This window comes from Malania oleifera, chromosome 6, assembly GCF_029873635.1.
Source record: "Malania oleifera isolate guangnan ecotype guangnan chromosome 6, ASM2987363v1, whole genome shotgun sequence".
NCBI lineage: Eukaryota > Viridiplantae > Streptophyta > Magnoliopsida > Santalales > Ximeniaceae > Malania > Malania oleifera.
This window is the reverse complement of record NC_080422.1, coordinates 21506882-21578970: the sequence shown is the minus strand read 5'-3', so window position 1 is coordinate 21578970 and position 72089 is coordinate 21506882. Positions and strand designations below refer to the sequence as shown.

At 36.2% G+C, this 72089-nt stretch overlaps 2 protein-coding genes across 9 annotated transcripts; one reads left to right on the top strand and one right to left on the bottom strand.

Annotated features, from left to right (window-relative positions):
* The first annotated feature begins 31715 nt into the window (after nucleotides 1-31715).
* LOC131157186 (uncharacterized) lies at nucleotides 31716-42200 on the top strand. Of its 4 annotated transcripts, XM_058111155.1 has the most exons (8): nucleotides 31716-32026; nucleotides 38580-38698; nucleotides 38860-39009; nucleotides 39713-39780; nucleotides 40861-40974; nucleotides 41066-41228; nucleotides 41542-41688; nucleotides 41778-42200. In XM_058111155.1, exons 3-8 carry the CDS (start codon nucleotides 38935-38937, stop codon nucleotides 41802-41804), a joined length of 594 nt encoding a protein of 197 aa, XP_057967138.1. In that variant the 5' UTR covers nucleotides 31716-32026; nucleotides 38580-38698; nucleotides 38860-38934; the 3' UTR covers nucleotides 41805-42200. The 4 variants fall into 4 exon arrangements, with proteins under 4 accessions (XP_057967138.1, XP_057967136.1, XP_057967140.1 ...); XM_058111153.1 differs by lacking the exon at nucleotides 38580-38698; XM_058111157.1 differs by lacking the exon at nucleotides 39713-39780 and having other exon boundaries at nucleotides 31728-32026.
* Nucleotides 42201-42785: 585 nt separating this feature from the next.
* On the bottom strand, nucleotides 42786-54797 carry LOC131157185 (uncharacterized). 5 transcript variants are annotated; one of them, XM_058111151.1, is made up of 3 exons: nucleotides 54631-54797; nucleotides 52347-54051; nucleotides 42786-45041 (listed from the first exon to the last, which is right to left on the bottom strand). In XM_058111151.1, the coding sequence occupies exons 2-3, from the start codon at nucleotides 53397-53399 to the stop codon at nucleotides 42960-42962; spliced, it is 3135 nt and encodes a 1044-aa protein (XP_057967134.1). In that variant the 5' UTR covers nucleotides 53400-54051; nucleotides 54631-54797; the 3' UTR covers nucleotides 42786-42959. The 5 variants fall into 5 exon arrangements, with proteins under 5 accessions (XP_057967134.1, XP_057967133.1, XP_057967135.1 ...); XM_058111150.1 differs by having other exon boundaries at nucleotides 54644-54780; XM_058111152.1 differs by having other exon boundaries at nucleotides 52347-54014; nucleotides 54644-54780.
* Nucleotides 54798-72089: the final 17292 nt, after the last annotated feature.

Here is a 72089-nt window from a genome sequence, read left to right as displayed (position 1 = left end):
GGTGTATTATCTTATGAACAGGGATTCCTCGATGGCCACTTTGGGACCGAGATGCTATAATAGATATTACAGGGGTATCAGAGTAATATAGTTTACAACTGTTATAAAAAAAATGGTATGAATTTTTGGATCATTACATTTGGACTTTAATAAAACCCACTTGGGCTTTCCTCCATGTGAAAGGAAATAGCCCAACACATTTTTTGACAAGGCATCGACACAATAATTTTCTTCCTTAACAGTGTGAATTAGGGTGCATTTCCAGCCTCGCAAAATGAGTTCGCGACATTGACTAATCAAACGTCCTATAATGATGCTCAAATTGGGATCTTGAGTGCTTGTCATCATCAACACTGCAACGTCATCAACTTCACAAAGAACCTTTCTGAAACCGCAATCCCACGCTAATCTCAATCCATCTCATACTGCGGCTAATTCGGCAACAATGCTAGTGCAACAACCAAGGTTTCTAGTGAAACCCATAAGCCAGCATCCATTCACATCACTGATGACACCTCCAGTGCCACTAGTGCCTGAATTCCTCCTCGTGCAGCCATCAATGTTCACCTTCACCCACCCTTATGGCGACCGCTCCCATGAAACCAATGCCATCTATGTATTTGAATCTGTTAAATTTGGAGAAAGACATTTTTCTCTATATTATTATTCAGCATTACATGGGTGTATATATATACATGAGTCAAGGAAACAAGATCCCAAATTACTCCTAAATATCTGCTCTATAATAATTACACTATAATTGGAAAATGGAATGTAACGTCCCAAACCCTTAAACCCGGTTCGATGTGTTATACCCGATAAAATCCTGATAATCCATAAATCAATACGAAGATAAAAACATAACTATAATCCTCAATCATATAATACCATAGTTTTCCTATACCTATCTACCAACAACAATAAATTAATCATCCACCTATATTCAAAATATATACATATTCCCAAAATCATCCAATATTCACAACCATTCCTTTCTTATCAACCTTAAAACACAAAACATAAAACATAAAATATTTACATTTCCAAAAACATCATTAAAATGTTTATAGCCTTTTTCTTATATCTCCCAAAAATTCTATAAAACCTCGAATTTTCTAAGCTCGATCTCGAGAAGGTCCTGAAAAGGATACATTTATTTTCGGGTGAGACACGTCTTAGTAAGGGAGGAAACAATATATTAAAACAACGTGTGGCTAACATGAGTTTATATAACAACATAATATTTAACATTTGGAAATCGTTAACATAATTTCTAAAATCATTCTCTGAACCTAATCAATCACATGCAAAAGATTTAATCCACGAGATTACCTAAGGATAGGGTTGATTCCCCGCCCATACAAGTAGCACCTCTCTGCTCTGATACTTTAGGTATCCCGAAAGTCACAATTGAAGCATACCAGAGTACTCACCTTACTCAGTAAGCCCCTAGGTAGTGATGTAATCTCATACTCACACAATTCATATAAAAGTTTACCAGCGAAGGCCCCAAGGACAGGAAAATCTACCCGCCTATACAAGTAGGTTCCTTCTGCCTTGGTGCGTTATGCAGCCTACTGCTACACCTGATACAACCAGGGCATTTGCCTTTCTCAACAAGCCCTCGGGCGAAGAGTTTGTCTCGCCCAAACGTAACATGTTCTACTAACATAAATACTGATAATACCATAATACATTATTTTGTTTGCCATTATTTTGCAATTCTCATTTGTTCATGTCCTTAGCTTTGTCATTTCGTAATGTTTCACTTTACGTGACTCTTTCTTATTTTAAATTGTTCACATTTCACATTTCATTTCTGTTTCATTCATTTCCATTTTCATTTCATTTCATTTCATGCCCAGCATCTTTCAGTTGTTTTACCCAACATTTTTCAGCTGTTTTACCTAACATCTTTTGTAATAACTTGCTTAATTACCTTTTTTTCCAGATAATAAAGCTCAAAATAATAAACCTAACAGATCATAATCTACCTGTACCCGTGGGTACCAGGGATAAATCAGAAATACAGTACAGAAGCCTAAGCAGTAGGAAAACATAAAATCTTATACATCATGAAATATCATTAAACACAAAACCAGAGTTTACTATGTCTATAATACAACTCCCAAAACCTCCAAAAACTAGTCCTAGGGTCGTTTCCCACAAAATCTATCCGACCTTACCAAAAAGACTTACCCTTCAGAAAGGATAGGTAGGTCGTAATTATCGCGGCGAAGCTTTATCCGCTCTCTTATCTGGGGCTCCTAAAAAGTTTATGAAATTTTGGGCTGAGACACCTCTCAGTAAGGGAAATAAACTAATACTAGTGTGTAGCAACATGAGCATATCCATATTATACATAAAAGCATATAAGCATATCAAGTAAATATGTCTGTATCATTTCTGGGAAAAACATGTATAATCATAACATGGCAAAACATAATGGATTTCCATAGCATAATTCATCTCATATAATAATAATAGTAAGAAAACAACCCTGGTAGGTTAGCTGACTGTTGTCATATATTACCCCCACATGACTGGGTTGTGTGGCCCAAAGGCGGGACCTGACAATGGTTGGCTGACCACTGCCAAGTCAAAAGTACAGTCTGTAAGTCCGATGGGTCTGTCAAACCGCGTCCGTACACCAGGGGCAATCACACTTCTTAAAACCACATCGACTATCCGTCCTCACACTACTTCGTACAACAACGTTAACATAATATCGTGATGATCACAAACACATAGTAGTGGTACCGTGCAAGTGTTAGCATATACCAAGCCAACCAGGTTTTGATACATATAACATATAATGAAACTATGATACATGGATATTTTATACTATTCCTTGCCAAATCAATGTCATCACATCATTTTGCATATATATAAACATCATGAAAATCATCGGCCTGTACGCGAGGCATTTTATATTTTACCATAGCTTGGCTCGTACGCCGGCAAATCATATCCATAGCTCGGCCCGTATGCCGGCAAAACATATTCATAGCTTGCCCTATACGTCGGAAAAACATATCCATAGCTCTGCCCGTATGCCGATTTTTCATTATAAAATCCATATCCTTATCAAATTCTCAAAAAACAGTAATTCATTATAAATTCTACTCATGCCACACAAAATGGGTATTATATATATATATCCAGAACATATCCTCATTTTCAGCAGTATTTCCCAACATAATACTCATATATATATATATACGTATATTTTCATGAAATCAAATCCTATACAATTTTACTTATAATTTTCATAAAACAGTTAGTTTAGTTTATCCCCTTACCTGACAACTGAAAAAAGCCCATATAAACCGCCAGTCCTACACCCTTAGGGTTTCCTGATCAATACCCTGAAAATGACAACTCTTAGAACTAAACTTCAGTATTTTTCCGTAAATAACATTTCCTATAATTACGGAAAGACCAAATTTCGAATAAAAAGTCTTACCTTCAATCAGGGACAAATTTCAAAATATCCCCACCGACGATCCGCTCCGGCAGATATGCAGATAAATTCCCCATGAGTGTCATGGTGGCTTCGGATCATCAAACTGGCAGAAGATTGGCCCAAGATCTTAGAGAGAAGGGAGGAAGGGCATAGAGGAGAGAGAGAGAGAGAGAGAGAGGAGTATTTGCGCCGGAAATGGCCAAAAAATGAAGGTTGGGCCTATTTATACACTAGGCTTCGTCGACGAGCCACGTCATCTCGTCAACGAGATCTCGTCAACGAGGCCAAGAAGAAGACTCGTCGATGAACTCTCTCCTCGTCGACGAAGGCCTACTTTGCCCCCTTTTTAATTTCCTTCTCTCCCTTTCTTTTATTATTTAAATATTATAAATTCTTTGGGTCACTACATTCTCCCCTCCTTATAAAATTTCGTCCCCAAAATTTACTGTTCATGTAATTCATTATCTCTTAAAAAAAAAGGGTCTACTTTTTTTATTACTTACCCTCACTTATGGCGGAGGAATACCATGGTTACATTTCGAGTCCCGGGAGATTACATAAACAAAATAAAATTCTCCCAAAACTAAAATACCATTTATTAGTTATTACATGTACTTGCAAAAGAAATATTACCTAATTACTTACGTTTACCTGATTAAACCTCTTGGAATAATTGCGAATACTTCTACTTCATCTGCTCCTCGAACTCCCAAGAAGCTTCTTTCAGTGTGTGATTCCACCACAAAACTTTTACCAGAGAAATCTACTTATTACATAACTCTTGCACTTTCCTATCTAGAATCTGTACTAGCACCTCCTCATATACTAGTGAATCACTAAGCTCTAATTTATCATAACTGATAATATAAGAAGGATTTGAGACATATTTCCTTAACAGGGAAACGTGAAATACGTCGTGCATCCTAGATAACGCAGGTGGCAAAGCTAGCCTGTAGACTACCGGCCCCACTTTCTCTAGGATCTCAAATGGACCGATAAACTTGGGGCTAATTTTACCATTCTTTCCAAATCACATAACCCCTTTTAACGGAGCTATTTTCAGAAATACATGATTACCGACATCAAATTCCAAATTTATGCAGCGATTATCAACATAACTCTTCTGTCGGCTCTGAACTACACTGATTCTCTCTTTGATGAGTTGAACCTTATCACGCGCTTGCTGAACAAGCTCTGGTCCCACTACTCACCGCTCACCCACTTCATCTCAAAATAAAGGAGAACGACATCTCCTACCGTATAGAGCCTCAAACGGTGTCATACCAATGCTGGCTTGATAACTGTTATTATACGTGAATTCTACTAGGGACATGAATTTAGTCCAACTACCCCCAAAATCTAATACGCACGCTCGGAGCATATCTTCCAAAATCCGTATCGTCCTCTCAGTCTACTCGTTTGACTGACGATGGAATGCTGAGCTAAACGATAACTGAGACCCCAAGGCTTCCTGCAAACTCCTCCAAAAAAGTAACGTGAAATGCGAGTCTCGATCTAACACAATAGATACTGGCACCCCGTGAGGATGAACTATTTCCTGAATGTAAATCTCTGCCAAATGATTGAGGGAGTAGCTGATCTTAATAGGTGTGAAATGGGCAGTCTTAGTCAAACGGTCAACAATCACCCAAATGACATTCTGGTCGGGCAACACCATCGGCAGTCCTAAGACAAAATCCATAGATATATGATCCCATTTCCACTATGGGATATATAATGGCTGTAACTGTCCTGCCAGCCTCTGGTGCTAAGCTTTTACCTGCTGGCATGTCAGACACTGCGCTACATACTCGACAATTTCCTTCTTCATAACACTCCACCAATAAGACTCTCACAAATCCCTATACATTTTCGTACTACCATGATGAACTGTATATAAAGATCTGTGAGCCTCCTCTAGAATGGTCTTTCTGATCTCAGTATCGGCAAGAACGTATAATCTGGAACAAAACTGTAAAGCTCCGTCGTCTATCATACTGAATTCTTCCCTTTGAACACTCTGCACTCTATCCATCACTTCTGCTAATTTCTGGTCTTCCTTCTGAGTAGCTTTAATTCTTTCCTACAGAGTAGATTGCACTACTAAACTGGCAATGTGAGCTTGAGAACCACTCTCAACTAATTCGATGTCAAGTCTCTCTAGATCCATCATAATCGGATACTAGATCTCCATAGATGTCAACATTGATTCCCTAGATTTCCTGCTTAACGCATCAGCTACCACGTTAGCCTTCTTTGGGTGGTAACTGATATTACAATCAAAATCCTTAATAAGTTCCAACCATCTTCTCTGCCTCATATTCAGTTCCCTCTGAGTGAAAAAGTACTTTAAACTCTTGTGGTCGGAAAAGATCTCACATCGCTCGCCATACAAATAGTGCCTCCAAATCTTCAATGCGTGTACTACTGCAGTCAATTCAAGATCACAAGTAGGATAATTCTTCTTATATTCTTTCAACTGTCTGGAAGCATACGCCACCACCCTACCATGCTACATTAACACACAACCAAGCCCTTTCAAGGACGCATCACTGTAAATGACATAACCCTCACCCCCTGATAGGATGATCAATATTAGTGCTATGACTAGCCTCCGCTTCAATTCCTGAAAGCTTTGCTCACAGCTATCATCCCACTCAAATCTGACATTTTTTCCTAGTTAGTTGTGTCAAAGGCCCTGATAATGCCAAGAATCCCTCAACGAAACGACGGTAATACCCAGCTAGCCCCAAGAAACTCCTGACCTCCTTCTCTCCATTTCTTTTATTATTTAAATATTATAAATTCTATGGGTCATTACATCTTTCAGCTGTTTTACCCAGCATTTTTTAACTATTTTACCCAGCATCTTTCAACTATTTAACCCAATATTTTTGAGTTGTTTTACACAGTTGCATTAACACTTACATGCAGCATATTTCCTTTAACATTTTCATATTTAGTTCATTTCCTGTATATCCTGCATCTCATACATATAACATATTTCCACACAACATTCATATTTACTCATGTCACACTATTTAGCAATAAAATTCATATATATTTCCTATAAAATAAGCCAACCCCCACACTTAACATTCACACACTAGAAAAAAAATACCTTTAATTTCTTACATAATTATTCTGAAAAATATTTCACTTTCATCAGTTCAATTTCACATATAAGTATCTAATAAAACAGTCTTAGGCTCATAAAGCATAATTTAAAGGGTTGACATTTTAAACCCAAACCGAAACATATACATGTATATATAACACAATTCATTTTCCATTAAATTCATAAAAATTATGGTTCAATACATATTTTTCCCCTTACCAGGTTTCTTGAACTATGCCAACAAGGACCCCAAAAAGTTACCTACGGCGCTCACCCGAACCCTGAATCAAAAATCCTAATTCCATTAAATCAATCTTAAATAAAAAAAATTATTTTAATATTTTCTAAACCCTTAAATTCCAAATAAACAATTATACCCTCAAATATAACCAATTTACCTAATTTTCCAAATCTCAGTGTCGCTTTAGAGTGGGGCCTGAAAAACCCCAATTAAAAATTTACTCACGCCAAAATGACGACAATCGCGACTAGGACCACATGGTGGTGCTCGATCATCGATCTAGCAGAAGATTTAAATAAAAATTAAGAAATTAGGAAAAAGTTATCTTACTCCAGGAATGGTGTCTACGTCGCTCCCATGACAAATCCGCTCTAGTAGAAATGTCGGTGGCGGAGTTAGGAATCCAACGACACTTTCTGTTTCCCGATCAGCCGCAAATCAGTTGAGAAATTGAGAAAAAGAGAGAGAGAGAGAGAGAGAGAGACGGGACAGAGAGATTTGAAAGCGTGAACAGAGAGGGCGCAGGAGATTTTCAATTGAATTGGATTTCAAATTGAAATCCAAGTCATTTAATTCAATCATTAGATTATTTTATATTATATATATATACCCATCATATAATTTACTTAATTAATTCAATTAAATAACGTTTAATTAATTTATTAATTTAATTAAATAATATTTAATTAATTAATAATTAATCTTATTTTATTTTATTTTATTATTTTTAAATTATTTTTTTCATACTATTTCTTTTATTTGTTTATTTATTATTTTATTTATTATTATTTTTTTTAATTATTTTAATCATTTTAATTTTCTGGGTCTTTACATGGAAAGTGTAGATATTTCTCTAATACTCCCCCCTCAAGTTGGAGCATGGAGATCCGTAATGCCCAACTTGCGTGATAAGTTTTGGAAATGTTCACGATCCAAAACTTTAGTGAAGATATTGGCAAGCTGACTATGGGTGGGAATATGCTTAGTGAAGAAGAGGTCAGCCCGTAACTTTTCACGAACAATATGACAATCGATTCCTATATATTTTGTACGTTCGTGGAAAATAGGATTCTGGGCAATGTGAAGAGCCGCTTGGTTGTCACAATATAAGAGCATAGGCTAAGAATGTGTTAGCTTTACCGTGATCCCAAGAAGGAGGGTGAATTGGTATTTTCAAAATTTAATCCCTAGGTTAATCTCCTAACACCAGTATATTCACAACCCTATGGTCAATATAGTGCAAGTAAAGTAAATGTATACCAGAATGTAAGTAAAACAGTTTAATCAATCACACAAACACCAGAAAGCAGTAAAGAGAGGATGACATGCAGATATGTTATCGAGGTTCGGCCAACTGCCTACATTCTTGCCTTGGCTAACAAGCACAAGGATTATCACTATAACTTGCTCAATTAAATGGGTGGAGCGGCACCTATACAAACCAGGTCAATTAGCACAGGGCTGACCTCAACCTTTACACCAATCCTTACCGGGTTGGATTACCGCCCCCTGAGGCCACGCCTGGAATCACTTAGATTTACAATCAAGTGGTACAATATAAAAGTGCTTTCATGTAAAGCAGATTTGTACCCAAATGCATTTAATAATATACACCACAAATGATTTAATATGTAAGCTCAGTGTGGTCTAAACAGTTCAACTCTCAAATATATTTTCTATCAGTGTAATGCATATGTGAGAGTGTCAACAAGCAATCTTTGTATTTCAATATGCTCTCAATCAAGATGCTCAAACAAAGATATCACTTAAGTTTCAAATATTCCAAATAGCAGAATGTGACAATCATGCAAATAGTGTATATGCTTGGTTTGTAAGGGATATGCAATCTTTGTATTCAGTAACTGAAGTATACTTGAATAACTATTGCAACAAAGATAAATATCACAAACACAAATATCTTTTCACAAATATGTCAATATAAATACCACAAGATATTTGGGTAAGTTTGAAAATATTTTGCAAGCCAAAAGCAAATACAAGCTTTCTAAGATATTGCAATACAAATGCAATACTTAGAAGCTTAGCAAAGTCTTCTTAGGATACGCTTATAAGAAAAGCCTACTAAGAACACTTAGATTTTGCTCTCGTAAAATCGATTCAATCTCACAACAATGAGAGAGCAAACCTTTCTGTTTAAACACTCAACAACACCTACAGATGATATATATAGAAGTGAAGAAGGTAAGTTTGAGTGGTTTTAGAGAGAGTATGAGCAGTAGGATATACTTTGCTTGAGAGAAAATATTGAACTTTTGGTTTACTAATCAAGTTACTAATTTTCCCAAATGAAGGGGTATATATAGACACCCCATGATTTATGACCGTTGGGGACCTATTAAGAATTATTAGGAAAGTTTAATGACTTTGCAAATGTTTTAACCCTGTTTAAAAAATGTTTACCTGCAGTAAAAATCAGGGCAACCTGAGAGGTCCAGTCGACCAGAGTTCATATGATTCGGTCGACCAGGACATTTTTTAACTGAAGACTCGGTTGACCGAAAGTGGGTCATTTTCCATTTTACCGAGGTTCGGTAGATCAAAAGTGGGCGATTTTCCATTTTACCGAGGTTCGGTCGACCAGGACATTTTGAACTGAATGGTTCGGTCAACCAGATAGTTAGAACTTCTCCCGAGGGCCCTCGGTCGACCAGGTAGTTGCAATACAAATTTGTCTCGATTGACCAAATGGTCAATTTGTTGACCTCAGGGGGTTTCGATCGACCGAGGGATTTGAACTATGGTGGTTCAGTCGACCGAGACCTTGGTCAACTATTGACCTAGGACTGTTTCGGTCGATCAGGGCAGAATGAACTGCCAAGGTCGATCAATCGAAAGTGCACAATGTGTGCATTTCGGTCCTGTTTTGAATCACACAAACCCTAATCAAGTGCCTAACATACATAGGTGCAATAGTGAATGTCCTAGGGTCATTTATGTCCAATTAAAGACACCGAAAAAGTCAGGTGCCCTAAGGTCTTTCTAAGGTCATTTTTAGTTTATAGTTTGTTTGAGCTTACGTATTATCATGCATGTGATGTGTGTGAGCTTATTACAAACCAAAATTCCCTAATTAACTATTACAGACCAATTTTACAAATGAGATATACATATTACAACTGAAAACAAGGATTGGTCTTCAAGCTTTATTTACTTTGTGCCCATCTTGATCTTAACAATTCTAGTTCCTCCACAAAACCTCAAACACCCATTAGATACTATGAGTATTTGTCATAATCAAAATCGGGCGTGACCAATAAGGTCAGCAGAATGCAGTACACCAAGATCATTTAAAAGAGTTTTGAGCCATGTAAGTTCACAGGTAGTGGAAGTAAGTGCCCGATACTCAGCTTTGGCGGAAGAGCGAGAGACTATAGCTTGTTTCTTAGTGCACCATGAAATTGGACTAGTGCCCAGCTGAATGAAAAAACTAGTGGTGGAGCGGCAAGTGAGGGGACAACTAGCCCAATCCGAGTTAGAATAGGCTGAGACTTGAAGAATGTTGGCAATAGGAAAAAATAAGCCTTGGCCTAGAGATGCCTTAATGTAACGAAGAACACGTATAGCAGCATCATAATGTGGTCGTATGGACTAGTGCATAAATTGACTATGAATGTTAATTGGAAATACAATGTCGAGACAAGTGGTGGTGAGATATATCAAACGTCCAACGAGTTGCCGAAATGAGCTTGGATCAGAGAGAATATCACCATCAGTATTATTGAGCTTGAGATTTTGTTCCATGGGAAAGTTGGCAAGACGAGCACCAAGATGACCGCTATCAGTGAGGATGTCAAGAGCATATTTTTGTTGAATAAGAAATATGACAGTGGGAGAGCGAGCAACCTCAAGGCCAAGGAAATATTTTAGTTTGCCGAGATCCTTTAGTTTGAATTTTTGAGCAAGCATGACTTTGAAAGCGCTAATATCGGAGAGATCATTGCCTGCCATGAGAATGTCATCAACATAAACAAGTATGAGAGTAAAAGACTGACCCTGAGAGCGGGTGAAGAGAGAGTGATCGGCCTGAGATTGGGCGAAACAATCAACAAGTAAAACAGAAGATAATTTAGAGAATCAATTACAAGAGACTTGCTTAAGGCCATAAAGGGATTTCTAAAGACGGAAAACACGAGTCTCCCCCGGTTTGTAATAACCCGGTGGAGGGGTCATATAAACCTGTTCATCGAGGTCACCATGGAGAAAAGCTTTGTTGACGTCCAATTGAAGGAGATGCCAATTCCCAATTACAGCCACTGCAAGAACACACCTAACAGTAACTAGTTTAGCAGCAGGAGCAAAAGTGTCATGATAATCCAAACCTTCTACCTGAGTGTAGCCCTTGGCCACCAAGTAAGCTTTGTGTCGCTCTATGGATCCATCAGCCCGAATTTTTTTTTTTTTTTTAACACCCATTTATAGCCAATTGGTTTTTTTTTTTTTTTTTTCAGATGGAAGGTGTTGAAGAACCCATGTATGATTGGCTTCTAAGGCTTGGATTTCAGAAGTCAGGGCATCACGCCAATATGGGTGTAGCACAGCTTGAGAATATGAGGTGGGTTTAGGATGTTGGGACATAATAGAAAGAAAAGTCAAATGCTCACTGTAAAAACCCCAAAAAAAAGAAATATAAAATATTAGTGGATTGATTTCCAAAAATAAAAAATAAAAATAAAAAATAAAAAAAAATTAATTAATTAATTAATCAGATTTAAAAAGAAAAAGAAAAAAAAAGAAAAAAAATTAATTAAAATTTATTTTTTTATTTATTAATAAAATATATTATTATTATTAATTAAATATATTATTATTATTATTATTATTATTATTATTATTATTATTATTATTATTATATCCTCCTGAAGCTTCAGCAAGCTTCAGGAGATTCAAGTTACTTTTTTTTCTTCTTCTTCTTCTTCTTTTTCTTTATTTATTTATTTATCTTTTGACCTGCAACTCTCAGAACTTTTTCTCTCTCCTCACGTTCTCTCTCCCTCTCTCCTCGATTTCGTGACGGATTTTTGCCCGATCGAAAATCCGAAGATACCACTGGACTCCATTCGCTGCTGCCGTCATTTCTACCGAAGCGGATCGATGATAGGAGCGGCGTAAGCGTACTCCCTAGGGTAAGCCATTTCCCCCTTTTTCTTTAATTTCTTGCAAAATATAAGCCCAATTGACGAAAGGACACCACCACGAGAATCTAGGGATGATTCTCTACAAGTCTAGTGGGACGGAATTCTCGTGGGGGTATCGGGCCAAAATCCCAAATTTGGGGTGCGGCGATTATTAAGGGGCTTATTTTTAATTAATTAGTATTAATTTAGAAATGCTAAAATATTAAGCATTTGAGACTGAAGTAGGATTTCTGAAATTTAGGACTCGGGTGAGCGCCGCGGGTATAATTTTGGGACCCGCAGGCAAAATTTGAAAAATTAAGTAGGGATATTAAATAATAGTTTAAATATTAATTTGAGGTATTTGGAGCCTAAGAAAGGCTAGATGAGTATTATGTTGGAGAAATAGATTAATTAATCTGGGGAAAAATGTAAATTTCAGGAGTTGAATTTCGGGCGCTAAGGGCATAGGATTTGGGTCCTAAGGAATTTCTCAATAGTCAGGTAAGGGAATAAACTAAAGCAGTAATTTTTCATACAAATTATTATTGATTATGAGTAAATTTATTTTCAGAAAAGCATATGTTATATTGTGTATTACGCATGAAATGTACGATTGGGAAAATACTGCTATGATGATTAAAATGTATATATATGTATGAGATGTAAATAATTCACGTTTTTAGAATATGAAGTATGACTTTTAACAGCATATGTGTGGCATGAATATTATTTTATGTGAAATGTATTATGATGTGAAAGATTTTACGAACCAAGCATGATTTCAGGCATTTATGAAAATATGAGTTATGTTGTGATGGTTTTGACGATTGTGTGATAAATGAGGTATTTTCAGTATATATATACCTGAAACAATTTTGGCGCGAAGCCATATATTTATGTTATCGGCACGAGGCCGTATTTATGTTTTTGGCGCGAGGCAATATATTTATGTTATCGGCACGAGGCCGTATTTATGTTATCGGCACGAGGCCGTATTTATGTTATTGGCGCGAGGCCACGTATTTATATTTTCGGCACGAGGCCGTATCTATGTTTTCGGCACGAGACCATAATGATGTTACGTATGATCATGTATTATATGTTTTCACAATCAGGATGTTAGTTTAGTTCAGACCAGGAGCTCGGTACCGTAGCTATGGGTTCATTTTGGCACGAGGCCTTATTAGTGCTACCGTCCCACGAGGGGATGGGAGATGGATAGTCGATGTGGCTTTCAGTAGAGTGTGGACGTCCACCTGGCAGTTCGGACCAGGGTGTGGCGGGCTCATCGTACTTACAGACATATTTGATTCGGCAGTGGTCGGCCAGCCATTGTCGGGTCCCGCCTTCGGGCTGCACAACCCGTCATGGGGGGTAATACATGACACCAGCTAACTAGTCATCCTGGGTTTGTTTTCAGTACTACAGTTATAATAGATGATTTTATGTATGATATGATTTGTTAACAGATGTGAAAATATATGTTTACCCAGTACGATATGATTATGTTTATAGAATTATGAAATGTACTATATACGTACAAATGCATTAAATATTCATGTTGCCACACAGCTGTATTTAGTTTATTTTCCCTTACTGAGAAGTGTCTCACCCCCAAACTTAATCAATTTTTCAGGAGCTCCTGAGAGACTGGCGGGTCAGGGCCGCCGTTGAGCTAGTGAGATTACCCTGTGAGAAGGGTAAGATTTTGTAATAGTGTCAGAGTTATTTTGTGTTTGACCCTAGAGATATTTGGATGTATGTGAGGATGTATAGAATGCTCTGGTATTATGTTTTAGGACTGGATGTTTGAGATTTTATGTGTACTGCTGCTAGGTTTTCCGCTGTGTATGACAGGTGTCCCCGCTACCCACGGGTTCGGGTTGACCATTTTATTTATTATGTGATATTTTATGTTAAGAAATTGAGGGACGTTACATTTGGTATCAGAGCCTAGGATACTAGGTTCTGTAGACTCTAGAGTGCAGCAGTAATAATACCAGAGTATAGGATAAGAGGATTTGAGGTCTGGTTTTGTAGTCTAGATGCAAGACTTCCGTGGTGGTTTGTATGATTTTCCTGGGGTGACGATTTCAGGAAATTCATTGTAAACTATCGTCGGGTTGGGTATCTAGATTTCAGGATTGAACCTTGAATTAAGATCAAGAGTGACGAATTAATTAGGAAAATATACCATATAAGCTGAGTGATATGTATAGAGAATGAGGTTTTGAGTTAAGTTATTTCTTCTTTCAGGATGGACCACAGTGGAAATAATGCCCACGCCAGTGGGAGTGAGGGTACTGGACCCTCAGGCGCTGCGGGTAGTGATTCAGATACAGTCTTACGCAGCGTAGCACAGCAAGTTATGGCAGAAATTGCCAGGAGTTCAAGAGAACAGGGTGGTCCGTCTGTAGGCCACGGTTGTACGATTGAAAAGTTCATAAAGATGAATCCTCCAGCTTTCTCAGGAGGAACGGACCCCGCAGTTGTTGAGAATTGGGTGCAGGAGATGGAGAAAATATTTGCAGTACTACAGTGTTCAGAGGAGCAGAAGGTGCTATTTGCCACCTACAGACTGACTAGAGAGGCCGAGAGATGGTGGTCAGCAGTGAGATTGTTAGAGCAGCAGAGGACTATACCTGTAGAGATGACTTGGGAGCGATTTAAAGAGATATTCTTCGACAGGTATTTTCCAGCCTCTTCCAGGGAGGCTAAGATTACGGAGTTCCTGAATCTGAAGTAGGGACAGTTGTCAGTACAACAGTACGTGGCGAGGTTCATCGAGCTATCTCGCTTCGCCCCGTACATTATTCCAGATGATACGAAGAAGGTACGACAGTTTGAAAGAGGCTTAAGGAGAGAAATTTACAAGCAGGTATCGATATTGAAGTTGCAGGACTTCACCGAGTTGGTCGACCGAGCCACTATAACAGAGATTGGTGAGCGATTGGAGGCTGAGAAGCAGAGGCAGAAGAAGAGATCCATACCTTCTGATTTCCAGCAGGGAGCCGACCGTGCCGCGTGGAAGAAAGGTGGCTATTATAGGGACCGGAGACAGAGGATAGGGAATCGCGGTTTCCAGGGTGCACAGCCATCTCCCGCTTGCCCATCTTGCGGGAAGAGACACCTGGGAGAGTGTCGTGCTGGGCGAGGTGTCTGCTACAGGTGTGGGGAGCCAGGACATATGATGAGGGAGTGTCCGACACAGATTGGTATTGTTCCTAGACCTGCACGAGGAGGTTACCAAGCACCACGAGGAGGCCAGCAGAGGAATACGGCCCCAGCCAGAGTTTTTGCTTTGACACCGGGCGATGCTGAGGCGGCAGGAGATGTGGTGACAGGTACTGTTTCAATACTGTCATTTAAAGCTACTGTTTTGTTTGATTCTGGGGCGACGCATTCATTTATCGCCTGGGATTATGTTAAATTGTGTGGGTTTGAGCCTCAGCAGTTAGAAATTAGTTTGTCTGTTGCTACGCCAACTGGGACCGTAGGGGTATGTAGGAAGGTACTCAGGGACTGTCCAGTGGATATTCTAGGGAGGTATTTGTTAGCTAATCTGGTGATTTTAGACATGCATGGGTTTGAGGTAATCTTGGGCATGGATTGGCTAGCTGCCCACTATGCTAGCATTGATTGCCATCAGAGAGTGGTAGTGTTTAGACCTCCAGAGGGACAGGAGTACAGATTCGTGGGATCACGTGTGCGCACCCCACCTCAGTTATTATCTGCTATTCAAGCGTGTAGATTGCTATCAGAAGGTTGTCAGGGATATTTAGCCTATGTGAAGGCTGTATCAGAAGGGGAATTGAGGGTGGAGGATATCCCAGTGGTGAGAGATTTTCCTGATGTATTTCTAGAGGATTTGCCGGGACTACCTCCTGATCGTGAGGTAGAGTTCGTTATTGATCTGGTTCCAGGGATAGCACTGATTTCGAAGGCGCCGTATAGAATGGCACCGGCAGAGCTGAAAGAATTGAAAGAGCAGTTACAAAAGCTGTTAGATAAGGGGTTCATTCGGCCCAGTGTGTCACCCTGGGGAGCACCAGTTTTGTTTGTGAGGAAGAAGGATGGCTCGATGAGATTATGCATCGACTATCGAGAAATCAATAAAGTAACTATCAAGAATAAATACCTGCTCCCTCGTATTGATGATTTGTTTGACCAGTTACAGGGGACACAGATCTTTTCGAAGATAGATTTACGCTCCGGGTACCATCAGGTGAAAGTCAGGGCCGAAGATGTTCTGAAGACGGCATTTAGAACACGGTATGCTCACTATGAATTTCTAGTTATGCCGTTTGGGTTGACGAATGCTCCTGCGGTGTTTATGGATCTTATGAACAGGGTTTTTCACCAGTACTTGGATCGGTTTGTAGTAGTATTTATTGATGATATATTGGTGTATTCGAAGAGTCCAGAGGAGCATGAGGAGCATTTGAGTATAGTGTTGCAGGTATTGCGAGAGAAGAAGCTATATGCGAAGCTCAAGAAGTGTGAGTTTTGGCTGGAACAGGTTACCTTCCTTGGACACGTTATATCTAAGGGTGGTATTTCTGTTGATCCGAGTAAAATTGAGGCGGTAGTTGATTGGGTACAACCAAAGAACGTGCATGAGATCAGGAGTTTCCTGGGATTGACTGGGTACTACCGCAGGTTTGTTGAGGGCTTTTCTCGATTGTCGGGCCCATTGACCAAATTGACCAGGAAAGGAGCAAAGTTTGAGTGGTCTGATGAATATGAGCAGAGCTTCCAAGAGTTGAAGCAGCGACTCATCACTGCGCCTGTGTTGACGATTCCTTCAGGAGAAAAGGGGTTCGTAATTTACAGTGATGCGTCCCATAAGGGGCTCGGATGCGTGTTGATGTAGCAAGGGAGAGTGATAGCCTATGCCTCACGACAGTTGAAAGAATATGAGAAGAACTACCCTACCCACGATCTGGAGTTGGCGGCAGTTGTTTACGCTTTGAAGATTTGGAGGCACTATCTATATGGGGGTAGGTCTGAGATATTTACTGACCATAAGAGTTTAAAGTATTTCTTCACGCAGAAGGAATTGAATATGAGGCAGAGGAGATGGTTGGAGCTAATAAAGGATTACGACTGCACTATTAGCTACCACCCGGGAAAGGCTAATGTGGTTGCTGATGCTTTGAGTCAGAAGTCAGTGGAATCATCTGTATCTGCAGTGGAGATTCAGCATCCGATTCAGATGGATCTGGAGAGGCTCGGTGTGGAGCTAGTAGAGGGTGATCACCAGGCGTTCATTGCTGACTTGGTTTTGCAGCCGACTCTACAGGAGAGGATTAAAGCAGCTCAGAGGAATGATGCAGAACTAGTAGAGCTTATGGGAAAGGTACAGGATGGTCAGGAATCAGAGTTCATCATTTCAGATGATGGAGCCCTGAGGTTCCATACCAGGTTATGTGTTCCTGCCGAACCTGAGATCAAGAAAGTCATTCTGGAGGAAGCACATCGATCCCTATATACTGTACATCCAGGTAGCACTAAAATGTACAGGGATCTCCGAGAGTCCTTCTGGTGGAGCAACATGAAAAGGGAGATAGCTCAGTTTGTGGGTCAGTGTTTGACGTGCCAGCAAGTGAAAGCTGAGCATCAGAGACCGGCGGGATCGTTGCAGCCACTCCACATTCTTGAGTGGAAGTGGGAGCACATAGCGATGGATTTCGTCTCAGGATTACCGCCAGCGTTGTATGGGCAGGACGCTATTTGGGTAGTGGTGGATCGATTGACGAAGACTGCCCACTTTTTGCCAATCAGAGTTAGCTACTCCATGGACAGATTGGCTGAGTTTATACATCCAGGAGATAGTTAGACTCCACGGCGTCCCAGTGTCCATAGTTTCAGATAGAGACCCACGGTTTACATCTCGTTTTTGGAAGAGTCTGCAAGGGGCCATGGGTTCTCAGTTGTCGTTCAGCACAGCTTTTCATCCTCAGACAGATGGACAGACAGAGAGGACAATACAGATTTTAGAGGATATGCTACGAGCATGTGTGCTGGATTTTGGAGGTCGTTGGATGCAGTATTTGCCACTGGTTGAGTTTGCGTATAACAACAGCTACCAAGCCAGCATTGGGATGGCACCGTATGAGGCACTGTATGGCAGGAGGTGCCGATCCCCGTTGTACTGGGATGAGGTTGGAGAGAGACAGGTATTGGGGCCGGAGTTGATATAGCAGACTCAGGATAAAGTCAGACTCATCAGAGACAGGATTAGGACAGCGCAGAGCCGGTAGAAGAGTTATGCTGATACTCGTCGGCGAGAATTGGAGTTTGACACAGGAGATCACGTGTTCCTGAAGGTGGCACCGCTGAAGGGTGTTATGAGGTTCGGGAGGAAGGGTAAGCTGAGCCCTAGGTATATTGGACCATTCGAGATTCTTGAGAGAGTGGGTCTAGTTGCCTATCGTTTGGCATTACCACCGGTCCTATCTAGGATCCATGACGTATTCCATGTTTCTATGCTGAGGAAATACGTCCCAGACCCCTCCCATGTGATTAGATATGAAACACTGGAGTTGGGTGATACTTTAGCTTATGAGGAAGTGCCAGTGCAGATTCTTGACTGGAAGGAACAGGAACTACGCACAAAGAAGATTCCATTGGTAAAAGTTCTATGGCGCAACCATGCCATTGAGGAGGCTTCTTGGGAATTAGAGAATCAAATGCGCCAGAGATATCCGCACTTATTCGGTGGAGTGTAGAGCTGAGCCAGTCAAGTGAATGGAATAGTGTTGTAGTTTTTATTTGTATAGTGTAACGTGAGATAGATAGAGTTTTTAGTTTTGAAACGTGAATGGTTTTGAGAGAATTTTGAATAGTTGTAATCTCTCAGAGCCCTCGTTGTAACCACGGTATTCCTCCGCCATAAGTGAGGATAATCAATAAAAATTAGAAGTGTTTTCACTAAAGAAAGGAAATAGGGGAATGGCAAATTTCAAGGACGAAATTTTTATAAGGAGGGGAGAATGTAAAAACCCCAAAAAAAGAAATATAAAATATTAGTGGATTGATTTCCAAAAATAAAAAAAAAATTAATTAATTAATTAATCAAATTTAAAAAGAAAAAGAAAAAAAATTAATTAAAATTTATTTTTTTATTTATTAATAAAATATATTATTATTATTAATTAAATATATTATTATTATTATTGATATTATTATTCTTATTATTATTATTATTATATCCTCCTGAAGCTTCAGCAAGCTTTAGGAGATTCAAGTTACTTTTTTTTTTTCTTCTTCTTCTTCTTCTTCTTCTTCTTTATTTATTTATTTATTTATCTTTTGACCTGCAACTCTCAGAACTTTTTCTCTCTCCTCACGTTCTCTCTCCCTCTCTCCTCGATTTCGTGACGGATTTTTGCCCGATCGAAAATCCGAAGATACCACTGGACTCCATTCGCTGCTGCCGTCATTTCTACCGAAGCGAATCGATGATAGGAGCGGCGTAAGCGTATTCCCTGGGGTAAGCCATTTCCCCCTTTTTCTTTAATTTCTTGCAAAATATAAGCCCAATTGACGAAAGGACACCACCACGAGAATCTAGGGATGATTCTCTACAAGTCTAGTGGCACGGAATTCTCGTGGGGGTATCGGGCCAAAATCCCAAATTTGGGGTGCGGCGATTATTAAGGGGCTTATTTTTAATTAATTAGTATTAATTTAGAAATGCTAAAATATTAAGCATTTGAGACTGAAGTAGGATTTCTAAAATTTAGGACTCGGGTGAGCGCCGCGGGTATAATTTTGGGACCCGCAGGCAAAATTTGAAAAATTAAGTAGGGATATTAAATAATAGTTTAAATATTAATTTGAGGTATTTGGAGCCTAAGAAAGGCTAGATGAGTATTATGTTGGAGAAATAGATTAATTAATCTGGGGAAAAATGTAAATTTCAGGAGTTGAATTTCGGGCGCTAAGGGCATAGGATTTGGGTCCTAAGGAATTTCTCAATAGCCAGGTAAGGGAATAAACTAAAGCAGTAATTTTTCATACAAATTATTATTGATTATGAGTAAATTTATTTTCAGAAAAGCATATGTTATATTGTGTATTACGCATGAAATGTACGATTGGGAAAATACTGCTATGATGATTAAAATGTATATGTATGTATGAGATGTAAATAATTCACGTTTTTAGAATATGAAGTATGACTTTTAACAGCATATGTGTGGCATGAATATTATTTTATGTGAAATGTATTATGATGTGAAAGATTTTACGAACCAAGCATGATTTCAGGCATTTATGAAAATATGAGTTATGTTGTGATGGTTTTGACGATTGTGTGATAAATGAGGTATTTTCAGTATATATATACCTGAAACAATTTTGGCGCGAAGCCATATATTTATGTTATCGGCACGAGGCCGTATTTATGTTTTTGGCGCGAGGCAATATATTTATGTTATCGGCACGAGGCCGTATTTATGTTATTGGCACGAGGCCGTATTTATGTTATTGGCGCGAGGCCACGTATTTATATTTTCGGCACGAGGCCGTATCTATGTTTTCGGCACGAGACCGTAATGATGTTACGTATGATCATGTATTATATGTTTTCACAATCAGGATGTTAGTTTAGTTCAGACCAGGAGCTCGGTACCGTAGCTATGGGTTCATTTTGGCACGAGGCCTTATTAGTGCTACCGTCCCACGAGGGGATGGGAGATGGATAGTCGATGTGGCTTTCAGTAGAGTGTGGACGTCCACCTGGCAGTCCGGACCAGGGTGTGGCGGGCTCATCGTACTTACAGACATATTTGATTCGGCAGTGGTCGGCCAGCCATTGTCGGGTCCCGCCTTCGGGCTGCACAACCCGTCATGGGGGGTAATACATGACACCAGCTAGCTAGTCATCCTGGGTTTGTTTTCAGTACTACAGTTATAATAGATGATTTTATGTATGATATGATTTGTTAACAGATGTGAAAATATATGTTTACCCAGTACGATATGATTATGTTTATAGAATTATGAAATGTACTATATACGTACAAATGCATTAAATATTCATGTTGCCACACAGCTGTATTTAGTTTATTTTCCCTTACTGAGAAGTGTCTCATCCCCAAACTTAATCAATTTTTCCGGAGCTCCTGAGAGACTGGCGGGTCAGGGCCGCCGTTGAGCTAGTGAGATTACCTTGTGAGAAGGGTAAGATTTTGTAATAGTGTCAGAGTTATTTTGTGTTTGACCCTAGAGATATTTGGATGTATGTGAGGATGTATAGAATGCTCTGGTATTATGTTTTATGACTGGATGTTTGAGATTTTATGTGTACTGCTGCTAGGTTTTCCGCTGTGTATGATAGGTGTCCCCGCTACCCACGGGTTCGGGTTGACCATTTTATTTATTATGTGATATTTTATGTTAAGAAATTGAGGGACGTTACACTCACCATAAAAAAAAGATGATAAGATAAAAAGGAGGAGAGACAATGAATCGTACTTGAGAAAGATCATGAAAAAATAATGTGCCTCAGAAAGTGAAGTTGTAGGATAACCACCACATATGTCATAATAAATTCGATTAAAACAAAATGTGCTCTTATTTGTATTCAAAGAAAAAGGTAAGCGAGTGTGTTTTACTCTAGCACAAACATCACAAGGTAAATGAGAAGAAGAAATATTTAAGGTTTTCAGAATGCATGAGATAGAAGGGTGGCCAAAGAGTAGTGTTAGAAACTCACTGAGTGGAAAACTGAGGCGGGGGGAGGTTTATAATGGTAAAGTCCATCTTGTACTTCACATGTTCCAATCAGCCTCCTCGTTGATAGGTCCCGAAAAACACAAAAGGTAGGAAAAAATATAGCCACACAATTGAGATTAGTGGTAAGTTTGTTTATGGACAATAAATTAAATTTAAATGAAGGCACATAATGAACATTAGAGAGAGAGAAATTAGGAGAAAAACTCATAGTACCTGTATGAGTTATAGGAACAATGTCACCATTTTGAAGCTTAATGGGGCATGACTGATTAAGAAGTTTTACATTATCAAGAGAAGACAAATTGGAAGTCATATGATTGGACACACCTAAATCAACAATTCGTTCAGTATTAGAAAAAGAAGCAGAGTGACAAGAGGCAAGGTTACCAGCAAAATTGGCGGAATTGGTATTCAAGGACGATAAAAGATTCAAGAGTTGACGGTATTGTTCACAGATGAGTCTAGGGATAGCAATCTCAGAAGAAGTTGAAGAACAACCAGATGTGATGTTGGTCATACTGCAAATTAGTTCATGTGAAGAAAACCGACGAATCTGGTCAAATCTGATCTCTTTTCCAAGTGGAGATGCAGAGAAACAGAGAGGTTGTAAGTTAAGGATCTGCTGCCAGAAAACTATCCAAAGACAAGAATGATGCCGGAGTCGGAGCAACAAGCAAAGATGTCACCGAAGAAGGCAACCCGAGGCTTGATGGATACCTAGAGATGATCAACCAAAAAATTGCCCCAGAGCTAAGATGGCTAGATCACCGGAAAAATAGAGCTGAGATGGATCGCAAAAAAACTACAAATAGAAAGCATCCGAGACTACGAACTAGAATTGAGAGAGACTGCCCCAGAGATGGGAAAGAACTTCCAGATAACTAAGGTATGATGGAGACGATGCCAAAGCTGCTGTGGGTACCGAAACTGAGAGCTGCAACTGAGTTGGGAGGAGAGATATGACGTTGGCAACTTAACGGTGCACAGAGATGAGGCCGGAGAAGGTGGAAGACGCCGAGAACTGAGAAAAAATGAGGGACTGAGAGACTACCGGAGAGGTTAAGCGTACACCAAGAAAAGGGGTCTAGCCGGAGAAGACAACTGGACTGAGACAACTTCGAGAGATGCCGAAAAAAAAATACGGAGTCGAGAAACAGAGACTCAAAGTGGCGTGACTAGCGTCAGCAACTTGCAGAGTCGCAGTGCAGAGGGGCAGAAGTGAGAATTGAGAAGGTGACTAGTGAGCTTCTCGGCTTCTTGCAAGTTGTGAAGACTAAGAGAGTGAGGCAAATCGTCGGAAACGACTAGAGAATGCCGGAGAGAAAAAATAGCAACAAAGAGGGACGATGGTTTGCCAGAAACTAAGCACGAACTAAAGGGGATGCCAAAAAACTAAAAAAAAAATAAGGAATGTCGGACAAGAGAATGAGAGATGGAAGAATTGAGGGCTTGCCAATTGGACGGGAAAACCACGCCTAGACGATGACGCAGAACCGGTGGTTAAGTAGAGGGAGGATGAGACGGCGACGACAAAGAAGGTTAGAAAAAAACTAGGTTTTGAACGTAACCATTCTCCCATGCTTTGATACCATGTTAAATTTGGAGAAAGACATTTTTTCTCTATATTATTATTCAGCATTACATGGGTGTATATATATACATGAGTCAAGGAAACAAGATCTCAAATTACTCCTAAATATATGTTCTATAATAATTATACAATAATTGAAAAATAGGAAGTGTAGATATTTCTCTAATAGAATCCTTTGTCTTTCTTGAAGAGTATGATGAAGCAATTGAGTTTAGGATGTTTTATATAGAGGGGCATGCAAGCAATTCCAAGACTTGGGAAGAGAATTAGATGGTTAGTATAATCATATCCCATGGAATTTATTGGAGTTCCAAGCCTGATAAGTTTGTTTCTTCATATATATGTTTCCTAAGTGATATGGAAAAATGAGACTTATCCTCATTCTCTTATATCTTCATGGTTAATTATTTATTTTATCTTATCTTTATGTGTGTGTTGATATATATGTTTAGACCACCAATAAGCAAGTGATATGGACGCGCACGCGCACACATATTTGTATATATGTTTAGACCATTGATAAAGTGACACAATGGCTCACATATATAACTAGTTTTGAATTCAAGAAGTTCATTTGAAATTCAAAAATTGAATTGGTTGTGTAAAATATAACGTAGTTAGACAATTTAGGGTTTCAATTCCTATAAATCCTAAGGGCTATCTATTTATTCATTTTGTATTTCAAAAATAATCAATCCAATTTTTAGATTTTAAATGATTGGCAAAGTTTGACTCCAATAAATTAAAATAGGTACCTTATCTGAAGCCTAAAAATATAATGTTATTAAATATCTTAACCTAGTAATTTCTCTCATCCTTGACTAAGCATTCACAAATCACAGCTAGACTATAAAGTTTCTTTCCTTTTTTTTTTTTTTAAGGAAGTCACAAAAATTTATATTAGTTTTTTAAACAATAAAGTGATGTGAAATGGAGTGGTTGGTTTATTCCTCGAGATCTTCTGCAGTTTTATTTGTTTTCCACTTATAGTTGTTTAGTTTTTATTTATTTGTTTAGTTGTTGGTTATTGGTTTATTGATTTTGAATAAGTTTGTTAAGTCATTTTAGATTCTTGGGATTTGCTTTTTTTTTTTCCCAAGTCTAAAGGTTGAAACTACGGTGTTCTTCTGTCATAAATAAGAGGTTTTCTAATAAAGATAGGAGGTGTCATCCTCTTTTTTAAAAAGAAAAAAAAATGAAACTACATTAGAATTGACAATAAAGCATATATCTCTCATTTAAGGGAATCTAAGTACTAACATAAGATGTTCACATTGGCGACTTTCATATCGTATGTGCAATAACTATTCTTAGTCATAAATTCTAGTCTTATGTAAGTGCATACTTTCTTTTATATCAAATTCACATGTTTTGTCTAGAAACACGTGTCGCATACATTTTCAGGCATTGCAATATTTGTATGTTTGGTTTATTAATTTATGGGATATATGATAAAGTAATTATTTATTTTCTAAATATCCTTAAATTGGACAAGTAGTATTTTGCTTGAAGCAATATTTTAGCTGAAATTGGATAAAATAAAATACTAACAATCAAAATTATCCAACTTATTGAAAATGCAATATCAAAAAAAGAATAATTAAAGTGTGTCAAGTTCTTGCATATCAGACACATTATGATCTTTTATTTGGCAACTCACCATTAAAAATATATGAAATTTACTAAATAAATAATGATAATTTGTTAATTACACATATGCCCTCTCCTCACTAAAGAATTTCACTTTTCCTACATGCCCATTACAAAAAAAAAGAATAAAATAAAAAATTTATTTTAAACATTCTAAGAAAAATACCAAATATTTTAAACAAGCGTTATTTTACATATTTGCCCCTGATTATTTTATGGGAGGAACTTGCATTATTATAACATTATTATTAGTCAATTAATTAACCAATATAAAATAATTAATTAATCAAACAATTAACTAATACCATTCTTCGGTCAGGTAAAACATGGCGGTGTTTCTTTTCAACTGGTACACGAATTAAATAGGAAGAACACAAAAAATATATTAAAAAAATTACAATGACCAAATTGCCATCCCCATTAGGACGCTTTCGCACTCCCCCTTTTCTGCTCTCTCTCTCTCTCTCTCTCTCTCTCTCTCTCTCTCTCTCTCCTCAGTATATATGTTTGGAAAAGTCTACGCAAACCCCTTCAACAAAATCTCATCCTGCTCAACCAGAAAGATCCCCTGAGGAGAGAGAGAGAGAGAGAGAGAGAGGTGAACATGGCAGGTTTACAAAGATCTGCAGTTTCGTTCAGGAGGCAAGGCTCATCGGGATTGGTATGGGACGACAAGTTGCTCTCAGGTGAATTGAACCAGACGAAGCAAAACGATCAAGATGAGCACGAAGGCCCTCGTCGGAAAATGGAAGGCAAGCCTTCCAGAACCACGGGATCAACCAACACGATTAAATTAGAAATTAGAATTACTAAAAAGCATGATGCAGTAACATTAATATAGTGTTATTAAGTTTATAAGTTGTCGGTGGTGTATATGACATTGATCTTAAACATTTGACAAAAATACAAAGACTTTTTCAAAAATTTTAAAATTTTTATAAACTTTCTCCTTAACTTTTAAAATCTCAAAACACGGGCAAAAGTTTGACAGAAAATATACGACATCTCATATGACACAAAAGATTGAGGAGCAGGTAAAAGCACCCTAAAAATTAATTATCAAAGAGACCGAGAAATTTGTGTAACTTTCAATATTTTGAGGGACATTCTTGTCTTTTTATCAAATTTTTAAAAAAAATTTAAATTCTTGACCAATTTGTAAAAAGATACTGGATAAATCTTTTAGATAAATTGAGTATAAATTATTGTTTGTTTGGCATCAATTTGAACAATTAAGCTCAAAAGCAACAGTTAAAGTAAAATAATTATGATTCAATTGACTTTCATAGCCCATACAAAATGTCATTTTGCTCCAAAACTATTTATATATTTGTAGATAGGGACAGAAAAAAAGGTGCAATTGAAAATTAAGGTTATGGATTGGGGCCACAATTAGTTGTCATTATGAAACATTATCATTAAGGGGCAATGACCATTTGTTTAATTGGAATTGCAATACTAATACTCTAAAATGCATTAGTATAATTAGTCCACACACAAAATTTTATATCATGTTTTAAAAGTGACATACAAGTTCAAAAATCAATGAGTAGATTGGTATGTACATAATAGACGATTTCAACTTTTACCAAAATTAGTCCTCCAACTTTACAATAATAAAATTCCTAAAAATTAACATATCTGATACTGCAAATAAATGGATGCGCTTGTTATTTTTTTATTATGGATTGAAACACACTTTGATAATTTGAGTCACCCAATTATTAAATCGAGCTAACGAAACTTGAGCCTATAAATGCACTACAATCACAAAAACATGATGGGTAATGATGAATTGTAATTAGATAAAGCTATTTATCTTGCAAAAATTTCAAGTATGCTTAATTATTCTTTGATTTCAAGGATAGTATTCAATACGATAACTCATTATTATTATTATTATTATTACCTGATAGTGTTGCAGTTAGTGTATTAATTGTTGAAATACAATAAGAACCTTTGTAGTACTCGTCAAATTAAATCCTAGGTGCTGGGAGCGTTCATATACATCCATATATGCATACATAAAAGTTTATCATAATTGAAGAGGAAAGGTAACTTGGATTGCTAAAATAAGCTAAACCACTTTGGAACTAAAAAACTAGTGCAATGTGATAAAAGGTCATCAAATTCAAAACAAACTTAAATTTAAAAGGAAGAAGAGAGAAAAAATTTAAATTTATACGACTTCAAAACTTCAGCATCATCGCAAGTATATCCCTTCATTAAATATTGTATTTGGGGGAATAGATCTTGGACCTTTAATTTAAATTTAGATGGATTTGAACAAATTTCAATACAAATTTATATTACATTAATTTATCTAAATCCAATACAATTTCAAATTCGAGCCCTCTCCAAACATTGGGTCAGAATGCCCTTTAGCCTGTTAAGGTGTAGTTATTTCAATCCTTTTGTAATAGCACTTGCTCATGGCATGTTAAGGTGCAAGGATCTTAATAATTCTTAATTCCACTCTTCCCCTCTCTTCTTCGTGAACAACCGTATATACCCTCAACATTTCTCTCTAAGTCTATTAATTCAAATCGAATTTGATCCATCCAAACTGACCCATAAACATAGATCACGTTCATCTTGCGGTTATTCACCCACCGACCCGTCAAAAGAAAAGCCCAAATTCATAACCCATTCACCATTAGCCGCGCGCATGCCCATTAGCCAGGCGGCGGGCGCCTAGCCAGCCTAATGCCAAAGGCCCATTCCCATTTTCCACTGCCAATCGCTCAAGGCCCAAGCCCAAACTAAAATTAGAATTGTTCTCTGAAACTCTAAAGTGAAACCCTAGATACTAGAGAGAGCTTTACAGTTTTTTTCCATTTTATTATTAAAAAGAAATAAATATTAATTAATATTCTTATTGGAAAAAAAAATTTCAAACTAAAGCTCAAGTAATTTTCGCAGTTTGATGCTACGAGATTTAAACTGATGGGCAAGTGGGAAGGTGACACGTGGTACGGAACTGAGCAAATCTTACAGCATCAAGCTGCAAGATTTAAAACGACCAGCGAGCGGGAAGGTGACGCGTGGCACGGGACTCAGCAAATCTCGCAGCACCAAGGTGCGAGATTTAAAGTTCCAGCGTTTGGGAAGGCGACTTGTGGTAGAAATCTCGCAACTTGGTGCTGCGAGATTTATCTTTGAAATGGCACGGTGTGTGACATGTAGAGAATCTCGCAGGTCTATCCTACGAGATTTGCTTCATTTGCTCATTTCTCTCCCGAGCGCTTAAAAGACCGTTTGCAAAGGGAAAAACGACAAACAATTGTAGAGAGGCAGAGATTGCAGGTGACCATTCACAAAGCTTGTAGGTGACCGTTCGAAGGCGAGGAAAGCTATTTAAGGGAGAAGATGGGGTAGGTATTTTTTATTTAGAAAAAATGTGAATTTCATTGTTTTACTTATTGAGTTTGAATTTGTTGCATTGAGTTGGATTTATTTCATAGTTTGGTTTGGATTTTTTCGGTTCATAGCTGCATCTAGATGAAGGTTAGTTTTGATTTATTTGCTTTTTTATATTTTTTTTTCATGTTCTGCCTGTTCAATTTATTGCTCACATACATAGTACTCAGAAAATATTTTGTACTAATTAGTAGGTGTAAATGTATATCTAATATTTGCAAGTTAAAATTACTGTATATTGGCGTGACATACATTTTGAGAAATTCGGATTCCCCGTCTTCATATCTATTTGCAACAATAATAATATTAATAAAATGGTTTTTTTTTTTTTTTTTTAAAACTATTGTAATAAAATAAGAATGTTGTGATTTAGAGATATGTAAATCTACTCTATCATGTATTTTGTAGACGTTGGATGCTTTTTTCTCATCTCAAATGTATTTTTCATTCTCATTGTATTAATATTTTTGTGCAACTAAAAATAGTCTTAAGTTCTAAGAGTTAATAATACTATAGGCAAAAATTAATTTCAACTACACTTGTATTTTACATTAATTAAGTTGCACCTACCTCAACTCCCAATTAACTTCAACCTCCAAAAATTAAAACATATTTATTTAATTAATTACTTTATATTTATTTATGTGTTTTGGGACTAGTCAAATTTGGATCACAAAAAAATTGGAACATTTTTTTGGGGTAATATTTTTTGTTATTTAAAGTGAATAAATATATTTATTTATTTTATTATTATTCTTAATTAATAATAATAATAGGATGGACCGACCAAACAATCTTAAGTTCTAAGACTTAATAATACTATAGGTAAGAATTAATTTCAACTACACTTGTATTTTACATCAATTAAGCTGCACCTACTTCAACTCCCAATTAACTTCAGCTTCCAAAAATTAAAACATATTTATTAATTAATAATAATAATAATAATAATAATAATATTATTATTATTATTATTATTATTATTATTATTATTATTCCAACTAGTTAAGTTTTCAAGTAGAGGATGATCCCACAACTAGAGACAATTCACTAGACATTACCACATTTTGAGAAATAAAGGTAAATTGCTAGCAGTTGTTTGCATCAGTAGTAAATTAGAATCACATGTCCCTTGAGTTTATATTTCTATTGTTGGTCATCTCGACGGTGTTGTATGATGATTATGCAGTACCTCTTGATGGAGATGATCTACATCCAGGACGATGGGATAGGACACCTGATGCAGATGACCAGCAAGGAGAGGGCAGACGCAGACGGCAGCCACCACAACCCCAGAGACAACCTCGCTACGGCACAGAATAGTTTAGCATTATTTTTATTGCATTTCATTTGTATGTATATCATTGATTATTTTGATTTCATTTGTATAGTATTAATTATTTTTATTTCTTTTGTATATATCATTGATTATTTTCATTTCACTTGTATAATATTTGATTATTTTCATTTCATTTGTATAGTCACATGTCTTGTGCACACTTCATACTCTTGAAGTTTATTTATATAATTTTTCAAATTAAATTGAGACGAATAAAATAACTTTTATTTAACTAAACAGTGAAAGATTCGATCTTTGCTTCAAAGAATTAAGTACTATCAAATGTAAAAAATGACACATAACAGTTATATATATGTTGCAATATGCAAAGTGCAGAAACCTTCACCCAAAATGACAATGGATAGCAAATTTTTGTTATTTTAAATTTGAATAGTATCGCAACATCTACAAGTATCTGAGATTGCTGGAGGTCATAATAATCACTTTAATTTCATAGAATTGGTACTACCCTATTATTTTGTTAAGTATATTTAGATCACTTAATTACTACTTGTTGATTGGTTTGTACTAATTATAAATTCAGTTTTAATTTATCTTGACAATATCAAACAAATAATAATGTAATCTTTTATGAGTTTATGACAAATAATAGATAAAAAATTATTTTCAAAATTATAGGAGTATGAGCTATATATATGTATATATATACTAGATCAAGTGATGTATGTTTTTTAAGGATTTTACTCACTTAGATAAGTTGAAATAAATTTTTTTCATTTTTATTTAACTACGGTCAATTTAGTAAGTAAAATTAGATTCGTGATTATCTATTAATATCTTCTATTTTTTTTTAAAAAATGTTTATAAATATCACGTTCTTTTAATTAATACTCTAATTTTACGATAATAGTTTGTCATTATGAATAAATTAGTTTGCATCGGTTGATTGGTTCACTTTTTTAGTCATATTGAAGACCATTAATAACATAGTAACTTTGGTAAAGTCAATGAAATTTTAGTTTACATTTTTTTTAATACTATATTTGATACATTACTTGACTCTAAAAATATTAAATTATATTTTATTTATTTTATAATGTGTTTAATTGTTAATTTTAAATATTACATCCAATAAACATTTTGCAGCATTATAATTACTAGACATTTTTATAACTTATTCAGAAATTTTATTTTTTCCAATTCTATTTTTAAAAAAATTTAAAATAATACAAATTATTTTGTCATACTTATATAATTAGTTGACTTAAAGCATCAAAGCAGTCAATTCGAAATTTTTGTTCGGTCCCTAATTCACTTATTTGACTTTAATCATTATATTAATCATATATATATTTTTTACTAAATTAATGTCATTTTAAAATATCATTCTATTAAAGACAAATTTTGTTATTCCACATGCACTTAATAGTTAACTAACAAAATATTCATTCCGTCAATAAAATTAAATTATAAGAAATTTTTTAATATTTTATTCAAAATTCAGGGGTTACAGTCATATTTTGAAATTTTTTTTGGATTTTATTCAAATTTTTATGACAAAATACTTGTTTATAATCAATAATTTCTTTTATGTGAGGACTTTTTTATTTTATTGATCAAGTTGCATTTGACAATAATTAATTATTGTATAATCACTTTTCTTATAATTAAATGTATACAAACACTTCCATAATAAAATACATGTTTATAATTAGTAAGTACTTTTTAATATCACAATAATATATTATTTAAATTTAAATTTATAAAGATGGAAAATTCAAATGTTATACTATAAATATAGTCGATAAATCTCGTATGATTAACTTGTGAGATTTACTCAATGCCATGTGTCACCATTTTGTTGGGCTGAACTTTTAAATCTCGTAATTTCATGCTGTGAGATTTTCTCTGCAACCGTATCACGTGTCAGTTTCTTACTGTTTTTAAATCTTGCAAGTGCTGCGAAATTTATTTATCGAAATAACCTGAGCAGTGTGTGGGAAAATTTTCCAAAGTATTATTTAATATTTTATTTCATTTTAATAATAAAAGGGGAAAAAACTCGACAGCTTCACATCCGCGCAGGCGGCGCAGCTTGAGGGAGGAGTGGGACTTCACCTTTCAGTGCTTCACCGGACTCCACACTCCACTTCGCCTTCGCCTTCGCCTTCAGGGTTTCGAGGGCTGAGGCTTAGCCAGTAGCCACCGAAGAGCAGTTAGGTTGTTCGGTGTTCGCGACTTCGGGCCGATCTTCGTCAACGGTCCGGCAGGTCTCCATCTCCCACCGCACGTTAGACTCGGCCGACCGCCAGTAGCCAGACCGCAGGTCCGCAGCCGCCGCACCATTATTCCGGCGAGGTGTGTCCCTTTCGGCCTTTAAAATTTGTTCTCAAATCTTATATTTCGAATTTGTGAACTTTTTTTGAAAATTAAGGATTGCTTGTGTCTTTGTGATTTAATTTTTTAACAGTAATGATAATAGTATTTACAACACTGATCTTTGAAGAATTAAGTGTTGATTTTTACCAATCAAAGCACTGATTTTGAAACATTAATGCAGTGATTTTTGAATAGTAAAAATGCTAATATTGTACCCTAATTCTGGAAAAAAGAAATGGAACATTGGATTTTACATACTAAAAACACTAATTAACAAGCTGATTTTTGAAAAATAGTTAAAACACACTGAAGGCATTAATTAAAACACTACTTTTTAGAATATTAAATACTCTAATCGACTAATTTTTAAGCATTAAAATCATAATCAGGACATTAATTGTTAAGCATTACAATATTTTTTTCCCTATCACTAAAGAAAAATTTATGTTACCTGGGCATCAAGGAGATGCCATCCCGAAGTACAAAACATTAACCACACTGTAGAGTGTCACAAACATCAAGGATTACATTCAGAACATTAAAAATTTGCTCACTAAGCCAGCTGGAAACAACAGTAATCCACTGCTCTTTGCAAATCTGAAGCAGAGTAGCTGTATCTTTGAAGGCTCTCTTATTTCTTTCTTTCCATGCACACCAAAAAATCATTACCACACTGATTTTCAAAAACACCTAGACACCTTAAACACTGTTGTTTTTGCTAATTAAGAAACCAAAAATACTTGTTTCTAAACACCGAAAACACTGATTTTTATGAACACTAAAATACTAATTTAAACACTGAATTTTTGAATTGTTAAAACATTGACCCTTTTTTTAGCACTTGAAAATACAGGATTTAGCACATTGATACACTAATGCTAGAAGCATTCATTATACTTTTTATCCATATTCACACACATCCAAATCTATAGTTTTAATTTCATACTCCTTAAACGCAAGGTTAGAGAACACATATGGTATGTATATATATATATATATATGCACAAACGAAAACATTTGCCTCCTAAATGCAAGGTTATAACACACAAAATGGTTTGAAGTTATTGAGAAATATGTTGAGATTTGTTTAAATGTCTGAGAATAATATGTTTAGAGAAACTCATGTGTTTTGAGAATAGTTATGATGTTTAAAGAGACTCATGTGGTTTGAGAATAGTTACGATGTTTAGAGACTCATGTGGTTTGAGTTTCGATTTTGATTTGGATTGGGATTAATTTGATATTGAGATTTGATATACGTTGCTTTCAAAGATTAGCTTGTTTGAACAGTTTCGTGCTTGACTGAGTATAATCATCATATTGAGTGTAGATTGCACATATACACCACAGAGCTTATAGTTCTTACATGTTTGGTGTGAATTGATTATTACTTGTGCATATTGTAGTACATGTCTGCTTAGTGTAAGAAGCATTTCCTTGTACGCAAAATTATATTTCAAATCTGTTGTATTCTAGACATGGGCTTGAAGAGGGAGACTAACCCTAGTAAATAGTCTTGGACTGACTTAGATCCGGTTAGGAAAGGTAGGCGCGCTATCCTGATAAGGTGTGTTGGTTGAGGTAAGCCCCTTGAATTGACCTAGTTGTAAACAGTGCCGCTCCACTTGTTAAGTGAGTTTTAGTAGAATTCTCAGGCTTACGAGTTAGAGGCGGGGACATAGGCATAGTTGGTCGAACCCCAATAACATATCGTGTGTTTGTTTATATTTTTGTACTTTATATTTACCGCACGTGTATGTTATGGTGTGAATGGTGCACATGATTTAAATTTCCACACCTTATATTTATTTGCGCATTTGGAACTGCATAGACAGACCCTAGGTTGTGAATGTACTGCTGCTATTAGGTCAAACCTAGGAAAAAGTTTTAAATCCCAATTCACCCCCCTCTTGGAAATACACTAAAGCTAACAATTACAGATCACAATATTACAAACCAAATAATGAAACAAAATGCATTTTCAATTAAAAGCAAATGTCTTCTTCTTTTGCTAGACTCTTCATGGAATCAACCACGGTTATGTGCTTTTGAGTCTTTTCCGGCTTTCACTTTACTTACATGTGTGTGTTATGAATGATTAGCCCGTTTAAGTACTTAGGCACACACATTAGTAATATGTGGTTTGTTATTATCAAAACCAGAGACCGGACTAAAAAAGTCAACAAATATTTTGTAAGAAAATGAGAGTATGGAAAATGATTTTCTCAAGATTGATCTTTGAAATATCACAAGAGTAAGAAGCCTTTGAAGCAAGTATATATGAGTGAATATATGCTCAAAGATTTTCTTGAATAACTCAAAAGATTTTCTCCAAAAAGGTTTTTAAAATGAAAGTAGGGGAAATATGAATTTGATCTTCAATACGAGTATAAAGTATAAACAAGAATCAAAGAATAATCAACTATAATTTCAAAATGATTTGCTTGCATTTTCCAAGGGAAATGGCTTGGTATTTATAGGTAAATTTGAAATATGGCTGTTATATGACCGTTGGAGATTAAAATAATAATTATTTCAAATTTTAAGACCGTTTGGAGCTCACAAAGGCTTCAACCGGAGAGATCTGGTTGACTGACCCAAGGTTCAGTCGATTGGCCAAAGGGCGATTTCCCTTTTAGCGCGGTTCGTTCTGCCAAGCCAATGATCCGGTTTGCCGGATCATTTTTACTTGAACACCGGTTGACTAGGCTTAAGATCCGGTCAACTGGCCCCTTTATAAAAATGAGTTTTGGCCAGTGATTTGATTTTAAAACCATTTCAAGCCTTTTGTGAGAGTTAAACATTTTAAATAAAAGGTTTTTCGTAAAAGATTGGAGATTCTAAGGTCAATCTAAGGTGAGTGTAGAGTTTCAATTCAAATAAAATGAAATGCATGCACAATTGAACCTAAATACATTACAACTGAAAAAATAACATATCTTCAAGCTTTTGCTCTTCAGATTCCTATGGAATGCGCCAAGATATATGTTCGTTGAAGTACTTCATGACTTCCATTTTGCATTGGTCATTTGTGCTTTACAAAAATGTGAACCTATTCAAATACTTAACGCACAAATGAGATGTTGTGATTTGTCATTATCAAAATAGGATAAGACTAAAAAAGTGAACAATTATTATTGCTCTTGTTGTTATTATTATTTCATAATAATAAATATTATTTTTATCATAGTCATTGTTGGTTGTTATTATTTTTATAATAATTATTATTTTTTGTTTTTTATTATTAATATTTTTATTGTTGTCATTATTATTTTATAATAAAAAATATTATTTATTGATATTGCAGTTATCATTAGTGGTTATTATTTTTATTATAATAGTAGTAATAATTAGTAATATTAGCATTTGTCATTATTTTTAGAATTTTTTATTATAAAATGAGTGATTTATTGAAATGAAGATTTATTCCAACCTCTGTAGACTGTTGTTGCAAGATTGTTGAAGGAAAGCCTCTCTAACTGGAATAAGCTTCCTATTGATGGCAAATTATTTCATGTACATTGTTGTGTACATATTTTAAACATTAAGGCACAAGATGGGCTTTCTAAAATCAAACCTATCATAGTTGATGTCCATGAAAGTGTAATACATGTAAAACATTCAGTTGGTCATACTATGATAGAATCCAATGGATTCTAGCAGAGTTGGTGAATCCATACCATTCATAAATGAAGCATATGCTATAATCCTACAAATAACCAATAATGACTCTTAAGACTTCTTTTCAAGCTTCTCCCTGGTAGAGGAAGTGTTAGAGGATGAGTTTTGGATGACACTCGTGGTTGTGGCACAGGTTGTGTGTCAAGATGAAGAGTTCATTGTGGCGACTCTTGCATTTGCACACATTGTTGCAAGCATAATTGATCACTAATGGGATCTCCATCAAAAACCTTCGTAGGCCAATAAGTCTCTTGTTGAGGGTGACAATCTTGTCTGCATGGTTCAACAACACCATACTTAGTCTTCAACATCTAGTGCTGTCGTGGCCTCATTGATCCTGGTGCATCCTTCATATGACAAGTAGTTTTAGTCCTTGAAGCATATGACTTTGCTTCTAAGATTACTATTACTTATGATTTGGTTACACTAGTTTCTCATTGGGGGAATAATTTTTCTATTCCTTTTTCCTTTGTACATGTGCCTAAATTTCTAGTGAACCTCTTTTTAATTCGTCAATTAACTAAATCTCATTGCTATTCTACGACCTTCTTTCCTTCTCACTTTGTTAATTAGAAGAAGAGGATTACGGGAGGGCTTAAAAAGGATGGGTTGTAATATTTCAATGATGGCGGTGATAGATCTAGTTCTTGTCATATAGCTTCTTCAATTTCTATTCATGGTGGTTCTCTAGGTTATGCTTGTTTGGATAATCCATTTCTTAAAAAATGCCAACATAGTTTTCTAATGTTCAAGTCTATTATTGTATAGAGTGTTTTATGTGCCAATTAAGAAAACTTAGCAGGACATTTTCCAATCTAGAGTCTAAGTCTTGTAGTAAACCATTGTTTTTTTTTTCTTCTTATTAAATCAAATATTTGGAGTCTATGTTGAGTCAAGAATTTGACTCATCAATTTTTTTTGTCCTTTGTGGATGATTTTTCCTATATCACTTGGAGTCTAATAATTTTGCATTTGTAAGTGTGTTTGACATTGCTTTTGTAATTGCATTTGTATATGCATTTGTATCTATAGTTGTAACTGTTTTCGTATTTGCATCTTTATATTAATTTGTTATTGCATCTATTGCTGTATCTAAATCAGCATCTTTTAGTGCATTTGTTTATGTATCTATCGTTATAATTGTGCATGCAACCAATAATGTTCTCGAATACGTGTCTAATCAATCTTTACTCAATAGATAATAAAATCACCCGAATTAACCTATTTAACCGACCGAAATTGGTCGGTTCGGCTCGGGTAAAAAAACTGATTTGATCGGTTCGGTAAGCTTCACCAAAATTCGGTGAATCGGGTTTCAGTTCGGTGAACATGAAATATAAATTCGGTTAACCGATTTAATAATTAATTAATTTTCAAATATAAATTAATAGTAATGGCGTAAATTTCACTTTTGTAGATTAATAATAAAATATTTTTTTATTAATAAAATGAATAGATGCAAAATATCCCTTTTTTTTTAATAAAATTAATAAATGAGCTACAGAATTCGTAAAAAAATTTATAATTATATTCTATTTTTAATAATTAGTTTTAAATAATTTCGTTAAATTTGGTTAACCGAATTACCCGAACAAGTAATTCGGTTGGGCGAGGTTTGGTTAATATCCTTTATTTGGTCGGTTCGGTTAATGAAATGATTAACTGAAATTTTCGGTTAATTCGGTTAATCAACCGAATTTCATCGAACCGACCATTTGCTTACCCCTAGATAATATATACATTTTGTTACTCATCAAAAGTCTATATCCAACAAATAGCATTAAATTGAAAAATATTCAAAATGCCATTTTGGCTAGTGCTTGATTGTTGAATCCAATGATTGTCGACGTCAAGTTGACAATAACCATGAGCCATTTGGGATAGAAAAAAAAAAAAATTTAAATGATATTCTATTAATATACGTCTAGTCTCATATCGTTTCTGTGGATAGGTGGGGTCTTGTTTCCGTTCGTCATTAGTTCATCTTTAGAGTTTTGTTAGGTGTATTTCGTTTTGTTTTTGATTGTTTTTATGTTTTTATCTCCTTTGTTAGTTATGTTTAATTTTGTCTGTCTTAGTTTGGTTGGTTGGTTTTAACTTGTAACCACGGTATTCTTCCGCTAAAAGTGAGGGTTTATTAATAAATAAATGGAGGTGCCGCCCTCTTTTACAAAAAAAAAAAAAAAAAAAAAACCATTATAAGATCCTCTTAACCCTCTCTCCTTAATACCTCGGTTTTGAGGATGAGTTCTCGTATCAGAGCTGGGCCTTGGGCGGGGGAGTATTAATGTACGTCCAGTCTCATATCGTCTCTGTGAATAGTTCCAAAGTCAGTATAAGATCCTCTTAGCTCTCTCTCCTTAATACCTAGGTTTTGAGAATGAGTTCTCTAACATATTCAATGCAAACTACTGCCTCAACATCCATTTTTATAGGTTTGAGTAAAATATAGACTAGAATTGAACCCCTTAAACAATTAACTGAAATCCGATTAACTGATGTTTAAACTAATATCCAACAGTTAATTGAATCAAATTATTTGATTTAATTTAATATTTAGATAACTACAAATGAATATTTTTTCGGTTAATAATCAATATGTAAATTTTAATATATTTATTATTAAAATTTTAAGCATCGATTAATTATGATTTATTGAATAGAGTGAATAGCCAAAATGAAAATGAATTGATAACTAGAAAAATATTAAAAATTACAAACTAGAAAAATGATTAACCAAACTTTTCTGATTCAATTTAGTTAGGTTTTGGAATTTTATTCAATTTTTCGAATCGTCTTATCTGTGCTTACGTCCCCGTATCAATGTGTCGGATTCCCTTTTAAAAAGCAGGATGAAGACCGTCCCTAGAAGCCCAGAATACTGGTAATAAGCCACAGCAGTTTCTAGTCCTTCTGGAGAACAGGAGAAGCCTGTGACTCAGGAACCCTGGCAGTTTCCCATTTCTGAAGGTTTCAACAATGTCTGATTTGAGATTATTCTGTTCAATGATCTGAGAAGTGTGTGTGAGTTTTGGTGGGGGGATTTTTTTTTTTTCCTTTTTTTGTTTTTGTGTTTTGGGCCGTATTATAATGTTCTTAACATGTTCGTCGAAATGCTTGAACTAATGCAGTTTGGCAAGGGAAGCTAGATTTGAGGTGTGAGGGAGTGATTTTTCAGAAACCCAAAGAGAGAGGGAGACAGAGAGATGTATGGGAGAAAGGCATGCCAACTGGTAAAAGAACTTTCTTGCAGTGAACCTGGGCAGCTGGCCTCCTTCAATGTAAGTTCCTGTGCAAATATTCTGCTCGCAGTTCTCCTTGCATTGTCTAAAGAATTTCTACTCTCTTTTTGGTACATGCACGATCATTACCTGATTTGCTGGTTATGAATGCTTTGTTTTTCATTCTTGATGTTAAATAGTTGCAGACCTAAACTCTATGTACCCAAAAAAAGTATTAATGGTGGATAAGGATTTAAACTAACCCCATGGCCCACATAGTGGGACTTGAAGCTTTGTTGTTGTTATTGTAGAAGCTGTATTGAATCAATGATGACATGAAGTTACTCCCCATTATATTTTGACACTTTTAGCTGATAAACAAGAGAGGTTCATAAGGAAAAGGAATAAAGATTTAAAAGAGTAGGTGATACAGAGGGGAATTATGATTTAAGGGAATTTGAGGAGGAAGCTTTGATCAATAAGGAGATGTATTTGATGAGGACTAACTGCGGACATGAATCCTTAAAACAGAAAAAATTCGGAACTAACCAAATGAGCTCAGATCAATGTGAGGTGGTGTTAACTCTCATTCTAGACCAATAGTAATTAGAAAAAGGTTTCTTCTATATTGCTGTCAAGTCTTAAGCTTTTATCAGATCTTGATTATGCTTTTCATTGAAAACAAATGGGATTATTGCATTTCCTTATTCATATATTTTAGTTAATCCAAAGCTGCTTAACATTTGTAACTATAATCATGTAGAGTGACACATTTGATCAAGCCATCAAAGAATGTAGTGCTCATTTCCTTGAGCTTCAGAACTTGATGAGGTAATCCTGTCTGCTTTTAGTTGCTGGATGTGTCTGTTTGCCTTTCTTTTATGTAAAGTTCTGGTATACTGTTTGAGCTAACTATATATTTTGCTTATTCGGATTTAAACTATATATTATTTGACCCAAGTCGTCTCCCTTTCCTCACTTTCTTATAGCAATGTTTATCAAAATAAAAAAAATTTGATGACTTGTGGCTGCAGTGTTGTTCAAATTGGGTTAAGGCAAGATGCCTTAGGTCACCAACTGGCAAACATTGGCTTGCATACTCATGCCTTATGTTAATAGACCTGCAGATACAGGACTCTCTAGTCTCAAGTAATTATAAGTTTTTGCTTTCTCTCCTGCTCTGGCCTTCACTTTCATGCATTCTCTTCTCAGGGCCTTTGCAACTTTCGCAAGTACTCTAAAGACTTTGTAAATCACATTTCACATAAGACAATACCAATATTCAAGTACTTTTAAAGGGCTTGTACAATGTGCAATGCACTTTCTTTTGTTGAACTGGAAAATCATAAAGTTGTTTGTTTTGGATGTTGGTTGAAATTTAAGTAGTCCCATATAGCATTAGCAATGGCATTTGTTATGAAAATTTATCACTAGAATGCTTACTGAAAAAACTGTAAGATTAAACCTTCATTAGATTGTCGAAAACAATTTTGCAAGATCACCTTGAAATAAAAATGATTTAAAATTTAAGTATCTGTACTGGAATAATTGCATTTACTCCAATGGCTCCTCTCAACATGAAGGATTTCTACCTTTGAATGGTATATTGAATTCTATGGGGCTATCAAAATCTGCTACACCATCAGTTCTCTGCTACAGTATCAGCATAATTGCTTTGATACAAGAATTTTAGGTTTTTTTTCCCTTGATGCTCTCGATCGGGTAAATGGTAAATTGGTGAAAAAGGATTCATGTAGCCGACCCTACTTAGTGGGACTTAAGGCTTGTTGTTGTTGTTGTTGTAGATGTTGCTTCATGCATTACTTTTCCCTTTTGTTCCAATTGCATCTGGCACTGTGTTATGCTCCTTTCTTCTTCTTATGTGACTTGTACGATATGATGGAACCACAGGAAAATCCAGGAAGAAGGGTTGGATATCCAAACAACTAGAAATGCCGATCACCATGGGATGGTCATTCACCACCTTTCTGTAATGCGCAATAAGCGCTGCCTTATGGCTTACATGTAACCATCACCTGCCATGTTGTTTCCTTTGATCAAACTGCATGTAGCTAGTTTTTTTACTTTTGAAATTTAAAATCTTGTAACAATGCAGGTACAACCGAGCAGAAATAATACGTAGTTTGAGATGGAAGATAGGGCCTGTGATCCCTCATGAAATTCAAGAGAAGCTCAGCTACTCTGAAGAAGGGTATTTCAAGAATCACTCAGCTGCTTTGGAGTCCTATATGTCTGAACTGGAGCTTGATTTGACTGTGGTAACTCTTCTATCTGTCATGTGGACCTCTAGTTATAGGAGCTACTAAAACGGTCATATCCCCCTCAAATTTTCCAATTCAGAAATGACAACTGTTTGGAGGATTAAGATGTTTGTTGGTTTGACATAGATTAAGTTATCAACAAGGTTCCAAAAGACTTCTACAAATGCCTTGATTAGCCTAATAAATTTCTTTCTACTTGTAAAATTTTATAGCAAGCTCTTATCATTGTAGAGAAATTTCTTTCTTCTACAAGGATGTTTGGTCACAAATAATATGATTTTTTCTAAAAAAAATTTAAAATGCTTTCCAGGACATGGTGCCACCCAAAGATCCCTACATTCAGGTCAGAGTCCTTGATGATATTGGTGAAGTTTTGCTTAGCGATCAGTCAGCCAACCTTACTCGGCATTCAATGCATTTTCTTAAGCGAACTGATGCTGAGCAGTTCATCTCACAGGTTCAGTACCCATTCACATGTTTCAACTCAAATTTTCATTCTTCATGGGCTGGTAAATTTTATTTTTAACTTTTATTTGCAATTAACAGGGCTTGATGGAGGAGCTCACAGGGTGATTTGACTGAGACATCTAACTTCTAGAGGATTATATCGTCTTTGACCAGCAAGTGCCAGAAGCTCCTTAACAGCAATGGCAGTGTCTTTTCTTAAATAGAGCCCTAGAGGTTCTACTCTAGTGGGGCGCTGCTTAGGAGGCTTTCCTCATCATTCTCTTTTTTCGGTATACCGCTCTGCGAATAGAGCGAATGAACAACCTAATATCATGAATATCCTTATGAATGGCTTAACTGAACCTGATGTGCCAACTTTTGTGGCCTTCAGTTTTGGGATTGCCTGGCTGGTTTTGCCTGCAGCATTATATGCCAAATTATAGTCTTGCAGAAATCCTGTATGGATGCAAAATTTTATGAATTTATAAAATGTATTAGTAATGATATATTACTGGATGCTAATCAATTTTTACCTCCCCCTCCCCCCCCTTCCCCATCCTCTTTTTTCAAGCTAAGCACGTGGATCCGAATCAGTTTGTGAAGATTAGGGTTCAGAAAGTGTGCAGTCACTAACCTAACTAGACCAGTCAAAACACTACTGATGTTCGGGTTTATCTTGTCCCTTTATAACAGATAAAAAGAGTTAGCCGAAAGGCAGAGAAGGACTCCAGCAGGATTTGCCTCTTTTGTTTGTTTGTTTGTTTTTTTTTCTCTTAACTGATTGGAATAACAACAAATGCAAAAGGTTTCCTAGAACCATCTTAATGGGCATCAAAGTGTAGCAAGTATTAAAGTTTTGACCCATTATGTGTGCGGAGGCCAGAAGAATTACAAACAGGCATCCCTTTGTAATGTTTGATATAGTTAGACAATCCAAACCAGTTTCCTGCAGGGCAAACATAGAGCATAAAAATTTTGGTTCTTTAGTCACTGTTAATAAGGAAGTTTCCCATCCAACAAACATGAACACCTTTAACTGGCACACTCAGATATCCTGATGCTGCTGAAGCTATTTATTGATTGTGATACATTGATAATGAACAACTATTTATACTTCAAAATTGAGTTTAAAAATTGAATTCATTCTTCAGATCAAAACACGGTTGAATGTAACATACTTAGAAGGGCATTGCCTTTAAAAAGGTCAGCCAAAACTTCAAAATCTATTGAGCTATTCTCTGAAGGAAAAATTCTATTCAACTATTCTCAAAAGATGAGGAACTATTTTCCATGTTTACCACTGCCACTGCTACTGCCTCTTGAGCCCTCTGCAGTACATGCATCTAGAGATGCTAAAATCTGAGCTTCAAATTTATGGCCTTTTAAAGCTACCCTTACCTTCCTTACTACTTGTTGCTTCATCACTCTACGCTCAGCTGCTGTCAGATGCTTACACTTGTCCATGCCCTTAAGAAACCCAACCAATGTTTCACCAGAGCCCCCACTGGTTTTCTCAATCCTCACAAGCTTCTCGACCACCTGCAAAGAAAACATCTGCTCAATGCAGGCTTTGTTTCCCAATTCAATGATATCCAAAACACAAAGCACATTCAGTTCCCGTGTCTTTATTGATTTGCTCTCTATTGAATGGGCCAATTTATCGATAACACCCATCTGAACAATCCTGTTCAAAACAAGGACCCCGCCATTGCTGAAAAGAATCTGGTGTATTGCTGAGTAGGCTGCATCTTGCAACTCAATGACATTGCATTGCATCATCTTGACTAGCTTGGGAATAATATCATACTCCAAAACTTTCCTTGTGCAGGGTTCTCCACCAGAGCATGCTAGCTTCATTAATAGAAAAGCAGATTCGGATCTTATAGAGTTTTGTTCTGGTTGCCCATGCTGCAGGAGGTCTGATAGTCTTTTGATAAGGGGACTTTGTATAATCATGTCTCTAATTCTCGGCTCTCCTGCTTTCTCGATGAATGGGATGAGATCTTGCATTGCCTCCATTACTTGCTTTTTATCACTTTCAAGTACTTTGCACATGATATCTTCAAAGGTTTGTGGTTTTGGTGATAGGGTAATATTTTGCTCGGACAGAACAAATCTTTCCAAGCTGAGTCTAACCTGCCAAGGCAAGAAATTTAGAGTACCAGGTTGAATAGATCTCTTTGTTGGTGGGCCTCCCTGCTCATAGAATGCCTTCAGTGTGACAATAGCATGGTGTTGTGCAACTTCAGATCCATTTTCAAGAAGTCCAATTAGATTTTTGTCAACATCAAAAGCAAACATTTTTTCAACAGCTTTTGACTTTCCAGCTCTGACCAAAAACATAAATGTTGTAAACACACTCTCATGCCATTCCTCAGAATCGGGAGAGAGTAATTTAGCAAGCTGACCAATGGGAATTCCTTGAAGTACCTTATCAACTGTCTCTGGGCTTCCAAATTCTGAAAGCTTTGCAAGTACAATTGAAATGTTAGTTTGGATCATGGGGTCCTCACAGTTTTCCAATATACCTGCAAGCCTATCAACAGCACCAATACTTTCAAGGGGTGGGAAATACTCAAAATAATCATTCATACTGAATACATTTGCTATAGCTTTTGCAGACGTAGCAATTAGATGCTGCGACTCAGTTGAGATCAGGTTTGCAATCTTGGGTCCCAATATGCTACTAATCCTTGCTCTGCTAGCTTCGAATTCAGAAATGGATTTGCTTGCCAGTAGAGCTTGAATAAAAGAATCCAAGGTGATGACTGCCTGTTTTTCCTCTAAAACACTTAGGAAAAACACTATCTTCTGCTCAGCAATCTTCCTAATAGTTTCCTTTCCAAAAATAAAAAGCCAAGGGCAGATAAAGGCAATCCTTTCTGGTGCAGGTTCAGTTAATAGAATCTTAACTGAATCATTCATCTTGCCATCGAGGTATAAAGACATCATATCATGTACTTGGTACAAGTCAGTTTTGATCAATAAGGATCCTTCAACAAGCTTGCAGACTACAAGAGGAAATAAATTTTCCTGCCCGTGGACTGACCAAATGGCTTCTAGACAAGCTTCTGGCACAGGTTCATCCCATGAAAGAGCAGCAAGAGTGATGAAGAGTTTCCTGGGATCTTCAGGCATCGCTTCGAGACTGAATTCAAATGAGCCAAATATGGTTACAGTGCTCTCAGCTTCTTTCTCATTTGCATATGAGACAGGACCCGGTGCACAAGTGGCATATGTAGACAGGTTAGTGATGGCTCTTTCCCATTTCTCAGCTCTCATTTCTTTCCTGAGAGCCTTACCTATGACAGCAACTGTAAGAGGGTGGTGGCCACAGCGTTCAAGCAAACTCTCTGCTACAACCTACAGAACAAGCAAGGAATATTCAGAAAATTATTCAAGAAAACTACAAGAAGATTATAATAATTGCATGGTAGTTACAAAATATGAGAATTTAAGGATGAAAAGGAAAAGGAGGAAAACATGAGCAGGTCTCAATCCACATGAAATTGATTCTCATGGGTTTGAATCAATGTTCTAGAAAAACACACACACACACACACACTTGTGGATGTATGCACCATAGTCACTGGCGAAGTGAAAATCATTTTTTGGAGTCCAAAGAAGTTGGGGCACCAGCTAAGCCAGCTCATATAACCTAAATGAGTTGCGGGAATGAGATGACAAATCAGCTTATATATCTCAATATTTTGAACCCTTCACTTTGACTAGTTGAATACTTGGTGGTTAACATTTTGGATTAGAAAGTACGCTTCAAAGAATTGAAAGTTTGAAGGAGCAAGGAATGCTAGTATATCCTAAAAGTATTTTTGACAGTGTAGGAAATGAGGATAAGATGAAGTCTATATATACCTAGCAACAATAACAGTAATTAAAAACAACAACCAATACTTATGTCCCACCAAGTGGGGTTGGTTGCATGGCTCCTCTTCAACTATTCCGCATGACCTAAGGTTCCTTTGACAATTGAGCCACTGTCAAATCCTTGCTCACTATCTCAGTCCAAGCTATTTTAGATCTACCTCTCTCCCTTCTATTGCCACTAACATTTACTGGCTCACTACTCCCTGCAAAAGGGTTATTTTTTTTTTTGGGTCTACATTGTAAGTGCTAAAACTATCTTTACCACCCTTCCATTAGCTTATCTTAAGGGTCCTCTTCCTAACTTACACAAATTTGTTCATTACCTAATTTATCTTTTAGACCTAAGATTCCTAGTAAAAATAATAATAATTAAATATTTATAAATATGAACACTAGGGATCTTTGTTATGTTTTTTTTTTCCTAGTTTGAATTGTCCAAATTATCCTTCATTTGGGAATAATTGTTTGGATGTTGAGGCTTGGACATGATTATTGGGTTTAATCTAATATTTAAAACAAACAGGTCAATGGTGTAGGATGAAGACATCACCAAACTTGCAAACAAAAGAAAAATAAAAATGAAAAAAATTGATTGCCATTAGGTCGGACATGATTATCAAAACAAACATATTGTGATATTTGACTCATATACTGAGTGGAATGCATGCACAGGGGAGAAAACATGGTAGAAAATCAAGATGCTGGGGAGCAGCAGGGGAAACCGTAGACGGTTTGGCCAGTTAGTCAACGGAAACTTCAATAGTTTGGCCTAGAATTGCAAAGTTTTGCTCTCAATTTGAAACCGTCGATGGTTTGGCTGAAACCGTTGACGGTTTGGCTTAGGAACCCAGTGCAGATTTTTGAATTTTGAAAAAGGGACGTTAAGTTGGTTGGGGTTTGGAGGGAAAACCTTCGAGAACTCTATTTATTTGTCATTTGTGATGTATATGTTGAGGTTGGAAGTAAATGATTAATGTATTGTTCATGTCCTTTGGACAAGAAGATAGTGAAATTATTGTCGTATGCTCCCGTGGATGTAGGCATTGCCGAACCACATAATTTCTTGTGTTGTTTCTATTGGTTTCATTTACAGTTAGTGTGATTGTCATTTCTGTATATTTTACCATTGAGTGCTACGCTTGTGTGATTGCAAATTCCATTGTGCATTCGATTTATACAACAAATTGGTATCAGAGCATTGTTGTAATGACCTTTGGATCTTCATTTGCGAAATTTGACGTTGTCAAATTTGATGGAACGGAATTTTTGATTTGTGGTAGAGAAAGGTGAAGGATCTCTTAGAGTAGGAAGGGATGGTAAAAGCCTTATACGGAGTTTAATCGAAAAGCATGGATGAAGCAAGTTAGAATGAATTGGAGGCAAAGGCAGTATCAACCATCCGACTTTGTTTGGCTGATGATGTGTTGTATCACGTCATGGATGAGGATTCTTCAGCAGCAGTTTGGACGAAACTAGAAAGCCAGTATATGTCTAAGTCTTTATCGAACAAATTATTTTTTAAGCAAAAGTTATATTGGCTTAAGATGATGGAGGGTTCGGATTTGAACCAACATATCAACACATTCAATAAGATTGTGAGTGATTTGATGCGTGTTGATATAAAGTTCGAGGAGGAAGACAAGTCGCTAATGTTATTGAATTCCCTACCAGCGTATCACACGTACGAGAATTCAATTACTACTCTAACATGGGGCAAAAGAAACAAGCGCATTGTTTGGTTTTCATCAAAGAAAAATGACCAGCGATGAAATTTTACATGGTGAAGGGCTTGTAATGAAGGGTAACCATGAACGTGGGAGAGGTAAATTCAGGAATGGATCGAGTGGTAATAAGTGTCGGTCGCAGTCCCGAAAGAAGAATGACATAAAGTGTTTTAAGTGAGGTAAAATTGGGCACATAAGATCGGAATATCCGGAGTGGAAGAAAGGGAATGCTGAAAATCAAGAGGGTTAGTCAAAATCTACAAATATAGTGGAAGGAGACTCAGAAAGTAGTGATGGTGATATGCTATTTATTTCATCGGGTTCAGAATGCCTCACAGATTTTTGGATCCTAGATTTCAGATGTTCTTATCACATGACATCAAATAGAAAATGGTTCAGCACCTACAAGTCATTTAATTCTGGTAAATTCTAATGGGAAATGATGTTGTATGCAAACTAATTGGAATAGGAAATATCAAAATAACAATGCATAATGGTGTTGTGAGAGATTTATGTGATGTGAGGCATGTACCGGATCTAAGGAAGAATGTGATTTCATTGGGCACTTTAGATTGTAACGAGTATAGTTATAAGTCTGAAAGTGGAATAATGAAAGTGTGTGAAGACGACTTGATGGTGATTAAAGGAAAAAAGGTAGCAGGTAATATCTATGCACTGCAGGGTACAACAATTGTAGGTGGAGCTGCAGTTGTAGAATCTGAGTCAGATGTTCTGTGGCATAAGCGGTTAAGGCATTCGGGTGACTACATGTATTTAGATGTTTGGGGATTGGTGATGGTAGTGTCAGGAGTTAGACATATGTATTTCGTGGGTTTATCATGAAAGGTCTTGGTGTATCTCATGTGACACAGGTTAGAGGTATTTGACAGGTTTAACTTGTGGATGAGGTGGAAAATCAGACCGGGAGAGAGATCCTCAGGTCAGACATTGGGATTGAGAACGCTGCTTCAGTTCAAGGAATTTTGTGAGCATGATAGGTTGTATGTAGGGCAAGGCTTGCAAGGAACTTCTTGGTGAAGTCAGTGAGTATGACATATTTCTCATTTTTAACTGAACGCCAAAGGTATCACTAGATAAGAGAGTTGTAGGAAAATTGTGGGTAGGTTTTACGATAGACTACTCTGCATTGAGTGGATGTCCACAGGTGCACGTTTCTAGTGAGGTGAGATCTAGGCTTGGTGTAATATTCGGACAGTACATCGTTCTAGAGTATAAGAAAAGTGGGTTCAAGCTAGGTGATCCAATGAAAAACAAGGTGGTGATAAGTGCAGACATGATTTTTTGTGTAAAAGCCATTGTGCAGCGTACTCAGGTAAAGGAAGAGAAATAGATGCCAAAAAACTGCAACAGCAATGGACATGTGATGCAGGTAGAGTTACAAACTCAGAGTAGAGATGACATTGTTCATATTGCAGGGAGTTTTAACTCGGGGGACTATCAAGGAAACAACGGGCCCAGGTACACAATCAGTCCACCACTCAGGTATAAATTTGAAGTTTTGGTGTTTTATGCATTCATTACTACCAGTAGTAAGGTTCCTACTATTTTTCATGTTGTAGTGCATAGCAAAGGGAGATAAAGTTATTGCATAAGAATTAGATGTAGGAGTTGGTGGAGCTTCCAGTGAGGAAGAGGGTGACAGGTTGCAAAGGGGTGATGTTTCCGTTGTTTGTGGATGACATGTCATTTGTTGGGAAGGCTTTGACTGAAGTTAATCAATTGGAAACTCTGTAGAAAGGTTTTGACATGAAGGTTTTGGGTACGGCTAAGAATGGTCTTGGTTTGAAGTTTCTCGAGGATAGAACTGTAAGGAGATTGGTGTTATCTTCGGGTGGCTTTGTGGACAAAACTGCAGGGAGACTTTGTTTGTCGTCTCGGGGTGGTTTTGTGGACAATCAATGTAAAATGTCTATCGCTCAGTACCCAAGGACAGCTGGTGATGTCCGGAATATGTCAAAGGTCCCCTATGCTGGTGCAATGGGGTGTTTTGGCAGGCAACTGAGTGGTTCGTCAATTGTGAAGTATGTTGATGCAAACTATGCAGGGAGCTTTGATGATAAAAGGTTTACAGGAGGTTTTGTGTTTACTGTTGTGGGAAGGCCTACTTGTTGGAAGCCTAGGGCGCAGTCTTAGGTTACATCTACAATTGAATCGGGGTTGTTGGAAAAAGCCGAAGCTGCCACAAGCAAGTTCAAGTCTTACTTGGGCTTGGTTTTTTCCTCCAATTGTTAGAAGGGAGACGGTCCCAATCTAATGTCCCAAGATCAAGGTGGAGTAGCGGATTTATGTTTTCAGTTTCTCCTAAGGGGCGTGTATTCGTCAATGTAGAGATTATTGTGATATTTGGCTTATTTATTGAGTGGAATGCATGCACAAGGGAGAAAACATGGTAGAAAATCAAGATGTTGCGGAGCAGTAGGGGAAACCGTCGACGGTTTGGCTTTAGAACCCAACGTAGATTTCTGAATTTTGAAAATAAGACATTAAGTTAGTTGGGGTTTGGAGGTTTATATGTCATTTGTGATGTATTGTTCATGTACTTTGGACAAGAAGATTGTGAAATTATTGCTGCTTACTCCCGTGAATGTAGGCATTACCGAACCACATAATTTCTTGTGTTGTTTCTATTGCTTTCATTTATAGTCAGTGTGATTGTCATTTTTGTATATTTTACTGTTGTGTGCTGCGCTTGTGTGATTGCAAATTCTGTTGTGCATTCGATTTGTACAACAAAATAGATAAAGATTAATATACAAATAGAGTTGTGTCATACGAGGCTCCCTCTTCAATCTTCATACCTGAAAGAGTTCCTTTGCCTGCTAGCCTCCAAGAACCACAATCCAGGTTAGACGTAATGTTAAAAACCATAGATATCTATCTTAGTTGCACAGGAGAATTTTAGCATGATTAACCACAACCCATTGGCCCGGAGTAGGTTAGACAGAGATGCATAAATTGCATAGAGAGCAGGTCGTCAATCTCATCTCTTAAAATCACAATTTTCTTACAAATTGCAAATGAAATATAGCAATCTTATGATCCTAATTTCTTGCAGGAAACCTACTCTTGTAAAATTGTAATATCTGAATCTCTTTCTCAAAAACCAAAGTGATGTGATGTTTGGATTAGTTCGATTGCTTGGACTTGATTTTTCCTTATCAATTGAAATAAGAGGTTCCAATTATATCATGAAGTGCTTATCAATCTTGCTGTCCAATAGTCCATGCAGCGTGCACATAGTAGCCAAACAAACAGTCAGGGAAAAAAAAGGTTAATGCCTAGTAAAAAGTTGCGTAGGTGCTCCAGTTTGAAAAAATATTTAGAGCTGGAGGGCAGGAAGCCAGCAATTGGATGGATAGATATGATCCTATTTGGAGGCTGATAATGAAGAATAGGTTAAAGGTTTCTTGGGTCCTAAATCCAAATGTGTTAGATTTAATTAAGTAGCAAGACTTATACATATATATGGAGGTTGGCTTGTAATTAAGCTTGTTTAGGTGTTCGTTTGTAATTTTTTTCAATTTTAGTTTCCCATATATAGTAGTAGGTTGTAATGTTGTGAGCAGGTGGGTTAATTGAAATTTAATTGGAAGTTATGCGAGTATTACTCCCATCTATCTTCTTCTTCCTTCTCTCTTCTCCCAGTCACCTATACTGTCAATTTGTCACAATTGACAACATAATTACTATGATAGTAGAGTTCAAATGCAGAAAAAACATGTGGACACTAATTATGACATGTAAGGTAAAGAATGCAAATGCAACTATATATACACCATTTTCAGTTCCATGCTCCTTTACATTTTGTGATGCAGCTATTGGAGGATCCTTATGCATGGATAACACATTGAGCTAGGAAGGCTGCTTTTCCTGTTAGAAATGCTTGGGGAGTTTTGGGGCTATCTCTGCTTGTGGTGTAGTGGAAGCATTTGGTGTGGGTGAATTGTGGGGGGAAAAGGCCAAAATCCTGGAAATCAGTACAATTTTCTGGTTGGCTTTGATAGGGAGACTTCAGACACAGGATTTATTGATGGGGAAGGATATGGTGGATCAACAATGCTCTACATTTAATTCTAACATTATTTACAAAACTGATAATTTATTTCTTCAGCGAGAAACAATTGAGGTGTTTGGATTACTGTGTTGGGTAGATGCTGTATAAACTGCATAAGGGAACAGAGGTACTTGGAAAAGTGCTTGGGGCAGGGGAACTGTAGGGGTTTTTGTTTGTCAAATTTTCAACCACTCTGAAGTTTCATTTGAAAGCTTCATGGGATTCTGTTTTGAGTTATACACGCAAATCAGATTATGTAAAGTTCAAAAGGGCATGCTCCAAAGTCATAAAGTATGCACAGAAAAAGCAACATTATCCATGAAACTTATATTTTAGTGCAGAGGCAATTTGCAACTCAAAAGTGGAAACTTCCTACATCGTGCATTCCTGTGTAGTAAAATTGGGTAATTATGACTAGAAAATTCAAAACAGAAAATGACAGCAACCTAAGAGCTGACAGCAAACACATGGAAGTGTTAGTTCAAGAAAACAACTAATTGTTACCATGCAATTCAGTTGGGATGGCAACATTTGTGGTCTTTAATGGCTCCACTAGGCTTAAATCTTCATATGCCATTGCATGACCTCGGTAAACCTTCTATTAACATCATACCTTCTCAAGCAATAAACCGACATATGGTGTGATTTGTTATATAATTAGACCCAAATAGTCCATAAGCCCCTTGAGGCAGGATCCACTTAATCGCATTTAAAAGTATTATGAAAAATAATGGTTCCCATAGATAATGTTTATGAGTTATAATGCACCTTGACATTGCCTATCTAAAATTTCATTTGCAGGCAGCCAAGGGCCCTAGATCCATGAAACAGAATCGCTTGAAATCTAAGTCATGCATATATTTGACGCAAGGCACAAAAAATATAAGAAAACTTGCACATTATTTACTTTTTGCAGCAAAAAAATGTCAAAGTTACTTCACAAAGAGAGAGAGAGAGAGAGAGAGCATGTTATTTGGTTCATACCGGCAGTTCTTCCTCACTAAGAAGAGTATGGTAAAGAAGGATTCCTTTGCTGATTCCCCTTATGTCATCTTTGCTTAACTCTACTTTCTCAGCTTCTGTTATTTCATGTACAGATTCATTTCTTGTTGTAATCAGGTATCTGCAATCATTATCATAAAGCCTGGCAAACCTCTCTACAATGTCCTGCTCCCACACGTCATCAAGAACAATTAAAATACTCTTCCCATATAATGCTTCTTGAAGCAAACAACAGACATATTCAAGATCACCACCGTTTTCATCCCTAATTTTCTTCCAAAATCCAATCTGCACCAGAAATTTACAAATTTTTCTTGTCAAGCGCTTCTGGTATTCAGTCTTACTTCCATTACAAGAAGCTCGACTGCACCACTGTCCAAATCCAAGTTCAACAGCTCCATCCACAAAATTCATGGGAGGATCAGAAGCTACTTGACGAGCCAAACATGACTTTCCAATACCAGATAACCCAACAATAAGAATGACGCGATGAGAACTTTCCTGCTCTAGTAAATTTCTCACGGCATGGCACTTACTAGAAATTGGGTAGCCTTGTTCCATATTTACTTTAAATCGAATGGGGATATTTTGAGCTGTTGATTCAATTGCTTTCTCGAAGTTCTCAGTCAATCTTTGAGATTCAAACCACCAGTTTAAGTCATCCCTCATTGAATTAACAATCCTCCCCAATGGATCCCCAGTCATAGAGTTCCATACCACCTTAGCAAAGTTCTTCATCCTACTCTTGGACACAACCTTTCTTGCCTTGCTGATGTTTGGATGCAACCGTACAATGAGGCTTTCCAAGCTGCGAATTTGGTGGTTTAATTGGCGATTATGAAGCTTGTGGACATGTTTCTGCTTAACTCTGTTGGTTAAATTTTCAAGATCACATACAAGATCCTCTAAGCTTCGAATAATCTTTGGAGCTTCATCAAGGTCCCTAGATGCTTGTTGTAGAGCACCAACAGCCCCGATCATACTTGAGACTATCTGTGTAGCCGATGCAATAACTTGCAATGCATCCATTTTCATGGAAAAATAAAGAACAATACTACAAGTTTGTGTAGCTTTAAACAATATGTATTCAAATCATTGAACTATAGAATGCCAATAGGCTGTGTAAAAATGTCCAATTCATCTTCCATGAAATATGTATGGAGGAGATCTCCTTTGATGTGCAACTCATAATGATCAGAGTCCTTATGAGGAAGTTACCAACTGAACTGCCATTTTGTTTTACTACACAAAAGTTCAGAATATACAGACTCAAGTAGCTGATTAGCAAATTGAAACTTGCAAAGTCTAATGTTGTATAATATTTCAAAGGATCCAAGGTGCCACATAATGTTCAATGCCGAGAACCCAATTAACTTCACCAGCTGAACACAATAGATAATTCCCCAAGTAGCCAAGTTCAATCAGCAAACTTTGAGGATAGGAAAATTGATAGTGTTCCATGAAGCTTTAGTGGGCTAATGATGCAGATGAAACCCAGAATCTTGAAACAAGTACAAAGCATCCACTGCTTGCAGACAATTTGAGTATAAAAAGGCCATCAACTGGTTTATAGATCAACCAAACAAGTTAGAAAGCACTCTAGCTTACAGACAAATCATTCCCATAAGTGCAATTACTGAGATCCACCACCTTGCACAAAAAGGGCATCCATAAAGGCCGTCAGCATCTGCAACATAATCCATAGACAATCAATTAATTCAACCAAAGTCCAAAGGTATTGTTTGGGAGCATGGATTTTGGGTTTTGGATTTGGATTTATGTGGATTTAATCAGGAATCAATCGAATTTAGTATTGAGATTTGTCCATATCTATACAAATCCAAATCCAAGCCTTGAAATCCATATTCTCAAATGCAGGGTCAGTGTACTCCAAGACTATCAATATTCATAAACAACTATCTCTCAGAGAAGAAATACTCAAAAATCAAATCCTAGTTTCTGCATCGGGAATTTTATTACTTTTTCAAAAGGTCAAACGCATTAACTACAAAAGCCAACCTCGAACTCTTCGCAATGACCCAAGATAACCAAAACCCAAAACAATTTGAAAATTTACATAAAAAAGATCCATTGTTTTTGAGAGTGGAAAATCACCAAAGCTAAAACTAAAGTCGGTCCAACATTCAAGGAATAACTTGATGAACTATGAATCCCCTCCCTTCAACAAAAAAGATTGAAATTCTAAACAGACGTTCTCATGTTGCCCTAAACCCTGGAGGATTGGAATGAATCTCGTGAAACCCACAGCTGTAAATTACTTGAATGAATGCTAATTCCTCCATGGATTGAAACTGAGCTGATGAGAAGATTCCATAATGTGCTCTGAACCACCACCACCCATGGAAAAAGTTGGTGCTCTCAATAATTAAATTTAAAATGAGTGCGGCGAATGCATGGTCTAGCATGTTCCGTGACGGCCAATAAAAACGCGCGGGTGACCTAGTAAGGTCACCGGTGGTATTCCCACTTGCTGTTGGACCTAATATTTTGGTCAAACATGCACTGCCACTAAACTTTACTTTTCTGCGCGAAATAATAGAAGGTCAATTTTCAAAACAAAGGGGTCATTTGAAACTTAATAAATTTTAAAATGTTTGAAAATAAGTTTGCAGTTAAAAGTACTCATACAATAAATAATATCTATATTTATATTTAAAGAATATTTCTCAAACTATTTCAAATCTTGAGAAAGATTATAAGGGGATAGTGTGAGAAATAGTTTCTCATAAGTTATGAAAGAGATTGTTGTTGTAACATATCATTTGATTTAAATATGTTTAAATGCTAAAAAAATAATATAAAATAAGTTTACTTACTGTAATTTGACAACTATGTAAGTAGGAGATTCATTTATAAATCGATTTGTGGCAATGTCCCCGAGAAGAGTTTGAGATGGCGAAGGATAATAATAATAATAAAAAGTTCGATGAAGTCACCATTAACTAGTTATTTTCTTAAGTACCATTAGTTTACCTAATTACTACTCGTTGATTGGTTTTTAGATTAATCCTAAGTCAAGGAACCAATAGTCTCAAACTTCTATTACTAAAGTTGAGATTATGAGTTCAGTTATGTGAGAGGAATGTATTAGCATCCCCTACACACATGTTCTACGAACAATATCTAATTAATTATGAATTATCTTTAAATTGAATCGAATGCCTCTTAATTAACTCATTAATAAACAAAATAAATATTAAAAATTTAAAAAACAAAAACATAAAATAATGTGCGATTTAGGAATGCCTAATAAGATCTCAAAATAAGTGGATCTTATTAGATAAACCCCCCTCCGAAATAATATAAGTGAGGTCTTAAATACCTTTTTGTCCTTCGTTTTAATCATTGAGATACACACACACACACACCAAATAAAAAATATATAAATATTTAATATATAAATGATAAAAAAATCATCAAACTCAAACAAAAAGTCTTTAAAACATTCCCAAAATTTTTTCAAATTTTTTTTTTGATTTTTTAAACATTTTCTTGCAATTCTTTATGAATTTTAAAGATTTTTCCCTCATTTTACTTATTTTTGGTATTTTTTTTTTTTTTGGTTATATGAGTAAAAAATAACTCAAATATTTTTTAAAAAAATTCTTTTTCATGATTTTTTTACTTTTTTTTTTATCACTCGCCACGTAGCAAAACGCGATAGGTAGTGAGGATTTGACATGGATTGCTGACATGGCAACGATCCAACCATTGACGGATAAGATTGTACCATGTCGTTCTCTAAACGCATGGTTCTGACTGTGTCACATGTCATTGTTTGTAAAATTACACGTGCCTTGCTATTTTTTAAAAATCTAATATTACAAATTTTTCCTTTTTTTTTTTTCCCTCTTTCGTTTCTTGAATCCTCTCGAGCCTTTCTCCTTCTCACATGTTTGTCTCCCCTCTTCGATATTTCTCTCACTTTTCGATTTCATCCTCTCTCTCTCTCTCTCTCTCTCTCTCTCACACACACACACATTTTGCCTTCGTTTGTTTGTTTGTTTGTTTTTTTTTCATTTTTCATTGTCTTTGTCTTGCTATAAATCTCACCTCTCTATATTTTTTTTGTGGGTTCGGATTATGAAAGAGGAATGCAAGCAGAGAACCTTGAGTTCTTTTGCTTTCAAATTCAAACTTGGATCAATTATCACGATGACATGATCCCCTTCTCAATCTCCCCCCCCCCCCTCGGGCCCCCAATTTTCTCTTCCATTTTCATAGCATTTTATTGAGTCATTAAGGCTGGTTTGTGAATTTTCTTGAGATTCTCTCTAATTTCCTAGGAACCAAATGGGTTTAGGGCTCAAGTTAAATAAATCTAACTTGGGTTTAGGCTTGGATCTGGTAAAGTTTAAGTAAGTTGACCTAGGTTTTGGGTTTTGGGCCAAGTTAGTTGTGTTTGGGTTGTAGGTTAGTTAGGCTAGATCTATTGGTGTATCAAATTGGGCTCAAAGGTTTAGGCTGGACTTATTTTAAGATTTTGGGCCTCAAATGATTGGGCCTAACTTAAACTTGGGATTAAATTGGGCAGGCTTGGATTTAAGTTTATTTTAGGTTGACTTAATTAGACTAGGTTTGGGTCAAATTGAATTAATCTTAATTGGGCTTTGTGGGTTTAATTAACTCGGCTAAGCTTACTTTGGGGAATTGGGCTTGGTCAATTGGATTGAGCCCAATGGGACTCAATTTGGGACAGGGCCGGTTTTATAACTACGTAGATCTAGTTTAGACTTGGGTTATCTGATTGGGCTTAGTTCAAGTTAAGTGGACTTATGTGAGATTGGATCAACTAACCCAAGTTAATTGGGTCTTAGGTCAATAGGGCAATGGTCTTGGACCCCGGTCACGTTGACCTAGTTCTTTGGGTCAAGTTTAAAGTATTTGGACCTGGGTTGTTGGACATGGGTATTCAGGTTTAGGTCAAAATTTTGGATTTGGGTCAAGTACCCAAGTCCGGTGTTGGGGATTCTACAAAATTTGTAGTTAAAATTTTAGGAATTCAATTTTATTTTTTTGATTTTGGAAATTACTTTTTTTTTAATTCTATTTGAACCGACTCTCAATTTACCTATGAACAATTTAATTACCAACTTAGAAGAAACAAAATTAGAAAAAATAGGTACTAACCTTTTTTACTCTTCTGTTTTTGAATCCTTTTATTTGCCAACTTGTTGCTTCTCTTCGCTGTCTTTGCTCTAATGTCCTTTCTCTGATCTTCACTTCTAAAATCCAAAGCTCAGCAAACTCCAATCGTGTCACCTTCCAATTTCTCACCTTCTCTCAACCTTACAATCTCTCATCTTTTCTCTAAATCTTAGTATCCAACTCTTCCTTAAATGTTTCATCACTTTTTCTAATAACTTGCTCTTTTTCAAATTTTTTTCTCCCCCCAACCTCTTGAAAGCTCACTATTTAAAGGCCAAGATGAGAAATCCCACTTAAATTTGTTTAATCAATCAAACTTTAACCTAATTAATTTGTTGAATAAATTCAATTGATCAATCAAATTTAGAGTAATTATTATTATTTTTATTTTGATTTGTTAACTGAAACTCTCTTGTGTGTGCAGGTGCAAGCATGAATGAGTTGGTCCACTAGACTTATTTTTTTATTTTTTTTTTATTTCTTTTTCCATGCATTCGATATTTAATTTCCATGTATTCAATTTTTTTTTTTAATTTTTTCATGCATTTTCCCATTTTATTGTATTAATGAATATTTATATAACCACGTACAAATTCAAAATTAGAATAAAAAAAATCCAAATAGGTACTAAAATTAAATCTAAAATCTAAATTCTATTATATAAGCTTTTAAAAAAATAGGGCACCATCAATATAAATTTGGGCCTTAACCACCCTTAGTTGCATGATTCAAATCCAATCAATTACCTAATGTTTTACTACCCTTAGTCCAAACCTTCAAATTTAGTATCTTCCTTTTATGACTAGTCATAGGACACACACATGTGCTTTGTGACTTTCATAGTCTTAAATGGATAGTAATGAATAGAGCTAGCAAAACCAGTTAGTAAGTTGTAGTGACTCAGAGAAATTATAGTATTTAAATAATGAAAGAAGGGGGAAAAAGGAATTAAAGAAGGTGATAAACAGAACCTCGTCAACGAACTCAAAGAATTCGTCGACGAGATCACAAGAGGGGCTCGTCGATGGGGGCATGTCTTGTCGACGAGAAAATACTGAGAGGCTATTTTTCCATCTCTAAATTTTGTCGACGAGAAGTAGACGTTCGTCGACGAACGTCCTTCTTGACCTTGTCGACGAGGTGACGTGACTTGTCGACGAAGGCCAGTGTATAAATAGGTAAAAGCTTCATTTTTGGTCGAAATTTCATGCGCAGAAACCCTCTCTCTCTCCTCTTTGGTTCCTTACCCTTCTCTCTTAATTTCTGGGTCCGTACTTCGCCGGATCGACGATCCGAAATCACCGCGACACTCCTAGTGAAGTTCTCTATAAATCTGCTGGAGGATCGTCGATGAGGCTAGTTTAGATTTCATCCCAAATTCAGGGTAAGACTTTTATTCAGTATTTGGCCTTTCCTACATTTGTAGAAAACGTAGTACACATAGAAATATTGAATTTATGTTATGGGAAATGTTAATTTCAGGGTGTTGAACAGAGAATCCTGCGGGTGCAGGACAGATTGTCGGGAACCGCCTTTGGGCCACACAACCCAATCATGTGGGGATAAGACATGACACCAGCTAGCTAACCTTCCGGGGTTGTTTTTGTATTATTATTATTATATTAGATGAATTATTCTTATGGAAATCCAGTATGTTCTGTCATGCTATGATTATATATGTTTTCCTAGAAATGATATAAATAGTTTTACTAAATACGCATATGTATGCTTTTATGTATAACACGGAAATACTCATGTTGTCACACACTGGTATCAGTTTATTTCCCTTACTGAGAGGTGTCTCACCCCAAATTATATGAACATTATAGGAGCCCTAAAAAGGAGAGCGGATAAAGCTCTGGAGAGATAGTTACAGTTGATCTACCCTTTCTGAAGGGTAAGTATTTGCTAGGGTTAGATGGATTTTGGGCGACGACCCTAGGAATGATTTTTGACTATTTTGGGTTGTATATGATGAATGTAGTAACTCTGGTATTATGTTGAATGACATTATGAGATGTATATAATTTTATGTTTCCTACTGCTTAGACTTCTGTATGGTATCTCTGATGTATCCCTGGTACCTATGGGTTCAGGTTGATTATGATATGCTAGATTTATTATATTAGTTTTGTTGTTATGGAAGGAAAAATACAATAAATGGTAAAATAAGCAGGTCGTCACATAAGCCGGGTTCAGATCGTAAACGGATTAGGAATAAACGGGTTCGGATTCATGTTGACCTGTGAGTGACTACTATGTAAACCCAAACCCGCTTGTTTAATAAACGGATGATAAACGAGTTACCCGTTTCAAAAATATAATTTATTTATTTTTAAAAAATTAAATATTTTTTTAAAAAAAACACTCCTTCATTTAGGTAGATATGAACAAACATAGATTTGCTTCTTTCCTAGAAGCAAATTTTTTTCCTAGAACAAAATAACCACTTCACGTCCTTTAACATTGAGATCCTCACTTGATTCTATTGCATGGCCAGCCCGCGGGGGGGGGGGGGGTGTACTATGATGTGAGCTTGCGAACTGTGAGTCTGTAATAGGCAGTGGCCGACAACTGCTTAGAGGCTGTGAGGGAGTGAGGAAGAGGCTTCTGTTAGAGCGCTGCTCCTCGTTGCTGTGAGTGTATGGCCTGAGGGAGATCCGAAGATGAGATGGCCATATTGAGATAGATATTACTCATATTAGGGAGTGAGGTCAAGGGAGAGCCTAAGAGCCGAGAGGCTTTCGCAACTCTACTTGCTTATGCGCCTGTGCGCCGCGTGCTGCCATGCTGGTGCGGCTAGGGTTTGGTCTCAGCTTTCAGTTTCAAATGCTCACTGTGAGTGTGTGCTCAGGAAGCCTTCCACACTGACCACACTCCACTCCACAAATCAACAGAATATAAAGTGTATATATATAGTGTCAGGGAAAAAGGGTTTTTAGAAAGCCATAAGAGGAGAAAACACAAAATTTATTTCTTCTCAACTTCATCTGCTTTACAAAATGGGAAGGCAGTCCCTTAAATTGAGGTCTGAGATCCTAAAACTTACGCGCAAGGTAAGCCACTGACAAACTACTGAAAAATACATAAAACAACTTACTTTTGACTATCAGACTAAAAAGAGACAGCTGGAAAAGGTGACAGCACATGGGTGGCTGCATTTGTGCGGGAGTGACCCACCACCTTTGTTAGAATTGGTGTATTCCCAAGAGGGGAGGGGGGGGTGAATTGGAAATTTAAACTTTTCTCCAAGGTTAATCTATCCAACAGCAATATATACACAACCTAGGGTTTGTCTATGCAATTTCCAAATGCGTAGATAAATATAATGTGGAAATTAAATCAAACGCATCAATCACACCATAACATACATGTGCGGTAAATATAAAGTGAAAAAATATAAACAAGGCACACGATATGTTATCGGGGTTCGGCCAACTGTGCCTATGTCCCCGCCTCTAGCTCGTAAGCCCGAGGATTCCACTAAAGGCTGACTTAAGGATGGAGCGACACCTATTACAACCAGGTCAATTAGCATAGGGCTGACCTCAACCTTAACCAGGTCAATTAGCGGGGCTGACCTCAACCTACACGTTTTAACATGATGGCGCACCTAACTTTCCTAACCGGGTCTAAGCCAATCCGAGACTATTCTAGGGCTAGTCTCCCTCTTTAGGCCCATGGCTGGAAATACAACATATTTTGCAATCAAATGATATCGGTATAGTGATTGTACTTTCGTGTAAAGCAAATATGTACCCAAATGCGCGCAATTACACACACCACAATATGATTTAATATGTAAGCTTAGTGTGGTCCAATATTTCAACTCTCAAAGTATTTGCTATCAGTGTAATGAGTACGTGAGAGTATCAACCAGTATGATCTTTGTATCACAATATGTGTTCAATCTAATAGCTCACACAAAGATATCAAGTCTTAAATATTTCAATCAGCAGGATGTCTTAAGCATGCAAATATCAAATAATGTATGTGCTTGGTTTGCAAAAGATGTGTAATCTTTGTTTTCAGTAAATAATATATGAGTGAATGAATATTGCAACAAAGATCATTGTCTCATAAACAAATATCTCTTCAAATATATTTTTTAATATAAAGCACAATAAGTATTTGGAAGTGATTATGAAAAGATTTTGCAACCAAAATACTATACGATCTTCTCAAGATATTGCAATGAATATACAACATCAGAAGATCAAATAAAAGTCTTCTTAGGAGAGACTTATTAACAAAGTCTCCTTAGAATACTTAGGTTTAGCTCTCAATAAAATCGTATCAACCAAGTAGAACAAGGAGAGTAAACCTTTCCAAACAAACACTCAATCAACTTACATAGAGTTTAGGCAATAGTAGAAGGTAAGTATGAGTGAATGGGGTGTGAAAATGAGTAGTATAGATTTTGGGATTTTCATAGAATTTTTCTTAATCAAATATGCTAATCTAGCCTTAATTTGCACAAATGATCACATATATATAGACATGAGACAAGATATGACCGTTGAGGACCTATTAGGAATTATTAGGAAAGTTTAATGATATTTCAAATATTTTAACCCTGTTTAAAAAATATTTAACTGCGGTAAAAATCAGGGCAACCCGAGAGGTTCGGTCGACCAGAGTTTATATGGTTCGGTCGACCAGGAGGTTTTTGAACTGAAGGCTCGGTTAACTATAAGTGGGGAATTTCCCATTTCTCCGAGGTTCGATCAACCGGGCCATTTTGAACTGACTGGTTCGGTCGACCAGACCGTTGAGATTTTTCCCGAGGACCCTCGGTCGACCAGGTAGTTGGTGTATATTTTTTGCTTAGTCGACCAGATGGTCAATTTGTTGACCTCAAGGGGTTTCAGTCGACCGGGGAGTTTTGAACTACATAGGTTCGGTCGACCAAGACCTCGGTCAACTGTTGACCCAAGCCTGTTTCGGTCGACTGAGGCAGAATGAACTGCCTTGGTCGGTCAAACAAAAGTGCACAATGTGTGCATTTCGATCCTGTCTTGAAACACACGAACCCTATTCAAGTGCCTAACAATCAAAAGTGCAATGGTGTGTGTCCTAGGGTCATTTTTGTCCAAAATAAAAACACCGAAAAAGTCCGATGTCGGTCGACCACCCTAAGGTTTTTTTATAGTCACTTTTAGTTCGTATTTGGTTTGAGATTACATAATAAATCATGCATGTGTTGTATGTGCTTATTACAAAACAAATATCCTAATTACTATTACAGACCCTTTGCATATGAATTAAATACAACATGAAATAAAGTACAATGTGAATTGGGTCTTCCACTTTAAGCTTTCACGTGCCATCAATGTATCTGCTAATATAGACTTGCACATGAACTAGATATTCATTAAATAGATGAGTGTTTGTCATTATCAAAATCGGGCGTGACCTATAAGGTCAACAACCTTTCAATCAAGCTGAAACTTTTGACTTAACACACACAAACTTCCAAATAGCTCACCATAATAGATTTTGGTGGCAAACAACTTTACAAATAAAACAAACATTAAGTGGAAGACATGTGGGGCTACATGTGATGTGATGGAGAGAGGTTAAGGTTGATGTAATATTCATCCGTGATATCTCCATGAATCGGATGGTGATACGTTGGAGGAGCAAAAGGATAATCATCAGTGTCCATTGGATCATGATCATGAGGATTCTGCAGATAATCTTTGTCGGATGAGGGCTTTGGAGTTGGAATTACATATGGAATAGCATGAATGAGTTTAGAGCATAACTGTAGGTCATTTATTTCACAGAGGTGATTCAACAGTGAGGGCTTGTAACTGGGCTAGGTACTAGGAATATTGTGCAGAGTGTCCCATTCATAGGCTTGATTTTGAAACCATAGTAGTTTTCTGGCAGGATTGTAGAAATATGGTTTGTGCAAAATGATGATGTAGTGAACAAAAGATGCCACAGTTGGTTCCAGTTTCCAAAGATTATGATTACCCATGAGAGTGGTTAATCTTTGTCTCCAAGTATGTAGAGGGTCGAACCATTGAAGAAGAGTCCAATATAGGGAACCTTGATTAATTGGATCATTCAGATGAGCATACGTCTCTTGTAATGGTAGGAATACAGCATGTACCTGCAAAACAGAGATATACTAGATATATCAGAATACATTAGTATCAAGAGTCGTTGGTCTGATGATATAAGGGCTAAGGAACGGATATGCTGGAAAGGTCAAATGATGGTTTATTCAATCAGCATAATATCTGTAATGACCTGCTTAACTTATCGTATAATTAAACACATATCACAAAGTCAATCCGAACCCGTGGGTAACGGGGACACACACCTGTCATACACATCGGAAACCTAAGCAGTAGTAAATATAAATTACATTCAGCAAACCATAAAATGCATAATACTAGAGTGATCTACAATCCACCAAATACCGTATTTATATATGTTGGCCTAATTGGGTTTTTCAATCATGTTTTGATGTTAACAAAATGAAGGATGCTTTAACATGTGGTGTTGAGTGATTTGATTTTAGATTTAGGTAAAAGGACATTCATGGTTGATAAGCTGAAGATCAATGTCAATCTAGTGGAAGCTCTTCAGAATATTGAAGCAATGAACGACAAATAAAGAAGTTAAAGGCCAAGCAAATCTTAAAGTCAAAAGTGAACCTCGAGAGGCTGAAGGACTTAGTGATTAAAGAGACCATGATTAGAAGGATTATTGTAAGTACTTCAAAGTCAATGCTATTTAGATATGTGAAGTTCCTTAAGAATCAAAAACCTAAAAATCATTATTTGAAAAACTCATAAAAATGTTTTTAAAATGTTCCAATTAAGTTTTTCAAGTAAACTAAAGTTTTAAAGATATTCAAAATTGAGAATTTTTGACTTGTGGGAAGATTGTCAAAATTAAGAATCTTTGAATTTCAAACCTGTAGGAAAATTGTCAAAATTGAGAATTTTTTAAAACTTGCGGGAAGATTGTTAAAATTGAGAATTTTTGACTTGCGGGAAGATTGTCAAAATTAAGAATCTTTGAATTTCAAACTTGCTAGGAGATTGTCAAAACTGAGAATTTTTGACAAGCCAATTGAAACCTAAGATGTAATCTCAAGAGGGGGGGGGGTGAATTGGGTCTTTTAAAAATTCCTTAGATCCTTTTTGTTCCTTTTTACAATCTTTTAAGGCTTTCTTGTATTCTTGTTAACTGGGCAATCCACACAAACTCCTATTTCCTATAATTAATCCACAATCACAACAACCACAATCAATCAATCAACTATTCAAGCAAAACAACCATACAACAAGAAATCAATTTGGAATATTTAGCGACCCTGTATATGAATGTGAAGTTCCTGTAGTTGGCTTTTGAATTTGAATATTAAAATGACATCTAAACATCTTTTTAATATCAGAATTTAAATAAACCTTCAGCTAATAGGTTTTAGGATGTTAACTAATCAACGTACTTCCTTTCGATTTTCACAAAAGATTGATTAACCAACGTACTCCCTTTCGGTTTCTGCAAGCACAAAAAACAATTAGACTTTGGATTTACTTAGTTTCCAATATGCGTTACTTTATGATTAAAAATATTAAAACATCTACGCAGGTTATATCGTTGCTGAAATGTAAAAGAGAGTAAGGGAAAGAGAGTGACACCACCACTTTTACGAGGTTCGGCTTACCCCAGCCTACGTCCTCGCCTTAGGTCAACCACCTAAGGAATTCACTATACCTTGTTCGTTCTGGGTGACACAAAAACCTTACAACAATTACCATCTTTTTTAGGAAGAGAAATCTCTCTAAGCAATAACTTGTGCTTGGTCTAACGATCCAACAAACCTTTGAACCATCAAAGATCAAGATGAAAGATTAGATTTGCATACAAAAACACTCTCGCAATTCAGAGCAAGTTGTACAAATTAAATTCTAAATCGTACTTCAAAAACCAAAGCTAAATAAAAAATGTGAAACTTTAATGGTTTAGAAGTCATCAGTGGTTCTTTAAAAAAATTTTGAATGCAACTCGGAACCAATCTCTTGTTTGTCAATCCACCAATATCGTAATAGTTTTTCTCCATCAAAATGATGTGAGCACACAAAAACTTTTAAGAGAATTTCAGTGCAGGGATTGTATATAACTTTGGCGTATTGCTCGTTTGATCTTTTTGCTACTTTTGCTTGTGTATTTTTCATTACTCAAAGGAGGTATTTATAGACTTTTTCAAAGAAAAGTTTCCTCATTTAACATGAAACATTTAGGTAACTTCTTAAAAAATATTAAATTATAAAATTAATTTTGAAAATCTTCCATTTAGGTAAATTTTTTTAAAAATATTAAATTATAGAATTAATTTTGAAAATCTTCCATTTAGGTAATTTTTTTTAAAAAAATATTAAATTATAAAATTAATTTTAAAAATTTCCCCACAAGTTTGAAATTCAAAGATTTTTAATTTTGACAATCTTCCAGCAAGTCAAAAATTCTCAATTTTGACAATCTCCCTGCAAATTTGAAATTCAAAGATTCTTTATTTTGATAATCTTCTCGCACGTAAAAAATTCTCAATTTTGACAATCTTCTCGCATGTTTTAAAAATTTCTCAATTTTGACAATCTTCCTGTAGGTTTGAAATTCAAGATTTTTAATTTTGAAAATCTTCCCACAAGTCAAAAATTCTCAATTTTAACAATCTTTAAAACTTTAGTTTATTTGAAAAACTTAATTGGAACATTTTTTTAAAAAATTTTAAGAGTTTTTCAAATAATGATCTATGGGTCTTTGATTCTTAAGGAGCTTCACATATCTAAATAGCATTAACTTTGAAGTACTTACAACAATCCTTCTAATCATAGTCTCCTTAATCACTAAGTCCTTTGGCCTCCTTCAGCCTCTCGAGGTTCACTTTTGACTTTAAGATTTGCTTGACCTTTAACTTCTTCATTTGTTGTTTATTGCTTCAATATTCTGAGGAGCTTCCACTAGATTGACATTTATCTTTAGCTTATCAACCGTGAGTGTCCTTTTACCTAGATTTGAAATCAAATCGCTTAACACCACAAGTTGAAGCATCATTTATTTTGTTATCATCAAAACAAGATTGAAAAGTCCAGTTAGGCTAACAATCTCCCCCTTTTTGATGATGAAAAATAAGGAGTAAAAAATATGAATAAGTGTTAAAAAAAAAATCTCTCCCTTACAACTAGCATTATTTTACTCTACCTTATAATAAGCATTATTTTAACAATTTGTAGATTCAAGACCAATCATGCCCATTGCTCAATTTTTCATTCTTATCATGCTCAACATGCTTAAATATGATTTTTCACTATCATGCTATCATGCTCAACGTGCTCAAATATAATTTTTCACTATCATGCTCAACATGCTCAAAATTCAATATCATGCTCTCAATCATGCCAAAATTTTTGCTCAAATACTACTCCCCCTTTTGACATTAATCAAAAAGGGTAAACATTCAAATGAACATAATCACACACTTCTCAATCATACCAAAATTCATTATCATATTTCATATTAGGCATTCTTATTTCATATGTGTTGTGACATCTTTGAATTTTCAATAATGCATATGGTGCCCAACATTCATATTTGTGAAAAAATGCTTAAAAAAATTACATTTGTTATGCATAATGCATCATTCAAATACCAAGATCATGACAATATTACCAATGCTCATAATTATGTTGTATTGCTCAAAAATCAAGTGATATATTCATGGATACCAATATAAATCTTAGATATTCATGTTGAAGTTTTATTATGCATATCTCATAGATGCCAATTTTTCATTTATTCATGTGATCATAAGCATAAATGGTCAAGACATTTCAAAAATCATGTTTCATACTTAATAACTTTATGCTCAGATTTTCAAAATACCAATTTCAAGATACCAATTTTTCAAACATCCACATGTAGCATGCTGTATATCACATATCATGAGCCTATTTTTCAAGCAACAAGGAAAGTAATCCAAGCTAAGTGTTGTATTATACAACACATCAAAGTACATGCCAAAACAAACTTAAATACAAAGAGACAAACCCTAGGTCAGTTAACTGACACTTTTAAGTTTCACAAACAAGTCTAGGGTTGCTCTATCAGTCAGTAGGCTGACCTTAGTGTTAGTTGGCTAACTGCTCTCAGGTTCAAGGCAATTTACCTCAGTTAGTTGGTTGACCTCAGGGTCAGTTGGCTAACTGGCCTCTATTCCAAAAGAAAAACACTTCAGTTAGTTGGCTGACCCTAGAGTCAGTTGGCTGACTGTAGATTTTTCTTTAAGCCCTGTCCTTTTAGTTTGTTTCTCTACTATGTAGTAAACCAAACTCTCTTCTAATGGTTATAAATCTATATTCTGAGAGTGGTTTAGTAAAGATATTAGCCCATTGATCATTTGTATTAGTGAATTCTAGAATGATGTCTTCTTTTTGAACATGATCTCTTAGGAAGTGGTGTCTTATGTCAATGTGTTTTGTTCTTGAGTGTGAAATAGGATTTTTAGATATGTTAATCGCACTCGCATTATCACACTTAATTGGTATAATTGTGTATTTCAAATTGAAATATCTTAATTGTTGTTTCATGTAAAGAGTTTGTGCACAACAACTACCAACTGCTACATATTCAGCTTCAGCAGTTAACAAAGCCACAAAATTTTGTTTCTTAGAAAACCAAGAAACTAAAGATCTTCCTAAGAAGTGGCATGTGCCACTTGTACTTTTTCTATCTATCTTACAACCGGCATATTCCGCATCTGAATAACTGATCATTTCAAAATCGGTGTCTTTAGGGTACCATAGTCCTGAGTCCATAGTGCCTATTAAGTATCTTAGGATTCTTTTAACAGCTATTTGGTGTGATTGCTTAGGTGTTGATTGAAAATGTGCACACATACACACACTAAACATTGTATCGGGTCTACTGACTGTTAGACATAATAGACTTCCAATCATACCTCTATAGTGCTTTGTGTTTACGGATTTTCTCTTTTCATCTTTGTCTAGGCTGATGATGGTACTTATAAGTGTGCCTATGGGTTTACTATTTTACATACCAAATTTTTGTATCATTTCTTTTATGTATTTGGATTGAGTTATAAAAGTCTCATTCTTTACTTGTTTTTTTTGCAGTCCAAGAAAATAGTTTAATTCCCCCATCATGCTTATTTCAAATTCTTCTTGCATACATTTTGCAAATTCTTTACATAGATCATTTGTAGCACCAAATATTATATCATCTACATAGATTTGAACTAAAAGTATGTCATCTTCCTTATTTTTAATGAACAAGGTACTATCAATTTTTCCTCTTGAAAATCCTTTCTTAATTAGAAATCCACTAAATCTTTCATACCAAGCCCTAGGGGCCTGTTTTAGTCCATACAATGCCTTAGTTAATCTAAACACATGGTTAGGATTTTCAATATCCTCAAAACCAGGGGGTTGTTCAACATATACCTTTTCATTAATATACCCATTCAAGAATGTACTTTTGACATCCATTTGGTATAACTTAAATTCTTTGTAGGAAGCATAGGCTAGCAACATTCTAATAGCTTCCATTCTAGCTACGGGGGCAAAGGTTTCATCATAGTCTATTCCTTCTTCTTGATTTTACCCCTTTGCTACAAGTCTAGCTTTGTTTCTAGTGATTATACCATTTTCATCCTTTTTATTTCTAAATACCCATTTAGTTCCTATGATCGAATGATTTTCCGGTTTGGGTACTAATTTCCATACTTGGCTTCTTTCAAATTGGTCTAATTCTTCTTGCATTGCAACTATCCAAGATTCATCCTTAAGGGCTTCTTCAACATCTTTAGGTTCATTTTGGGATAGGAATGCATAATGATTGTAAAGGTTCTTTAGTGAAGATCTAGTTGTCACACCTCTAGATGGTTCACCTATAATTTGTTCTTGAGGGTAATCTTTCTTATACTTCCATTCTCTTGGTAATTTCATCTTTTCTATGAGTTCATCTTTTGACTTTTCTTCGTTTATTTCCTTTTCTTCCTTGATTTCTATCTCATCCTCCTTTTTGAATATATCATCTTTTTCTTCATTTTTGACTTCTCTTGAAAAAGGGTTAGATTAATCAAAGTCTACATGAATTGATTCAACTATGGTGAGTGTTCTTTTGTTGTAGACTCTGTAGGCTTTACTATTTGTGGAGTATCCTAGGAAAATGCCTTCATCTGATTTGGCATCAAATTTTCCTAAGTTGTCTTTGTTATTTAGGACGAAACACTTACATCCAAAGACATGAAAGTAATTTATGTTAGGCCTTCTTCCTTTCCATAATTCATAGGGTGTCTTGTTTAGGTTTGATCTAATGGAAACCCTATTAATTATATAGCTAGCTGTATTTACAGCTTTGGCCCAAAAATATTTGGGTAGGTCATTTTCATTAAGTATAGTCCTTGCCATTTCTTAGAGGGTTCTATTTTTCCTTTCCATAACTCCATTTTTTTGTGGGGTTTCTAGGTGCTGAAAAGTTGTGATTTATGCCATGTTCATTACAAAATTTTTCAACATCTTGATTCTTAAATTCTCTTCCTTGGTCACTTCTAATATTTGAGACATTATACCCTTTCTCATTTTGAAGCTTCTTACATAAAGTGATTAATGAGATGCAAGCTTCTTCTTTGTTAGCTAGGAACAACACCCATGTGTATCTTGAGTAATCATCAACGATTACAAAGGCGTATTGTTTTCCTCCTAAACTTTGGGTTCTAGTAGGACCAAACGTGTAAGAACCTGAACCGTTACATGTGGAGTTGATTTTGTAAAAAAGGGGTAAAATGGAAATTCTGCAGGCTTCATCGATGAGGCCAAAATTCGTTGACGAAGGTAGTAGGAATTTCGTTGACAAAATTCAGAGGTTCGTCAACGAAGGAAAGCCGAGAGGCAAAAAATTGGAAACATAAGACTTTGTCGACGAAGTCGCCGTTTCTTGATGAAATGCTAGATTTTTCGTCGACGAATACACCTTTTCGTCGACGAAGCCTCTCGGGTCAAAGGCTTATATAAAGGTGTTTTGGGTTGCTTTGGGGCAAAGTTTCCCCAAAAGCTCTCTCTCTCTCTCTCTCTAGAACTCTCTATCCACTCTCTCTCTCTAGTTTTTGGTTGTCGATCGTTGCCCGGTTTGTGGATCCAAAGTTTCTGCGACGATTAGTTAAGGATTCTCTACGTTTCTAGCGGATCAGAATATCGATTCGAGCGTTTTTTGGTTTCGAGCTAAAATCGAGGTAAGGCTCAGTTTTCGTTTCTGATTCAGTATATGTATAGTAGTACGGATTGTAAGTATGTTTTGTACTATGGTTTGTAGGTTTCGGAGTCTCGGTTCGTAGTTTTGAGGACCGTAGAGTTCGTAGTTGGTTTTCGGGTTAAGGTAAGGGGATTATGTTTATATCAGTCCATTTTTGAAATCAGGATCGATAAGCCTATAGGCTACGATCGTATGTATGTTTTGACTACTTATTTAGGGAAATCTATCAGGTAAAAATGCGGGATTTTCGGGTTACAATTTTTTTGGGAAAATCGAGGATTTCGGTTATCATCTCTATTTTGTTTGGAAAACTGTTGGTTGCGTTTAAACTGTATTATTGAGGTGACCGTAATCCATATTTGCATAAACTGTATACTTGAAATTGTAAATGATATGATTTGCCATAAACCAAATAAGTGTGGTACGTATGGTTGTATGAAATTGTTCCAGGTATTTGTAAAAGAGCTATGTGGCGGTTAATTACCGTACGCTGAAATGTATAGAAACGTGAGTTCCAAAATGATTCCAAGTTTTGTAAAATCAGCTATGTGGCGGCTAATTACCGTACGCCAAGAGTGACCGACTCTATATTCGAGGGTATGAAATATCACTAGTTTAATTCCGGTTGGTCACCGAAGTGGTGTGAGCTATATGCTACATCGTATGTTGCAATGGATTCACAGTGGGCCTAGGTCATCGCAGCATAGTTGGCACGTGGCAATGTAATCGGGGTGAGATTAGGTGACCTTGTGTAGTTGCGTATGTAGTAATGGATTCACTATTAGGCCTGAGTCGTAGATCTTCATAGTTGCATGTGTAGAAACGTAATCGTTGTGAGACTAGGTGACCTTGTGTAGTTGCATATGAAGCAATGGATTCACCATTGGGCCTTGATCGTCGCAGCATAGTTGCGTATGTAACAATGTAATCACTGTGATACGAGGAGACCTGGTGTAGTTGCGAACTAGTGTGACGACACTGACCGTATGTATGTATGTATGTATGTTGGGTATCGTATGATCTGGAATGGTTTTTGTGAAAATACTAGAACTATATGGAAATGTATGGAACTGTATGGAACTGTTTTTAAACTGTACGAATTGTTTCAAACTGTATCGTTTGTATAGTGTTTTGAAGTATGTAAAATGACACTGGTAAGCCACACACTGATATAAACTGTTTTCTCCCTTATGGAGAGGTGTCTCACCCCGAATATATACAAATATTTTTCAGGTCCTTTGGGTAGCCGAAACTAGCATC

What these genes read in the sequence shown, in the direction of transcription:
- LOC131157185 (XM_058111151.1), bottom strand. Translation starts at nt 53,399, where the DNA reads ATGAAAATGGATGCATTGCAAGTTATTGCATCGGCTACACAGATAGTC. An exon ending in TTAGTGAGGAAGAACTGCCG is followed by an intron (nt 45,042 to 52,346) that starts GTATGAACCAAA and finishes CTTGTTCTGTAG; the next exon opens with GTTGTAGCAGAGAGTTTGCT.
- LOC131157186 (XM_058111153.1), top strand. Translation starts at nt 38,935, where the DNA reads ATGTATGGGAGAAAGGCATGCCAACTGGTAAAAGAACTTTCTTGCAGT. An exon ending in GGCAGCTGGCCTCCTTCAAT is followed by an intron (nt 39,010 to 39,712) that starts GTAAGTTCCTGT and finishes ATAATCATGTAG; the next exon opens with AGTGACACATTTGATCAAGC. An exon ending in GAGCTTCAGAACTTGATGAG is followed by an intron (nt 39,781 to 40,860) that starts GTAATCCTGTCT and finishes ATGGAACCACAG; the next exon opens with GAAAATCCAGGAAGAAGGGT.